Source organism: Mus musculus, chromosome 16, assembly GCF_000001635.26.
Source record: "Mus musculus strain C57BL/6J chromosome 16, GRCm38.p6 C57BL/6J".
In the NCBI taxonomy this organism is placed as follows: Eukaryota; Metazoa; Chordata; class Mammalia; order Rodentia; family Muridae; genus Mus; species Mus musculus.
Window position 1 is genome coordinate 10,398,581 of NC_000082.6, and position 71,145 is coordinate 10,469,725.

At 46.6% G+C, this 71,145-nt stretch overlaps 2 protein-coding genes across 6 annotated transcripts; one reads left to right on the forward strand and one right to left on the reverse strand.

The window, feature by feature from the left end:
• Positions 1-13,303: 13,303 nt before the first annotated feature.
• Nubp1 (nucleotide binding protein 1) lies at positions 13,304-25,873 on the forward strand. 2 transcript variants are annotated; one of them, XR_384565.4, is made up of 12 exons: positions 13,304-13,415; positions 13,490-13,594; positions 15,031-15,164; positions 19,081-19,149; positions 21,073-21,105; positions 21,676-21,766; positions 22,394-22,548; positions 22,647-22,757; positions 22,997-23,099; positions 24,242-24,325; positions 24,661-24,890; positions 25,585-25,873. XR_384565.4 is itself a non-coding variant. In NM_011955.2 (11 exons), exons 1-11 carry the CDS (start codon positions 13,397-13,399, stop codon positions 24,717-24,719), a joined length of 963 nt encoding a protein of 320 aa, NP_036085.1. In that variant the 5' UTR covers positions 13,358-13,396; the 3' UTR covers positions 24,720-25,848. The 2 variants fall into 2 exon arrangements, 1 of the variants encoding a protein (NP_036085.1); NM_011955.2 differs by having other exon boundaries at positions 13,358-13,415; positions 24,661-25,848.
• Positions 20,953-48,810, reverse strand: Tvp23a (trans-golgi network vesicle protein 23A). Of its 4 annotated transcripts, XM_006522315.4 has the most exons (9): positions 48,645-48,810; positions 48,350-48,429; positions 30,079-30,223; positions 29,478-29,531; positions 28,803-28,892; positions 28,421-28,549; positions 27,180-27,308; positions 25,619-25,678; positions 20,953-24,305 (listed from the first exon to the last, which is right to left on the reverse strand). In XM_006522315.4, exons 1-8 carry the CDS (start codon positions 48,651-48,653, stop codon positions 25,619-25,621), a joined length of 696 nt encoding a protein of 231 aa, XP_006522378.1. In that variant the 5' UTR covers positions 48,654-48,810; the 3' UTR covers positions 20,953-24,305. The 4 variants fall into 4 exon arrangements, with proteins under 4 accessions (XP_006522378.1, XP_006522377.1, NP_001345998.1 ...); XM_006522314.4 differs by having other exon boundaries at positions 48,350-48,810; NM_001359069.1 differs by lacking the exon at positions 29,478-29,531 and having other exon boundaries at positions 21,977-24,305; positions 48,645-48,782.
• Between the last annotated feature and the right edge of the window lie 22,335 nt (positions 48,811-71,145).

The following is a 71,145-nucleotide window of genomic DNA, read 5'->3' on the forward strand; positions in this document are numbered from 1 at the left end:
AATGGTGATTTTCTTCTCAGTTCCCTATAAGGAGTGCAGATGAGCAGCCAGAATGTAGAGAAATGGCATTTATTAGCCACATGGGGTGGACTGCTGTGTTACATATTCCAATATGTCCTTTCCATGGGGTGGGGTAAGAAAAGCAGTAGGCTCTGGTCTGCAGACTTACACCACGGTATCTCCTCAGTGTGATGTCACTCATGAGAGGTATCTCGAAACAGATGCCCTGCAAAGACTCTGTACACTTACTTGGGCATTGAGCGACAGCAGGCCTCAGAGGACATTAGGGGCACAGAGACAGCAGAGACACATGGTGGCCCTGGCAGAGCAGCTGGGGCAGATCCCAGAGGTGTGGCTGATGACCCATCCAGAGGGTGGAACTGTCTGTCGCCCTGGGCTGCAACGGTTAGTTAATATTGATGTGGAGGTATTTCCAAGGACCTGGGCAGAGTGGGGAATGACGGAGCAATGGTTGAAGCTCAGTCTTGGTGAACCTTTCCTAGAAGCACCTAGTAGGTAATATGAAGTCAAAGCAGAAAGGGAAGGTTGGCAGCCACCCACAGCTGACAAGGACATAGGCGAGGTTGCCACGGCTGTCTGCTGTGTGCTAGAGGGTGGAAACATTCACACACCGAGAACACAGTTTGTTGTTGTTTTCAAAATCCAAAAGGAAGGAATAGGAAATTCTCTACCCACTAAGCTCCTTTTGATTCCATTGCCTGATTACTTTGATGATAGACCGGGGTGCAGCGCCACCTGCTGGCTGATTCTAGGATTGACCCATATGCATGTGTTTGTGGATGCTGACAGGGTCTGCAGGTGTCACAGTGCACACATGGAGGTCAAAGACCAACCTGCTGGAGTGGGTTCTCTTCTCCCACTCTGGTGCTGTGTTTGAATTCTCGTTCTCTAGCTTGAGAGCAAGGGCCTTTTCCTGCTGGACAGCCTAACCAGCAGCACGCTTTCCTTCCTTCACATTGCTTTTTTTTTTCCTAACAACATTGTTGCACCCTGAATCCTTCTCATCTTTCTCTTCTTTCTTCTTTTTTTTTTTTAAGATCTATATGTTTTTATTTTATGTGTCTGTCTGTCTATCTGTGTATCACATGCATTTCTGGTACCCTTGGAAGCCAGAAGAGGGTGTTGGGGTGTGTGACCCCTTGAAACTGGGGTCACAGATGGTTGTGAGCTGCCACATAGGTGCTGGGAATTGAACCTGGATTCTCTGTAGGAACAATCAGAGCTCTTGGCTATTGAGTCATCTTTCCAGCCCTACGATGAGCAAGCCTTAACCAGACCTGTCCAGCTGAACCAGCAGCTGATTCTTCATCCTTTATGCCTCGGCTTCTAGCCTTGTTTGATCCAGACATTTGCAGTGTGATTGGTGTAGCTTTCTGACATTGGCCTCAGTTTCCCCTCTGTAAATAAAAGAGCAGGGCTTGATCTCCACAGCTTTCACTATAACGCTAAATTTATTTAACTACAAAGGTGAGGGACCCTTGCTCCTTGCAAGCTCTGGGTTCATGTCTTTTTTTAATTTTTAAAATAACAAAAACTATAGCGCAGACAGCTGGCCACCGTCCGGACCAGAGGACAGGTGTCCGCCTGGCTCGGGAGGCGGCCTCAGCCTCAGCAGCAGCGGTCGCCATCTTGGTTCCGGGACTCAGCAGAACTTAGGAAATTAGTCTGAACAGGTGAGAGGGTGCGCCAGAGAACCGGACAGCTTCTGGGACAGGCGGAAGCACAGAGCCGCTGAGGCAGCACCCTTGGCGGGCCGCAGACAGCCCAGCCGGCCACCGCCCGGACCAGAGGACAGGTGTCCGCCTGTCTTGGGAGGCGGCCTCAGCCTCAGGAGCAGCGGTCGCCATCTTGGTTCCGGGACTCCCTGGAACTTAGGAATTTAGTCTGCACAGGTGAGAGTCTGCACCACAGAAGCTGACAGCTTCTGGGAACTGCCAAAGCAACACAGCTTCTGAGAAAGGCCCTGTTTTGGGCCTTCTTCTTCGACCAGGAGGAGGTCCAAAAACAAGATATCTGCGCACCTTCCCTGTAAGAGAGCTTGCCAGCAGAGAGTGCTCTGAGCACTGAAACTCAGAGGAGAGAATCTGTCTCCCAGGTCTGCTGATAGACGGTAACAGAATCACCAGAAGAACAATCTCTAAACAGAGTCAACTATAACTACTAACTCCAGAGATTACCAGATGGCGAAAGGTAAACGTAGGAATCCTACTAACAGGAACCAAGACCACTCACCATCATCAGAACCCAGCACTCCCACTTCGCCCAGTCCAGGGCACCCCAACACACCCGAAAACCTAGACCTAGATTTAAAAGCATATCTCATGATGATGGTAGAGGACATCAAGAAGGACTTTAATAAATCACTTAAAGAAATACAGGAGGACACTGCTAAAGAGTTACAAGTCCTTAAAGAAAAACAGGAAAACACAATCAAACAGGTAGAAGTCCTTACAGAAAAAGAGGAAAAAACATACAAACAGGTGATGGAAATGAACAAAACCATACTAGACCTAAAAAGGGAAGTAGACACAATAAAGAAAACTCAAAGTGAGGCAACACTGGAGATAGAAACCCTAGGAAAGAAATCTGGAACCATAGATTTGAGCATCAGCAACAGAATACAAGAGATGGAAGAGAGAATCTCAGGTGCAGAAGATTCCATAGAGAACATCGGCACAACAATCAAAGAAAATGGAAAATGCAAAAAGATCCTAACTCAAAATATCCAGGAAATCCAGGACACAATGAGAAGACCAAACCTACGGATAATAGGAGTGGATGAGAATGAAGATTTTCAACTCAAAGGACCAGCAAACATCTTCAACAAAATTATTGAAGAAAACTTCCCAAATCTAAAGAAAGAGATGCCTATGAACATACAAGAAGCCTACAGAACTCCAAATAGACTGGACCAGAAAAGAAATTCCTCCCGACACATAATAATCAGAACATCAAATGCACTAAATAAAGATAGAATACTAAAAGCAGTAAGGGAAAAAGGTCAAGTAACATATAAAGGCAAGCCTATCAGAATTACACCAGATTTTTCACCAGAGACTATGAAAGCCAGAAGAGCCTGGACAGATGTTATACAGACACTAAGAGAACACAAATTCCAGCCCAGGCTACTATACCCAGCCAAACTCTCAATTACCATAGATGGAGAAACCAAAGTATTCCACGACAAAACCAAATTCACACATTATCTCTCCACGAATCCAGCCCTTCAAAGGATAATAACAGAAAAAAACCAATACAAGAACGGGAACAACGCCCTAGAAAAAACAAGAAGGTAATCCCTCAACAAACCTAAAAGAAGACAGCCACAAGAACAGAATGCCAACTTTAACAACAAAAATAACAGGAAGCAACAATTACTTTTCCTTAATTTCTCTTAACATCAATGGTCTCAACTCCCCAATAAAAAGACATAGACTAACAAACTGGCTACACAAACAAGACCCAACATTTTGCTGCTTACAGGAGACACATCTCAGAGAATAAGATAGACACTACCTCAGAATAAAAGGCTGGAAAACAATTTTCCAAGCAAATGGTATGAAGAAACAAGCTGGAGTAGCCATCCTAATATCTGATAAGATTGACTTCCAACCCAAAGTCATCAAAAAAGACAAGGAGGGGCACTTCGTTCTCATCAAAGGTAAAATCCTCCAAGAGGAACTCTCAATTCTGAATATCTATGCTCCAAATACAAGGGCAGCCACATTCATTAAAGAAACTTTAGTAAAGCTCAAAGCACACATTGCACCTCACACAATAATAGTGGGAGACTTCAACACACCACTTTCACCAATGGACAGATCATGGAAACAGAAACTAAACAGGGACACACTGAAACTAACAGAAGTGATGAAACAAATGGATCTGAATGATATCTACAGAACATTTTATCCTAAAACAAAAGGATATACCTTCTTCTCAGCACCTCATGGTACCTTCTCCAAAATTGACCACATAATAGGTCACAAAACAGGCCTCAACAGATTCAAAAATATTGAAATTGTCCCATGTATCCTATCAGATCACCATGCACTAAGGCTGATCTTCAATAACAAAAAAGAAAATAACAGAAAGCCAACACTCACGTGGAAACTGAACAACACTCTTCTCAATGATACCTTAGTCAAGGAAGGAATAAAGAAAGAAATTAAAGACTTTTTAGAGTTTAATGAAAATGAAGCCACAACGTACCCAAACCTTTGGGACACAATGAAAGCATTTCTAAGAGGGAAACTCATAGCTCTGAGTGCCTCCAAGAAGAAACGGGAGAGAGCACATACTAGCAGCTTGACAACACATCTAAAAGCTCTAGAAAAAAAGGAAGCAAATTCACCCAAGAGGAGTAGACGGCAGGAAATAATCAAACTCAGGGGTGAAATCAACCAAGTGGAAACAAGAAGAACTATTCAAAGAATTAACCAAACGAGGAGTTGGTTCTTTGAGAAAATCAACAAGATAGATAAACCCTTAGCTAGACTCACTAGAGGGCACAGAGACAAAATCCTAATTAACAAAATCAGAACTGAAAAGGGAGACATAACAACAGATCCTGAAGAAATCCAAAACACCATCAGATCCTTCTACAAAAGGCTATACTCAACAAAACTGGAAAACCTGGACGAAATGGACAAATTTCTGGACAGATACCAGGTACCAAAGTTGAATCAGGATCAAGATGACCTTCTAAACAGTCCCATATCCCCTAAAGAAATAGAAGCAGTTATAAATAGCCTCCCAGCCAAAAAAAGCCCAGGACCAGATGGGTTTAGTGCAGAGTTCTATCAGACCTTCAAAGAAGATCTAATTCCAGTTCTGCACAAACTTTTTCACAAGATAGAAGTAGAAGGTACTCTACCCAACTCATTTTATGAAGCCACTATTACTCTGATACCTAAACCACAGAAAGATCCAACAAAGATAGAGAACTTCAGACCAATTTCTCTTATGAATATTGATGCAAAAATCCTCAATAAAATTCTCGCTAACCGAATCCAAGAACACATTAAAGCAATCATCCATCCTGACCAAGTAGGTTTTATTCCAGGGATGCAGGGATGGTTTAATATACGAAAATCCATCAATGTAATCCATTATATAAACAAACTCAAAGACAAAAACCACATGATCATCTCGTTAGATGCACAAAAAGCATTTGACAAGATCCAACACCCATTCATGATAAAAGTTCTGGAAAGATCAGGAATTCAAGGCCCATACCTAAACATGATAAAAGCAATCTACAGCAAACCAGCAGCCAACATCAAAGTAAATGGAAAGAAGCTGGAAGCAATCCCACTAAAATCAGGGACTAGACAAGGCTGCCCACTTTCTCCCTACCTTTTCAACATAGTACTTGAAGTATTAGCCAGAGCAATTCGACAACAAAAGGAGATCAAGGGGATACAAATTGGAAAAGAGGAAGTCAAAATATCACTTTTTGCAGATGATATGATAGTATATATAAGTGACCCTAAAAATTCCACCAGAGAATTCCTAAACCTGATAAACAGCTTCGGTGAAGTAGCTGGATATAAAATTAACTCAAACAAGTCAATGGCCTTTCTCTACACAAAGAATAAACAGGCTGAGAAAGAAATTAGGGAAACAACACCCTTCTCAATAGTCACAAATAATATAAAATATCTCGGCGTGACTCTAACTAAGGAAGTGAAAGATCTGTATGATAAAAACTTCAAGTCTCTGAAGAAAGAAATTAAAGAAGATCTCAGAAGATGGAAAGATCTCCCATGCTCATGGATTGGCAGGATCAACATTGTAAAAATGGCTATCTTGCCAAAAGCAATCTACAGATTCAATGCAATCCCCATCAAAATTCCAACTCAATTCTTCAACGAATTAGAAGGAGCAATTTGCAAATTCATCTGGAATAACAAAAAACCTAGGATAGCAAAAACTCTTCTCAAGGATAAAAGAACCTCTGGTGGAATCACCATGCCTGACCTAAAGCTTTACTACAGAGCAATTGTGATAAAAACTGCATGGTACTGGTATAGAGACAGACAAGTAGACCAATGGAATAGAATTGAAGACCCAGAAATGAACCCACACACCTATGGTCACTTGATTTTAGACAAGGGAGCTAAAACCATCCAGTGGAAGAAAGACAGCATTTTCAACAATTGGTGCTGGCATAACTGGTTGTTATCATGTAGAAGAATGCGAATCGATCCATACTTATCTCCTTGTACTAAGGTCAAATCTAAGTGGATCAAGGAACTTCACATAAAACCAGAGACACTGAAACTTATAGAGGAGAAAGTGGGGAAAAGCCTTGAAGATATGGGCACAGGGGAAAAATTTCTGAACAGAACAGCAATGGCTTGTGCTGTAAGATCGAGAATTGACAAATGGGACCTAATGAAACTTCAAAGTTTCTGCAAGGCAAAAGACACCGTCAATAAGACAAAAAGACCACCAACAGATTGGGAAAGGATCTTTACCTATCCTAAATCAGATAGGGGACTAATATCCAACATATATAAAGAACTCAAGAAGGTGGACTTCAGAAAATCAAATAACCCCATTAAAAAATGGGGCTCAGAACTGAACAAAGAATTCTCACATGAGGAATACCGAATGGCAGAGAAGCACCTGAAAAAATGTTCAACATCCTTAATCATCAGGGAAATGCAAATCAAAACAACCCTGAGATTCCACCTCACACCAGTCAGAATGGCTAAGATCAAAAATTCAGGTGACAGCAGATGCTGGCGAAGATGTGGAGAAAGAGGAACACTCCTCCATTGTTGGTGGGATTGCAGGCTTGTACAACCACTCTGGAAATCCGTCTGGCGGTTCCTCAGAAAATTGGACATAGTACTACCGGAGGATCCAGCAATACTTCTCCTGGGCATATATCCAGAAGATGCCCCAACTGGTAAGAAGGACACATGCTCCACTATGTTCATAGCAGCCTTACTTATAATAGCCAGAAGCTGGAAAGAACCCAGATGCCCCTCAACAGAGGAATGGATACAGAAAATGTGGTACATCTACACAATGGAGTACTACTCAGCTATTAAAAAGAATGAATTTATGAAATTCCTAGCCAAATGGATGGACCTGGAGGGCATCATCCTGAGTGAGGTAACACATTCACAAAGAACTCACACAATATGTACTCACTGATAAGTGGATATTAGCCCAAAACCTAGGATACCCAAGATATAAGATACAATTTGCTAAACACATGAAACTCAAGAAAAATGAAGACTGAAGTGTGGACACTATGCCCCTCCTTAGAAGTGGGAACAAAACACCCTTGGAAGGAGTTACAGAGACAAAGTTTGGAGCTGAGATGAAAGGATGGACCATGTAGAGACTGCCATATCCAGGGATCCACCCCATAATCAGCATCCAAACGCTGACACCATTGCATACACTAGCAAGATTTTATCGAAAGGACCCAGATGTAGCTGTCTCTTGTGAGACTATGCCAGGGCCTAGCAAACACAGAAGTGGATGCTCACAGTCAGCTAATGGATGGATCACAGGGCTCCCAATGGAGGAGCTAGAGAAAGTACCCAAGGAGCTAAAGGAATCTGCAACCCTATAGGTGGATCAACATTATGAACTAACCAGTACCCCGGAGCTCTTGACTCTAGCTGCATATGTATCAAAAGATGGCCTAGTCGGCCATCACTGGAAAGAGAGGCCCATTGGACACGCAAACTTTATATGCCCCAGTACAGGGGAACGCCAGGGCCAAAAAGGGGGAGTGGGCGGGTAGGGGAGTGGGGGTGGGTGGGTATGGGGGACTTTTGGTATAGCATTGGAAAGGTAAATGAGCTAAATACCTAATAAAAAAAACTATAAATAAAAATGATATTTATTTAATGTCTGGGAGGCACATGTGCCATAGTGAGTGTGTGGCAGTCAGAGACAACTGGTGGCTCTCTTCTTCTACCATGTGTGTCCCAGGTCATCAATCTAGGTGTTGAGCACCTCAATCTATTGAGCTCTCTTGCTAATGCCTATGTTTGACCACTCCTAGCTGACTTCTAAAACAAAAAGCTTTATCCTCCCCACTTTGCAGATGAGAAAACTGAGGCTTAGATACAAGTAGTTTATGTTAATCAGCTCAAAGAGTTGGGGGTCAGCCTCACATACATGTCTGACAGCAGACATGAGCCTGCAGCCCCCAATAATCTTCCCGCATCCTCTTTCCTGTCTTCCCCCAAAAGTCTTTGATGCCACTGCTCCAAGCCCACAGCTGGGGTGGGGCTAATGCAACACAAGATACAAATTGAGTTTAAGAAACAATAAAAAAGCTAAATATATTTTTTAAATCATGAAAATTAATTTAAATATAAACAACAAACTCATATATATATATATATATATATATATATATATATATATATATATTGTTTGTTTGTTTGTTTGTTTCGAGACAAGGTTTCCTCTGTGTAGCCCTGGCTGTCCTGGAACTCACTTTGTAGATCAGACTGGCCTTGAACTCAGAAATCCCCCTGCCTCTGCCTCTGCCTCCTGATTGCTGGGATTAAAGGCGTGTGCCACCACTGCCTGGCCTTAAAATATGTTTATTAAAAATATATTTTCTATATTTTGTTGGAGGGAAGCACGAAGCATGAGACACACTACATCTGGATTCCACATGATCTCTCTTTGCTTATCAGCATACAAATGGCAGGGTTGTTTTTTTGTTTGTTTTTTGTTTTTTTTTTTTTAGTAATTGCAGTTTTGTATGTGCTCTTTAGGAAAGATAAAAATAAAACAGCTCTTAAAAAGAGACTAAAAAATTAATACTAGATTAGAGACAAAAACCAGAGGTTGAAAAAATTTTTAAATCAAAATAAAAAAACTCAAAAATTCCAATTTAAAACTTACAGTAACATCAAAAAACATATTTCTAGACAAAGGTTCCACAAGGGCTTTAAAAAATTAAATGGCAGATCATAGAGATACAGTACATTAAATTAAAAAGCCAAATTATGCTTATTATTGCTAACTTAAAACAATACCACACAATAAATTATATGTTTCATTTTATAAAATTTCAAAAATTGAGATATATACACATGTTAATACATCATACAATTAACACACATTCAAAATTCCAATGGTCTTCCACCTTCAGTTGTGAGGGGGTGATTCTAACATTCTAGCAGTACCCCATTCCACTTCAAAGATGATGATGAGCATCGATTATCTCCACCCGCAGTTGCTTCAGTTGTGGCAAACGAGCTACTGAGCAAGAAATGCCCTAACTTTATCTTCAGACAAAATGCTGTCCAAAAAGGACAAATGGACACAGGATACTCAATTGCAAAGTTCTGTCGATACAGGCTAAGCTAGTCCTTCATAATTCCTGCATCACTCAAAGTCTGTCATTTTAATGATTTTTTTTAATGCTGTGTCCGTGTGCTTCCTACATACTCAAATATTTATTCCTTCTCAAATCTCTGAGGTTAAAGTCTAGATAATTATATATTCTTACAATTAAACGTAAGTTGTCTAGAATTTAAGAAGATGTTTTTAGGACCTGTTTTTTAGACAAGAGCTCAGCCACTGAGCTACATTTTAGTTTCACCATGAACTTTCTTTGTCTCTTCTCTTCTCTTCTCTTCTCTTCTCTTCTCTTCTCTTCTCTTCTCTTCTCTTCTCTTCTCTTCTCTTCTCTTCTCTTCTCCTCTCCTCTCCTCTCCTCTCCTCTCCTCTCCTCTCCTCTCCTCTCCTCTCCTCTCCTCTCCTCTCCTCTCCTCTCCTCTCCTCTCCCTCTCCTCTCCTCTTCTCTTTCCTTCCCTTCCCTTCTTTTCTTTCTTTCTCTCTCTCTCTTTCTTTCTTTCTTTCTTTCTTTCTTTCTTTCTTTCTTTCTTTCTTTCTTTCTTTCTTTCTTTCTCTCTCTCTCTTTTAGACAAGTTCTCCTTATTACCCTTGGCTGGCTTGGAACTCCCTGTGCAGACCAGGCTGGCTTCAAACTCATAAGGATCCACCTGCCTGTGCTTTCAAGTGCTGGGATTAAAGGTGTGTGACCCACACACGTTTAATTACCTTAAACACCAGTTTCCTCATCCAAAAACAGGCAATGGGAGCCAGGAAAATAGGATTGCCAAAAGGCACACATTAGGAAATTCACCTAAAAGCATACATACATCTGCCAGCAAATCTATGGTCAATAAAGTGATGGTGATGGTAGAGATAGGCTATTGATTAAAATGGTTGTTTTGTTTTGTTTTACATCAGTGCAGTGGCAGGCAGAACCTGTGCTTCCATTAAAACCTGTGCCAACTCATGCCTTGGCACTAACCAGCAGCTCTCTAACTGAAGTTAAGACTCACTTAAAAGGTAGACCATGCCTGATACTGGGAACTTAATCAACTGTCCAGTGCTAGTGAAGTCATGGATCTTGGATGAGAATCTACAACTATGTTACTAAATCACAATCCTTGACAACAATGTAAACATTTGTTCTTATACTCACAAATAATGTAGTTCTCATCCTTAATCAAGGAAACTCTTTGCCATAGATGGAGAGCATTACAAAACCGGTCAAAATTCAGAATTGTGGAGCTTGGTCCACTAGATACATCTACAAAACATTCCCCAACCTATGGCTCACGGAACATTGCAGAAGAGGAGGTGGAAGGATTGTAAGGGCAAAGGGTCAGGGAGTTTGCTGTGAGATTCAGTCTGAAAGGGTTGTCTGATGCAAGGGTATCTTAGCAACCAGGAGCCAAGGAGCACCGCAAAGTCTCACCATGCAACAAACCTCACACAGAGATTTATTGAGGAGAAACACAGAATGTGGCCGCCTCCAAATGGGAACCGAGATAGCAGCAGGATGGGCAAAAAGGCTGGGCTTTAAGGGACTTTTGGAGCATGTGCGGTGAGTTAGTGAAGAGTACAGCGCAGATGGAAGTCATGGGTGTGGGGATTCCCAAGGCCCAGGTTTGGGGACTGGCCTGGAGCAGGAATGGCTTGTTAGTCAATCAAGAACCACCCATGTTCCTGAACCATGTGCTCCTCCAACCCTACCCCACCTCAGTCATCATCACTAAGGCCAACGTGACGTCATCGCTGAAAACCAACACAACATTTCCACCACCACCACTGTTGCATATTTTCCATGTCTATGTTCCATACCCCTATAAAGCTGGCATGATCACAATCTGCTCTCTCTCTCTCTCATTCTCTCTCTCTCTCTCTCCTCTCTCCCTTTTCCTCTTCCTCTCTCCAACCCTGCTCAGATATGACCTTTCATGTCTCCCTCCCCATTAATCTTTTGCATGAGGTCTGTTGTATATTTTGATTCTTGCAACATTGCAAGAATTCTTGGCCCCACTCACCAGCACTCACTGCAAAACCCTTTCAGGTCTGTTATCCCACAATGCCTCCTACTAATGTCAGAGTCTACACTCAGTCTCACCAACATGATTGCCTACACAAGAGCTGAATAAGGTCGATGCCAGTACACATGTCAAAGTGGACAGAGGCAGCCTCGACCTCACCCAAAGAACTATAGCATTCTACAGGAATGCTGAGACTGGAAGAATAGTCCTCCCCATGGAAGAGCACACCAACGGAATGGTCACCTTTAAAAATAGATATACAAGTATCTTTTATACAGAGTGAACAGATTGTATGTGTGTATGTGTGTGTGTATGTTTTTAAATGTAATATGTAGCATATGTAATAATGTTGTGGGGTATTCATCAGAGATGACTGTTCAGACATGGGTTTAAGCTAATGGGAAGATTTTGCTATTCAGTATCCCAGTGGAGCACTGAGCCTTTCTTGGAATAAACTTTTAGGCACAAAAACCATGTTCTGGGTTAACCTACTTCAGTAACAAGAACAGATAGCCAGAATCAGCTCTACAGAAGCAAAAAAGAGAGGTTAGTACAGTTAGAGACTTTCCCAGAGTCATGGACTTTGGTGGATTAGGTCTTTGTTTTCATTTTGGCAGGTGCTGCTGTCTATGTGCTGAGTGTTACAGCCTGAATGGCACTTCCATCATGGAGTCAGTTGTGCTAAGGTCTGGGGCCCTGTCACAATAACAATGAAAAAAAAAAAGTCCATGAATTTGATAAACAGCAAGGAGAGGTGGTAAGGTTTGGGGGAAGGAAAATGAAGGGAGAAATGATGTAATTATAATCTCAAAAATAAATGAAAAATATTTAGAATCGTTCAATGAAAACAGTAACAACCACCACCATCTTGTGCCAAAGTTGCATGCAGCCAAGCTCCCATGGCTGTGACCATGGACAGGATGTCTTCATGGAGTCTAAACACTGCTCCACAGACACAGACAGGCCATTTGTCTAAACACTCACAGACACATACAGGAGAAATGGTAGCAGCAAGGACAGTGGGGACCTGCAGAAGTGAGAGAAAGCTAGGGAAAGCTCCCAGTGGGGGCACAGGAGTGGGTTTGAAGAGGTTTCACTGAACAGATCTGAGGGGAAGCAACAAAACACAAAACAAAGTATTTTTCTAAATAGCACAGCAATTTTAAGAGGGCGGGGGTGTCAGCCCAGGAATGCTGGTGGTGCACATTGTAATCCCAGCAACTGAAAGACGGAGGCAGGAGGATCAAATGAGAACTTACACTGCTGGCGATTGAATTTATGGCTTTTCACTTGCTGGACAGGTACTCTACCACTGAGCTACACCCCTTTATAAAGTCTCCCCTCTTAGCCAAACATGGCAAGAAAATCATTAATTCAAGATCAGCTTGAGCAGAAGAGAGGAGAGGAGAACAGAGAAGAAATAGAGAGGGACGGACAAAGTGTTTTGTTGGATCTGTATTGTTTCAGTGCTGGGGACTAAATATAGGACCTCATGCATGATAGATCAAGCACTCTACCAATTGAGCCACAATCCCAGCCTGTAACAGAATCTAGGGTAGGGCAGATTATTTGAAACTGAGTAAATATTGACATTGATTGTACTTTTATTAGTAGTACTGCATCAACACTGAGGCCACGGAGAATAACGTTCGTTGGCGACAAAAACCATACTTAAAAAAACAAAACAACAACAAAAACAAAAACAGAATCAAAAACCTGCATTATGTGTAAGAGTCCATCCTCGCTTTCCCTATGAGTTCTGGGATTTGGATACAGGCTGGCTCAACAGAATCTTTAATCGTTAGAGCCACTTCATTTGCTCAGGTATCATATATTTCTGAGTCTCGCCCTGTTTTAGCGGGAAGAGGCATAGGAATCCCACCCACTGCACACACGGTTTTGCGCGTGCGCAGTCCTGGTCTGGCGAGACAGTTCCCGCGGCCGGGGGGTCAGATTGGACCTGCGAGGCGGAAACACGCCCCTGAGGTTCCGGCGAGCGCAGCCCGGGCAAGAGCGGCAGCATGGAGGAGGCGCCCCACGGTGAGCTATCGCAGGACGTGTGGGTGGTCCCGCTGGGACCGAACCACTCTGACTGTGCCTTCGTCTTCCCGCAGGCTGCCCCGGGGCCGACAGCGCCCAGGCCGGCCGAGGAGCCTCGTGCCAGGGATGCCCCAACCAGAGGCTGTGCGCATCCGGAGCCGGCGCTGCTCCGGATCCCGGTGAGGAAGCGGCGGGCAGATCAGGAAGTGGAAGGGGCGGGACTTGAGGGTGAATGGCAGCGGCTAGTGGGCAGTATTCTAATTGGTTGGGGGGAGGGCGTAGAAGGCGGAGCTTGAGCGAGAGGGAGGTTTTAAAAATCAAATAGCGGAAAAACAGTGATGGAAATGGAGGTTTAGTCTGATCTGCGGTAGACAGGGAACCGAAGGGGGCATTAAAATAAGCTTGGCGGCACAGGCTTGTTCCCCCGGAACTTGAGGGGCAGAAGCAGGAGGATGGCTACAAGTTAAAAGCCAGCCTGGACTACAGGATGAGACCCTGTATGAGTGAATGAATGAATCAGTGAATGAATGAATGAATGAACGAACGAACATTAGGTCGAGTGTGTTGGCACATGTTTGTAATCTCAGCATTTAAGAGGCTAACCCCGGGCTTAGATGAGACCCTGTCTTTATTAAAAAAAAAAAAAAAATCAGTAAATAGGACCTCAAAGAAGGATAGAATAGATAAAAGTGATGTCGGGCAGGTACAGGGCTTAAGTAATAACCGCTACCTCAGTATCCACAAGGCCAAGCACAGAGAGGAGAATGGAAAAATACTGAGATCTTTCAGGCCTGAGTCCTGGCACATGTCCATCACAGGTCACAGAGGCTCTGCTCTCTCTGTGGCAGAGAGAAGGACCCTCCTGTTAAGGAGTCTATCTTTCAGCAGACATGAATGTTCATTATCTCAGTGGAGAGACAGATGGGGGACTGAGAGCAAAGTGGGGAGGAAGCAGGAGCAGGCACGTTAAACTCACCAGGGATCAGCACTGTGAGGGGCCATCTCCAGGGCGAGGAGGACTGAAAGCCTAGCTGGAAGGAAGGCTTTTCAGAGAGAGGCTGGGTTTGGTTGTTGAGTCTCCTGAAAACTGATCTTGAGCAAGAATGCCCTCATGGTGAAGACCAGTCTCCCCACAGTGTAGTCTGTAAAGATTTGAAACAAGACGTGACATTGGAAACCCAGTACGTTGCTGGGATGGTTGCTTCTGAGAGCCTGTGAGTTTCCCATCTGCAGCCCTGGGGACATTGGAGTTGATCATCCCTTGTACTGGGCCTAACCTGTGCTTAAGACACTTAGCATCCATCATCCGAGATGCCAGTAGTAGTCCCTCCTGTGGCATCCAGAGAATTTCTGCAGATGTTAGCAGATGCCTCCTGGGTTCTGTTGAGGAGCTGGGCTTTGAACACCCCACTCTCTCCTCGGAGGGCATGTGCTACTGCATAAATAAGACAATCTTTTCAGGTTGGTAGTGACCGTATTTTCTTCCTAGCATTTATTTTTAGTTTGCTGAAGTGGTATCTCACAAAGAGCCTTAGAAACAGCTTAAAGAGCACTTTGGAAGAGGGACGGGTAGGACTGAGGCGGGGTCATCATCACCTCCTCTACTTCTCTGCAGCCGTGGAGGAAATCAGAGAGAAGATGAAGACGGTGAGACACAAGCTCTTGGTGCTGTCTGGGAAAGGCGGCGTTGGGAAAAGCACGTTCAGTGCACACCTCGCCCACGGCCTAGCGGAGGATGGAGATACACAGGTGGGAGCCTGGGCTAAGCTGGGAGCTGCTCCGTGTGTCAAAGGGGCTGCTGATGGCTTTAGAGGGTGATTCTTAGACCAGGAAAGCAGCCTCTCTGACTGTCTGGACCCTGCCTAGCCCCTGGCTGAGGCGAGGCATCTCCCTGAGCATTCTGACCAAGGTGGCGGTGTACCTCGGCACATTCTGGCGGTCATGTAACACAGGGCCTTTTACATCTGCCCCTCATAAAGCTCTTTCTGTATCTGGAAGTCCTAACCCTGCAGCTGTACCTTGATCCATCTCCTGTGAGCTACGAGTGCTATTTACATATTCACATGGTCACTTCTCTAGTCAGAAAAGCACCTATACATTATTATTGGTTTTGTGCATAAAGCGGAAGACATTTTCTGCTTGCCTCTTACAGAATTGACCCTTGTGCTAGCTCCTTCATCTCTAGAGTACAGACAAGCATGAAATTGGAATTCCCTCACCAGGCCATGTGACACAAGCTTGTAATCTCAGCATTTCAGAGCAGGAAGCTTTTACATTCAAGGCTAGCCATGGCTACAAAGTGAGACCCTGCCTCATAACAGACAGACTTACTCAGATTCCCAGTTCTGTGCTCTGGGTTCCAGCTTTAGGAAAGGTGTGGTAGCCAGGAGCAGTGCAGGTTCTGTCTAGTGCTGTCCACATCACTGCTGATGCCCTGGCTGGTTACCAGGCCCTCTCTCTGCCTCCATTTTCTCATCTATAAAATGGGTCTCAGAGGCCTGGGTGAGAGGCTGCCATTACGGTGCAAGCACAGTGCCTACCACACAGTCCGAGTCCTGGCAATGCCCTGGCAGCCATCTTCATTACCAGTGCACGTTGCTGCCTGGAGTTCAGAGGGTGATTGCTTTTAGAGTTGTGTTGCAGCCTGCCCAGCCCACAGCACAGGGCAGGTTAAGTGTGTTCATCTGTTCATTGTTCTGTTGGGGGACAGTCTCTTGCCACCAGAGGGTTAAATTTGCATTGCCCAGTACAGTGGAACCTTTTTTTATTGCAGTCTGCATTTTTTATAAGGCGCGGGGGCTGGAGCTGTGGGCTGGAGTAGTGGAGCTTTGTCTAACAAGTGCAAGGCCCCTGCTTCATCCCCAGAAGCAGCTCCCCCTCCCCCCACTAACATCAAGAACAACAAACCCTAAAAACAACAAAAACGGATGGTGTTTGGTCCAGAATAAGCGTGTGCTCTAGAACTGTTAGGAATAGTCTTAGCTGTGTAACACCAGCATGAGGAGCTGCTCGCATGCCTTCTTCCAGACAAGAGAGTCTCGCCAATTGCTTGTAAGGGCCTTTCAGTATGCAGTCCAGTGGAGACAGGACCTGCAAAAAAGATGAAGAGCTGGCCGAGCTGGCTTACACCTGCAGTCTTGGCGCTCAAGAGGACTGCCAAGAGTCCCAGGCCAGTCTGGGCGACAGAGTGAGTCTGTCTCAATAACGAAAGCATCCTGTGGGCAAGCCCCCATTCCCCGGGTGTCTGCAGTGCAGTGTAGATGCAGTGAACATTGAATTCGGCTTATTGAGGGTCAGAAGCACAATATCTCCAGCCCTCAGGCTGCCTTCTGTGGTCCACTAGATGCCTGGCACTCAGTCTGCTTCTAGTTGATGCGTGTCATCTTGTGTGGAAAAGGCCTTAGGTAACGACAGCAGAAGTGGAGTTGAGCCCTGACACACATGTGCACACACACACACACACACACACACTCACTCGCTCCTAGGCAGAGGAAGGGAGGTATGTAAATGCAGGAGGAGTTAGGAGGATGAGTGTCGGCTTCCACTGCAGGGGTCTAACTCGTGTCAAGGATGACCTTGGGCTCCGTTGGCCAAAGGCGAGCAGCGTCGGTACTGTTAGTTATGACGACCTTTCCTGGGTTTGTGCCACCCTAGCTGGACCCAGCCTGAACCCTCAAGCTCTCATTTTACAGGCCAGAAGCTCAGATAAGCAAAACTGACGGAGAAGTCACCAGGTAAAGTGGCTTTTTGAAAGGCACAAAGTCAAAACCAAGACCTTTAGAGAAGAAACCTGACAGAGTTGAGAGTCCCACTTCCAGTTTACTGTGAGAAGGACTCCCAGCCACCAGCAGCTGAGGGGGCTTGGGGACACTTAGGGGGCTTGGGGACACTTGGGTACAGGCTTGTTCCCACGATCCTGACCTAGGCAGAAGAGGGAGGCAATTGGTTGTTGGGGGTTGGCAAGTCAGACACAGTCTGCCCATAGAGAGCACCCCAGGAAGATCCTGGGCACAGATGACAGTCAGTCTGCGTGTTGTATCCCGTTGTTACTTGGCTCGGTTCCTTCCTTGGCTTGTGGGAAGAATCATTGCTCAAAAGGAACTGATGAGACGGTGGCTGGAGCCCTGCTGGGCTGTAGAGATGCTTCCACATACAGACCCAGGTCCCCACCTCAGGTGGCAGATGTCCCTCTGCTGCACTTTTGGGCCAGGCCAGCAGAGGACGCAGGAGGCAAACAGGATGTTAGTGAAGAAGTCCTGGTCCCTCAGTCACAGGCACTGCAGTCAGCCAGCGTGTAGGGGAAGTAGGACTGAAGAGGGAAGACAGAGAGCATGAGGCAAATTCCAAAGTTCCCCAGAGGTGCTGCCCTCTGGGTCTCCACTACAGTTCTCCGTGATGAATGGCTGCCCTTCCCAAGGGCAGTGCACTCTGCTGCAGGCCTTGATTGGTGATCTGGTGGAAGTCTTTTGAGACTACCTAAGTCCCCACAAGATCTTCCAGATTCCTTTCATGTATTTAAGGATTATTTTGTTTATGTGTCTGTGTGTTTGTGTGAGTGCCATGTGTGTGCCTGATAGGCCAGAAGGGGTGCCGGATGCCCGGGTGCCCCAGAGCTGGAGTTACAGAGAGTTGTGAGCTGCCCAAGAACAAAGAGTATTTTTTCTTGGGTATTCTGGAAGGGCAGTCAGCAGGTGCTCTTACCTCTGAGCCATCTCTCCAGCTCCTCTCTTCCCTCCTCCTCTTCCTCCTCCTCCTCATTCTTCTAGTTTTTTGTTTGTTTGTTTTTGTTGTTTTAGAAAAAATATACGAGGGCAGGAGAGATGGCTCAGTGGTTAAGAATACTGACTGCCCTTTTAAGAGGACCTAGGTTCATTCTCAACACCCATATGGCAATTCACAACTGTGATGCCCTTTTATAGCCTACATGAACACAGGCATGTATGAGGTGCACAGACGTGCACACAGGCAAGACACCTGTATGCATAAAAGTTAAAAAGAGAAGGGGTGCAGAGCTGTGCTCAAGTGCAGTTCCTGAGGTGGCCAGTAGAGGACACCAGATCCCCTGAAAGGAGTTACAAAGGGTCTTGAGCCACCCGATGTGGGTGCTGTGAATCCATTTCAGGCTCTCTTTAAGAGAAACATATTCTCTTACTATCCAAGCCAGCTGGCCAGCATCTCCTTTCTTATTTAAAGGCTGTTTTGAAAGCTCGTCGTTAGCTTGGTCTCAGGAACATGCAGCTTGCCTAGAGGTCAGCCATACTTTCTGCCCAGGCCTCCTGTGTAGGCCTGACTGTGGTGGAAAGAGAACTGGCACTGAAGATGTTGACTTTAGTCCCATCTCTGTTCCCTGCTTATTGATCAAGTCCCTGGGCCTCTCTGAACCTCAGCCTCATCTTCCATGATACAGAACTCATGGTCCACTCCTAGGCTGAGTGAACTAACTGCCATCAGTGGCCTGATGGATGACCACCCTGTTCCACGTGGGTGCTGTGTGCGCGCCGGTTGCCCTAGGAGTTCCTGAAAGGTCCATGCTGTGTCTTTCCCGTGAGAAAGTGGAAGCTCGGTCATTTGTTGTTGTGTGTTGGCCATGCCCCATCTCACTGTGCATAGCTTGAAAGTCTGGCAGCAGTCAGTGATGGCACCACCTGTCTCTTCTCATCCCCAGGTTGCTCTTCTGGACATCGATATCTGTGGGCCATCGATTCCCAAGATCATGGGCTTAGAAGGAGAGCAGGTAATAGCTGACTGGGAATCTGACCCGTTCTTCTCTGGGCAAGCATGTACAGTAGCCCCTCTGTCTCCTTTCTCAATGGCTGTGGATTTAGGGGTTTGGGATTAGATATAAAGAACATCCACATATGTGAGAAGCAGTGGGTTTGTTTGGTTGGTTGGTTTTTGTTTTTTGGGTTTTTTTTTTTTTTTTTTGCCTTTTATGGGTGGGAGAGGGAAACAGCAAGCGGAATGCAGAAGTGAGAGGCGGAAATTCAACTCTGAGCAGTAAATCGGGGCCAGGGTTAGCTTGAGTCTGCACTGGAAGCAAGGGAATCTTTCACAGCTGTGGTCTCTGCTAAGGAACTGAGACTCTGACTGTAGCACTGCTGAGTGACACAGCAGCAGGACAGTGGGGTTCTCTGCTACCGGCCTCATCCTGGAAGGACCTCTGGTGATGGGCAGAATCAGGGCTGGGCTCAGACACCATGGGCAGTGCTGTCTCGTTCCCTCCGGGTCCTCTTGTAGGCCGATGATCCTCATGGGAGAGAGCCGAAGACAGGAGGCCAAGGCAGGGGAGGAGACAGGAACAGGAACATTTAACCCCAGCAAATAGGAAGCTCACCCAAGCTTTGGCAGTGCCTAGGGTGTTCAGATGAGGATGCTAGTGTGCATAGTGGTACCCAGGTTGAGGTAACAAAGCAGGCTTGTGCCCCAGTCAGTGAGTCTTTGCACAACACACATGCCAACATGGGTATCCTTACAGTGCAGTTGTCTTATGAAGTAGAAACTTAGCCAGGCATGGTGGTGTAAGCTGTAGTCCCAGCCACTTGGGAGGGTGAGTCGAGAGGATTGCTTAGTTTTGGGGGTGGAAAACTGAAAGAGGAGAAGGCCTCGTCTGGTGTGTAGGTAGGAGTTGCTTCAGTTCTAATTTTGTAATAAACAGAACAGTGCCCAGCCCTGGGGTCTGTGCCTAGAAGTACCTCCGTGGGGCTGCCTGGGCGCTCTGGGCCCTTGCCCCTGTAGGTAGCATTCTGGAGTCAGGGCTCGGGCCACTGACTGGGACAGTTTTTGGGTTTCTTTGGTTGATTGGTTGGTTGGTTGGTTGGTTGGTAGACAAGCTCTCACTGGGTGGCCCTGGGTGGCCTGGAATTCACAGAAATTCGCTTGCCACAGCCACCAGAGTGTTGGAATTAAAGGTGTGCAACACCACATCCAGCCCAAGGGCAGCTTTAAATTTTTATTTTATGTGTAAGGTTATTTTCCCTGCATGTGTGTCTGTGAATCATGTACTCACATGTGTCCAGAGAGTCCCAAAGAGGGTGTCAGATCCCCAGGACCTGGAATTACAGACGAATGTGAGCAGCTACCATATAGATGCTGGGAACTGAACCCAGGTCCTTTGAGCCAGTACCTTTAACAGCTGACCCACCTCTGTCACCTGCTCAGCCTTGAATTAGCTGTGGCACTGAAGGCCACTGGGTAGTAGTCCCCCTCTGCTCCTGTGCAGGGCGGCCTGGCTGACCTCACGTGCTTGCATTTTCTCAGCAGCTGGCAGCACTCTCCTTCTTAAATACCTGAGTTGTGCCTGAACTTGAATAAGTTTGGTTCCTTGGCAAGGGCAGGGATAGAGTGTTTGTATCAAATAAGGTCTTCGTTTCTCACCCCTCCCTTAAGAACTGAGTGGCCAGCAGGCAGAAGAAGTGCTGGCTGCCAAGCCTGATTACCTGTGTTCTGGGATCTACATGGGAAAGGGGAGTCCTGAAGGCTGTCCTCTGACCTCTGTGTATGCAGTCATGAAACACACAGGCACACACGCACCACTAAATAAAAGTAATTAAGGGGCTTTTAATTGACTGGTGCAGTACAGGACAGTGAATCGCACTGTGTGAAGCCATCGTCCACGGGCACTTTGTCAGTGACAACAATGACTGTCATGTTCCCACAGGTTCACCAGAGCGGCTCCGGCTGGTCTCCAGTGGTGAGTAAGCCTTCCTGGGGAGGCAGTGTGTGAGGGTTAGTTATATCTGACGGGCTGTTAGAGGCAGAGGCTGAACGTTGACCGAGACTGTTTTCCAGACCAAGGATGAGCAGGTCTTGGCTGTAATGGGGCTCATAGACCTGTGCCGTCTGGTTCCATAGCTCCAAAGTGGTACTGTGCAGCTGAGTGACCACAGTGTACCCCAGTCAAACCTCACCTACAAGACTGGGTTTCGGGGTCTCTGCTGATCCAATTAGAACACTTTAGGAGACTGTTTATCTTAGCATTGTTGACTTGTTGCTGAGGCACAGGCAACACATGGCCTCCTGTAGATCCCACTATGGCCACCTGTTTCTCAAAAATGTTTTGAGGCTGCAAAGAGCAAGTGTGGGTGTGAGGTACATGGTACCTTTATCCTCATGATAGTCTCACCATCATCATCATCATCATCATGTTATTATTTTACCAAATTCCTTGGGAAGTGCCCTCTTGTGGTTTTATGTAGATGTGTCATGTCCTTGTTCCCCGTAAGCAAACATGTTTCTCCCCCTATTCCCATTTCTGCTGCAGTACGTGGATGACAATCTGGGGGTGATGTCAGTGGGCTTCCTGCTTAGCAGCCCAGATGATGCTGTCATCTGGAGGGGACCAAAGAAAAATGGTTTGTCACTGCTCCCCGGCTCCGACTCCTGGTTCTGGCTGTTGGGGAGGCTGTGGGTGCCTGATGGGCTTGGTGGTGTGTTCATGCTCTTATTTTGGTCCTGGGGTGGAGCCTAGGACCTCATGCCTACTAATGCTCTCACCTGGAGCCTGTAGTGTGTTCTGTTTCAGCATCCCCCTCCCTGATAAAGAAAACTATGAGAAATACAAGTTTTCAGTGTAGACATTTTATTACCTACTGTGAGCTTTTCTACTTTTAAGACTGAAGTGATCTGTAGTGTGATCACGTGACTGGTTTGTGTCAAGGAGAGAAGTGTGGAGTGAAAACCCCTTTCTGGGGAAGCCTAAGATGATGCAGATAGCACCGCTGGGCAAGCACCTTCTCCCTATTGACACTTAAGCCACATGACTATTGGAACCACATGTCTATGCCACACATAGACAGGAGCACCCCTGACTTCATCATGGCCACCCAGCATGTCTACAGATCTCACCGCCTGCCCCCTGGGGACAGCACTGTCACTGTGCTGAGGCTGAGAATGTAGGCCAAATGCTTATGCATAATGAAAGATGCTGCTGGAGATGTATGCCAGAAAGAAGGCACGCACTCAGCCTTGCCCACTTCTAGGTATGATCAAGCAGTTCCTCCGTGATGTAGACTGGGGAGACGTGGACTACCTCATCGTAGACACCCCGCCTGGCACGTCTGACGAACACCTCTCAGTGGTCCAGTACCTGGCTGCGGCACACATTGATGGGGCAGTGATCCTCACCACCCCTCAGGTGAGTGAGCGCTCTGACAACTGTACAGCATCTCCTGGACCACACGTGCCTTTCCGTGCCCTCTGAATGAGGGATAACTGCTCTGTGAACTTTGCCAGGAGGTGGCCCTCCAGGATGTCCGGAAAGAGATCAGCTTCTGCCACAAGGTGAAGCTGCCCATCATTGGTGTGGTAGAAAACATGAGCGGTTTCATCTGCCCCAAGTGCAAGGTGAGGGTCCCCAAGGCAGGCCTAAGCACACCACTGTCACAGTGAGGAAACGACAGGGATGGTTTCTGCTTTTCCTGCTGTTTTGGGAAGGGAGGGTCTCCATCAAGCCCTCTACTACTGCCTGGACGAAGACGCTTCAGAGTGTCACAGGCAACAAGGCACTGTTTCAAAATGTCTAAAAACTAGTTGTTCTGAGACGCAGAAGCAAAATCAAGCCTCCTTCTCTTTCTGCCTCACAGAAAGAGTCTCAGATCTTCCCTCCCACGACTGGGGGTGCAGAGGCCATGTGCCAGGATCTGAGGATTCCACTTCTGGGCAAAGTGCCGCTGGATCCACACATAGGTGAGTTCTGAGGGGCCTGTGCTGTGTGCACAGCCATCTTAGCAGCCCGGGGGCTTGGATGCAGGACCAGCAGTGGTGGCTCAGAACTGGACCCACAGAGCTCCTTAGAGGCTGCAGCCACAGGAGAGAAGCAGTGAGGCCTGGGGCAGGCACCTCATATCCTCCATGAAATTCCAGTTATGTGTCCCTAGGACTGCAGGGCCCTTGGTCACTCTGCTCCTGAGCTGGGCTCTGACAATTGTGCGCTGAATGGTCTTCAGAACTGAGGGAGTGGTGTGCAACTAACTCTGTCCCAGGCTCATCCAGGTATTGGTTTGCTGTGAGGAGACAAGGGCTCTTCTGCCCTGTAGATTCCACTTTCCCCACAATAAGAGTTGAGCTTGCTTGAGTCGCAGATGCCTGTGACGGGAGCAGGAAGTGGAGCAGTGCCAGGTGCCTAGGTCTCAGAGGGAAGAGCCTGAGGCAGACTACTTTCAGCTGCAGATGACTACCCAAATGTGGGAGCTTCCCTTCTCCTGTCAGGGAAGAAGGGACTGAGGTGTTTGAATGGGGCCTTGGGTAACAACATGGGGACTGGGCCTTGAGGGAGGTTCACAGGCAAAGCTGGTCTCCCCTGGGTTACATATGGTCCTCAGAATGGTGAATGTGTGTGCCTGTTTATGTGTGTGTGTGAGAGAGACAGAGACAGAGAGACAGTGCAGCTGGGAAGGACCATAATGGACATGATAGGGTTGTAGGCAGAGGACAGGGTGAGTGCCAAGGGTTCTGCTCACTAAGAGGCAGTATATATTCCACATTTACATGTGTGTTTCCTCAGAGCTGCAGAAGCTTGCCCCGTCTGCATTTCCTTTCTTAGTCCTCGATGTTCTGATTCCCTCTCCTGTATTCTCATTTTCCTGGGCTGCGGGTTAGTGGCTCTCATGCAGACTCCTGGGACCACTCAGCAGAGCAGTTCTTTGGGCCTAGAATCTGCCTTTGCCGCAGCAAAGCAACATCATTGCTGAGGAAGGGACACAACTGGGGCATGTGTTGTGTCTCTCCACCTTTGCTGTCCTTGAATGGGGAGCCGCAGGCAGCCATACAGCAGCAGGCACAAAAGAGCAAGGCTTTTACAAGGGTCTCCTTTCCTCTGTCTCTTTAAGGCAAGAGCTGTGACAAAGGCCAGTCTTTTTTTGTCGAAGCTCCAGATTCACCAGCCACAGCAGCCTACAGAAGTATAATTCAGAGTAAGTACTTGAAACATCGCCTGCAGGGAGGCACCTAGAGGAGCGAAGTGTGCAGAACTGTAGGGTTAACCTGCCAGCTTCAGCTGGGGACAGCAGGGGTGCTGAGACCCCATGACCAGCATAGCTCCCCTGTCCAGGAGACTCTGAGACTAGCCTCCCGTGTGTCAGCACTATGAGCTACTTCTTAGTTTGAGAAACGGGGCAGGTGACGTTCATAGCATGGGAAATACTTGCCATTAAGGCCAATAAAACCGACTGGAATCCTAACTGGTAAGCCAAAGCAAGCCATGGGCAAAGGTGTTGGGTGAAAACTCACCTCTCAACTTGCCTTTTAGGGATCCGAGACTTTTGTAATTCTCATCAGTCACATGCTGAGACCCTCATCAGTCCCTGAAGTGGAACAGGACCGAGTGCCACCTGCTAACCCCAGAGTTGGCAGGCCACGTGTCCAGACACCTGGGCAATGGGGGACAGGTGGTACCATAGCCACCAGATGCTGACAGGATTTGAAGTCACTCATTAAGACACTGTAATCACCTATCTGCCTATTTCCTCGAGATCAAAGGTACGGGCGCTCTGCATCCAGGTGCCATTCATCAGAAAATAAAAATGTCTCCTTGAACCTATCCCTTAGGGCCTGCTTCCTGGAATCCAAGGGACTAGGAACTCTCTGAGTCACAGGACTCCCAGGAACTGTTTCTGCCTCATGTGATAAGCCTAGGGAGACACAGAGGGGGGATGACACTGCCTGTGCCCACACTGGGGTCTCCAGCTCTGGGAGGTCTCCAGTCATGCTGGGATCGGTGTGGGTGCTTTGGCTGGGGGCCATCAGAGCCCCTGGCAAAGCCTGTAAGTCACCCATGAGGTGACGGTGCCTTCAAGACATCCGGTATTGCCCAGGGTCCCAGGCAAACCATCACCTGGCACGTCTGAGGCACAGATGTAATTGTCCTCGTGATCCGGGACTAAGACGTAGAACTGAGAGCTGCTGAGGGAATTCATTCCAGATTTCCACTGTACTGTGGTGTGACACTGGAATATGGGCAGCCCCCTCCCCTATCCTCTCCTTCCCCTGTACACGTAAACTCTTGGAGTGTACTGGGGTCCCTGTAGGGCAGATGTGACCTTTCCAAAGCTCGATGGGTCCCGAGCAGGCCCTAAATATCGGGGTTCTAGCTTGGACTTGTTCTGGGTCAACTTGGAGGACTGGGAAAGGCCACCTAGGCCTGGAGCACAGGTCAGGAGCTGCTTTCCCACAGGTGCTCAGGCCTCTGGCCTGCACGTGCTGCTCACCTAGTGCCGGTGGATGTCCAGCCCTTCCAGCCTGGGCTTCTCGAAGTCACCTGGGAAGTCCTGCAAGGCAAGAGAAGCCATGACTGTCCCAACAAAGAGCAGACTCACTGGGGAGACCCACAGCCACAAGTAGCCAAAAAGAATCCTCCATCCCTCATTTCTGACAACTTGACAATTGGCAATTATTAAGACAATTATCCAAGAAATATTTCCTAGCTTCAAAACAAAAACAAGGCTTTGTCATTCTTTCCTCAATTCTGTGGTGTGTGTGTTCGTCCATGTGCATGTATGTGCAGGCATGTGCATCCCATGATGTACCTGTGGGGGACAGAGGACAACTTTGGGGGCCTTATTTCTCTCTTTCCACCTTGTTTTTGAGGCAGGATCTCTCATCTGTCTCTGTACTGTATACTCCAAGCTTGTTGGCCCAAGAACTTCTCTATCTGCCTTCCCATCCAGAATGCTGGGATTAGAGATGCTTGCCCCACACCTGGCTTGTGTGCATTCTTGGGATAGAATTCAGGTTGTCAGGTTTACACATCCAGTGCTTTTACACACTGAGCCCTCTCCCTGGCCAGTTGTAGGTTTTGCTTTAATTACTTGATTTTATGTGTATGTTGCCTGCATGAATGTATATGTGTAGTGTGTGATGACTGTGGAAGTCAGAAGAGGGTGTCGGAATCCTCTGGAACTGGAGTTACAGATAGGTGGCTGAGCTGCTGTATGGGTGCTGGGAAACCGATCTGGGTCCTCTGCGGGAGCAGCAAGGTTTCATAATTTTAGCCCCAGTCTTAAATATCACTTAAAACTAAACAGTAGTCACAAAATGTCAGACACTTTGTTGATAGGAGCTGTCAATTTGTTACAGACAGAATGGTGGGTGCCATGGGGCTAGGGACAAATAGGGAGCTAGTGTCTAAAGGACTGTGCTCGGGCTGGAGAGATGGCTCAGTGGTTAAGAGCACTGACTGCTCTTCCAGAGGTCCTGAGTTCAATTCCTAGGAACCACATGGTGGCTCATAACCATCTATAATGGAATCTGATGACCTCTTCTGGTGTGTCTAAAAACAGCTGTGGTGTACTCATATACTTAAAATAAATAAATACATCTAAAAAGAAAAAAAAAAAAAAGGACTGTGCTCTTGTTGGGAATGAGAAGGTTCTGGGGCATCTGTGAAAGGCTGTCCCTAGAACTAATTGACCTGGTGTGTGTGTGTGTGTGTGTGTGTGTGTGTGTGTGTGTGTGTGTGTTTTAACTTGTTTGTTTAACTAAAACAGGGTCTCACTAAGTAGCCCTCCCTGGGCTGGGCTGGAACTCATTATGTAGACCAGGCTGGCCTTAACATCAGAGATCTACCTGCCCCTGCCTCCAGAGTACTGATATCAAAGGTGTATACCGTCAGGCCCAACAAGAACTATACAACAGAAATAGTCAACATGGTGGATTTTACATACATACACAGTAAAAAGCAATAGGAAGACTGTTAAAAACTGCAACTGCATGCAGGTGCCCTTCTCTGTCACCTAGAAGGAAGGTTCTGGGAAGGAACTCATCACTCACCGTCTGAAACACTGTCTGGGACAGAAAGCTGGCTGCAACTGTGCGCATATCACCGTCGCCTCCCATCTTACAGAGGATGTAGCCGTAGAGGTTCGCAGCTTGGAGGGAAATGCCAGCAATCACAAGAGCCTGCATTGGGCAAAGCAGAGGGAAGCCTGCTGAGGGTGCACACCCACAGAGAAGGGCTGGTATGGCTACTCTGTCAACAGGAACACCTAAGCAACCAAAAGGCTGTGGCCACCATGGTTCAGTAAAGGAGACTAGCAGAGAAACAGAACCTGCCCAAAGTCATGGAGCTGGTGCTGGTGAGAGGCAGAAACCAAAGGAGCCCGTTTGCTGTCACAGTGTTGCTACTACTGTGCCCTGTATTCTGTGTCCTCATTGAATGGACAGCTCTCCCAAAGAAAATGGGCACTGTCAGCCTTCCTTCCAAGAGAGGCTGGCGGCTAACAACAGATAGCGCACATTTTAATCAAAACTCCTTCCTGGAGGCTGAAGATGCAGCTCAGCGGGAGTACTTAGCTAGCCTGCACAAACACAAGGTCCTTGGGGGTCCCTCCCCAGCACTTCAGAAACAATACATCATTTCATATCAGCATTATTCATTCTTAGCCACTAAGGAATGAAACAGAACGTGCTGTATATGCATGCCATGGAATATTATTTAACCCTTCAAAGAAAGTGTAGTTTGGGTGGCCCTGACCATGTGCTAAGTGAAAGAAGCCACCTAGGAAAGAACGAATACTGTGTGATTCCATTTATGTAACATCCTGGAACAGGCAAGTCTACCTAGGAAGGTGAGTTTCAGGAGCCAGGGAAATGGCATAAAGCACAATGCCTACAGGACAGATTTTCTTTGTGGTGGTGAAAATAATTTTTAAATGGACTGGAGAATTCTTCCAGCAGCTAGGAGAACTTGCTGTTCTCACAGAGGACCTGAGTGTGGTGCCCAACACTTCTGTCAGCAGCTGCCAGCTGCAGGGGAGCACAGGCTCTCTCTGCCCTCTGGGGGTACCTGTACTTGCTGCACATATCACACACACACACTCACATAGTTGTAATAAAATCTGGGATTTTTTTAATCCTGACATTGTGATATAACTCCACAAGATTGACAGAAGCCACAGAATATAACCCTTATATGGTGAATGTACCATGGGGCTATTTCCATCAAGCTGCTAGAGTGACCACTTCTAGCCCCTGGTTTGTCAGAGCAGCAGGAGGGTCAGGGAGCATCTTACCAGCCACTTCAGCTTCAAGGAGAACAAGGTACTGAAGAAGAACACAATCCAGATCACTGGGCAGATGATGAGACCAAGCCAGAAGATGCGTGCCTCTGCCTCAGTGGCAGCCATGTGGTTTGCAGAGACCTGTTGGGGACAGCCAGTATAGCTTTTGTTCATTTGTTTCTCTGTATAATATCCCTGGCTGTCCTGAAACTGGCTTTGTAGACCAGGCAGGCCTCGAACTCACAGAGCTCCACCAGTCTGCCTCCCAAGTGCCAAGATTAAAGGTGTGCATTACCACCACCCAACTGGCACACACACACACAACTTGGGAACCTGTGTAAACTTCACACAGCCTTTCCTCAGTTCTTATAGGTTTTATTGTTGCAAAGCGTACCTTTCTGGCTTCAAATATCCAGTGGCTTTTCCCATCCTCGTCTATCTGGTTCCACCATCGAAGACCCACCATGAGTCTTCCAGTTACATTCTGAGGAAAGTGAGCAAAAGGGCTGTGAGCACACAAGGCACAAAATGGCTGACTGTTTCTGTGATGGTCTTCCCATGCAGCCCAGGATAGGCTTGAACTCTCAAGCCTCCCACTTCGGCCTCTTGAGTGGTGAGTATTAGTTTCGTGCAGTGCACACAACTAATGTTGGTTGTAAACTCCCACAGAAAGCATTAAGACAAGGGTGTTAAGCTGTAGGATGGCAGTTGATCCCCACGACCACATGGAGAGAGAATTGACTTCTGCAACTCGTCCTCAGACCACAAGTGCATTCCAGCACAGGCGTGCATGCACACACAAGAAAGAAAGGGGTGAAAGGATGTTGAACTGTAGTTTCTTGAGTGAACTCTCTAAGCTTCTTATCTTCTAAGCTTACTTTTTTTGTTTTGCTTTGTTGTTGGTTTTTTTTTTTTTTTTTTTTTTTTTTGAGACAGAGTCTCACTTGGTTGGCCTGGAAGTTGCTATGTAGACCAGTCTGCTCTCAAACTCAGAGATCCATCTGCCTCTGCCCACCTACTCCCTTCCCCCTACCCTGAGTGCTGGTTTACCATGCCAGGCCCTACTTACTTTGAAATGTGAGATTCTAGCCAGGTATGGTGGTGCATGCCTTGAATCCCAGTCCTCAGGAGGCAAAGGCAGACAGATCTCTGTGAGTCAGAGTTCAACCAGGGTTACCTAGTGAGAAACTATCTCAAAAGCCAAAGACTGCTTCAAAATAAAACACACATTCGCATTATATGTCTATATATGTCCATATAGATCATGAAACTCGTACAAAGTCCAAAGCCATATGGGTTCATCACTCCCATGGTGCACCTGCACCTATGATAATGACCCTGGAAGCCACTTACTGAAGCACCTTTGCCCTCTAATTGTAAGTGACACGGGCCCAGTAATCCGTAACATTTTGTTTGGAGGGGAGTGTTCACGTGCCATAGCACACTTTTGGGAGGGTTGGCGCTCTCCTTACACAGAGTGGATTCCAAGGCTCTTGCTCTGGTCTAAGCTTGACAGCAGCCCCCCTTACCCCCTGAGCCATATTGTCCACCCCCCAGTGTTCTTTAACAGGTAGCAACAATGTAAACCAAAGCACCCCTGAATCCCACATGCACAGAGGACATCACCACCTGGGAGCAAAGGCTAAAAGTCCCTAGAGAGGAAGCCTTACCTTCACAGACCAGAAGTCAAAGGACAGGAGGAGGAGCACGGTGACAAAGCAGCCCACAAAGCTCTTGCTGAACCAGTCACAGCACACATAGGTGACGATGGCACTCACTCGGAAGAACAGGTGGAAGAAGGTAGCCAGGGGGTGCCTAGGGAGAACCTGGAACTCAAACCCAAGAACAGGGGGTACCTAGGGAGAACCTGGAACTCAGACTCAAGAACAGTGGGTGCCTAGGGAGAACCTGGAACTCAGACCCAAGAACAGGGGTACCTAGGGAGAACCTGGAACTCAAACCCAAGAACAGGGGGTACCTAGGGAGAACCTGGAACTCAGACTCAAGAACAGTGGGTGCCTAGGGAGAACCTGGAACTCAAACCCAAGAACAGGGGTACCTAGGGAGAACCTGGAACTCAGACTCAAGAACAGTGGGTGCCTAGGGAGAACCTGGAACTCAGGCCCAAGAACAAGTCATTAAACTCACTTGGGCATTCTTCCCTGGCTCAGGCAACAGTACTGTGCACATATACTAGCACTCCTCAAAGTGACAGTCTCCTGCATCCCAGGCTGGCCTCAAATGTAACGTGTAGCCAGTGATGGCCTTGAAACATGTGCTTCTCCTCCCTCCACATGTTAGATTACAGGTATGTACTACACTTGGTCTACATGGCACTGGGGGATCGAACTCAGAGCTCCCTACACCTGATCTATATCCCAGCCCTGAAACATGTTACGACATTTGTTATTTTCTCCCTCGAAGAACCCAGGACTTTCCCCTAATCTAAACATCAAACATCAAACATCACTTGCCCTCTTTGAAACAAGGCCACTTCTGAAGTGAAGTGAGACCAGGATTTCTTGTCTTCCCCCCAGTGGTGACAATCAGTTCCCTAAAGGTAAAGTTTGGGTCATTCCATAAGCACAGATGCAGCTCACAGGGTAGAGCTCTCAGCCCACAGGACGAGGCATAAGGCTCACTCCCAGAGAGTGGAAATAATGATGCCATGAATGGGGATCCAGCTCATGCTGGCTGCTTGGCCATGAGTGGTAACTAGATGCTGGAGTTCCCTAAGAAGACAGTTACTGAGCATTGTGCCTTCAGATGCCAGCCTACCTAAGAAGAGCCTGAGGCACAGGGAGCCCCCAGCCTGCAGCAGTTCCATCTTAACGAATAAGACTGTTAAAAAGCCCCACCAAGCCATTAGAACAGATAGCAGTGGCCACAGGGGACAAATGGATGGCAGTGGGTGACACTGAGAGGACCTGGCTTCTTGGAGGCCAAGAGCACTTGCTGCTCCTCCAAAGGCCCGGAGTGCTTTTCCCAGCACCCATGTCTGGGAGTTCACACCACCTGTAGCTCCAGCTACCAGGGGTGGGAGGTGGGGTAATCTAATACCTTTTTCTGACCTTCAAGGGCACTGAACTCACATACGTGCATTTGCACAAGTGCACTCTGTCTTTCTCCCACTCACACACCTACCCACCACCCAAATAATGTATCTTTTGAAAATGGTAGGGAGAAGGGGGTGATGAAAAAGGTTACCGCAGATCTGCAGGAAGGGCTGCTCACCCTAGGAATGCAGCCCGTGCAAACAGAAGGTCCCTGTAATATCGAGTCCCGCCTAGCTCACAGTGAGATGTGCAATGAGGCTCAGAGTCAGAGTCACATCACCTGTGCCTCATGTTCTGCAGGAGGAGAGGCCGTTGCTTAGGAACACGTATTTGCCAGAACACTGTCCTCTGCTCTTCAGGTGAGGGCTTATTCTGTTCCCAGGTGTCCCTACCATTTCAAGTTAGACATGATCACATGTCACTTTAAAACGTCCTAGAATGTTCCAGAAGAAAAGTCTCACAGTCTTTTACCTTGAACCTTGTTAGTGATTTTTTTCCAGCTAACTGTATCAACAGAGTTTTGCTCTTTACCCAGGTAATACCAGAGATAAACTCATCCTTGGGCATTCTTCCTGGAAGAAAAGTCACATCCAAGATATTTGAAAGAGAGCTGGAAAGATGTCTCAGTGAAGAACTTCCCATGCAAGCGTAAGTACTGGAATTTAAATTCCCAGACATACACAGAAAGGATGGATGTGGTGGCCTGCTTCTAATCCCAGCTCGCAAAAGGCTGAGGCAGGATCCCCTGGTCAATCTAGCTAACCAGATCAGCCATAATGGCCAGCCCTGAGTTCAGAAAATGGAAGGTGATTGAGGAAGACATCAGCCTTAGTCCTCTACACGTACACATGCACACACACAAACCTCACACACTTCCCCCCACACACAGTCATGCAAAAAATGTTTAAGGTTTATATATTTGCTGTGTTAAATGCTATGATTGCGTCTATTAAGATCATTAGGAGGGGGTTGCAGGGATGGCATAGTGGTTAAATGCACAGGCTGCTTTTCTGATTCCCAGTGCTTCCGCGGCGTCTCACAAACCTCTCCTGTTCCGGGGGATTCAGTGCCCCTCCAGCTCTGTCAGAGCACAGCGCTGTAGGATCAGCTCTTTCCTTCCACCGTGGGCTCTGGGGTTAAAACTTGGGTTGTCAGGCTTATGCTCTGACTCCTGAGTCCTTTTGCCCACCCTACTTCCGTAATTCTTAGTGGGAGTGTCTCGATGATGATGATGGTGATGGTGGTGGTGGTGCTGGTGCTGGTGGTGGTGGTGGTGATGATGATTCTAGCAGAGACTGATACAGGTCAAACTGTGCCTCAAGTCCAGTTTTGTGCAGGCTGCTTTCTCCACTTCTTCAGCCCCTCTCTCAGTTTACATCTGGAGTTGGCCCAGCCTGTCAATGCCAGGTTAACACTAAGGTGGCCTGAGACAAACTTCTGAGCTTTGAGGCTGTGGCTCAAGCCATGCACACATATAAAGTTGCTCGGGACAGCAGGCTTCCGGCTCTGTCCCTTGGGAGGCAGATGGCAGGGTGACTTTGAGCTGCCTGGGGTCAGCCTTTTGGGTCCTAATTCTTGTTGCAGCTCCATTGCCTTTCTGATGCTGGACAACCCAAGGTCTCCGGCTTCACTGAGTAGCAGCATTTGCTGTGTAAGGGGAAGTCCCCTAGTCAGTTTTCCTAGACTCCAAGTAAAGTGGGACACAGCAGGAATGTGCGAGGCCCAGTCACTCTTCTGGAGAAAGGGGAGGCAGACACACAGGAGTCCCAAGGAGCTCTTGGCCCTGCTTAGACTACCCGATAGAGAGGGGAAACAACATAGATTCTCAAAATGTTGTGGACGCTGAGCACTGGCACCCAAGGTTGCTCTGTGACCACACACACTCTCTCTCTAATGGAGGAACATCCACTCACACATGAGCAAGCACACATGGCAGGCCTTATTCTATCCCTGTATGAAACAGGTACCACATTTCTTTCCAGGGTCCTGAAGAAATGGTGTGGTGGAGGTGAGCATGGTATTCTGTAACATACACTGCTCTGTCTTTGGAAACAGCTGTTACCTCAGGCCAATGTCACTCAAACTCGTCCCACAACCAAGGAGCCACAGTGAAATTCCCCTCTCACCACAACTCTCTCTGTGTCATGCTGGGGGGGGGGCATTTTGAGGGAATCTTCCAGGACTCCTAACCCCCTCATCCTGTAGGGGTCCCTCCTCAGGCTCCACAAACAGTATTTCCTACTCAAGTTCTAACTCTCCTCCTCAAAAACCTCAGTGAGGGAAGGGCAAACCCCTGAGAGGGTTTGTTCAAGTTTCCTTTATTCATAAGTCCATGTTTACAGTTACAAGCCTTGTAGTGGACACCCGTTGTCATTGTCATCCTCCAGGAGTAGTGGCACAGGTAGGTTGTCAGGATGCAGCATATGTAGGTCCCCTGGAGGTCTTACCCTGTACCCATTTAGAGGAACGCACAGGCTGAGATATAGTCAGACAGTAGGATGCCAGCCACCCCAAAGAAGTGTACTGTGCAGTCAGTCACCAGGAGACAGGAGGCGTTTGCAGCCCACACTGTTGAGTAGAGCCAGCTGTGTGAGGTGGCTGCATCAGCTGATCACAAAATGGCCATGCTCTGGAAGAGACAAAACTGCAGAGATGGATGGCAAAGAGGTCACTCTGCTGGGGGCTCTGAGAGGCAAGGAGAGGACACAGGACATAGGGGACTTTGGTCATCGAAGCTATTCTTTGCAATACTCTAATGGAGGGTACAAGTCACCACAGATTTATCAAATCTCACAGAATGTGTGACTGAAAGACAGAAAGAGTCCCTATGCAAAGGCTGGATTTGGTTAGTAAGGTTCAGCGGCTGTAACAAGTGTTGACCCCTTGGCTGCATCTCTCCATCTTTCTTTAGTTAAACCCAAAGCATCTGTCTGTCAATACCTTGAAGACAGACTTAGGAGCCCGAGACCCACCTACGTGGTCCTCTTCCCTAAGTGGCCACACTGAACACATCTCCTCTCTTTCTTGTCTCTTAGTTGGCCCCGCTCAGCTGGCTGAGACTGCTGGGTCTCATATCTTCCTTTTATGGTCACCTTCCTGCTAACAGTAGCCTTTGAGAAAGTGGCAGGAATCTGTCTCAATCAGTTCCCAGCTAAGAAGCAAGGGCTGAGGGACAAGACAGTCCAGACACACTGACAAGGACCCAGCAAGTGAGTGGCAGCTTCACTGCTTTCTGTCCTTCTGTGTAAATTTGAATAAAACAGTAGAACAAGAAAGACCACAGGAAGCCGGTCTGGATTGTGCAGAGACGTAAGTGCCTTCCAGGGCAGACCAACTCACAGGGTGGTATCCTGGTGCCTTGTTGACCCATCTGTGGTTAACACACACACACACACACACACACACACACACACACACACCCCTAAAAATCCCCAATAGGGTAGTTGGTCATTGCAGCTGGATACCAGAGGAAAATTCCAGAACTCAAGTCTTTTTTTTTTTTTCTGGGTTTACCAGTTCCTCTTTAAAAGGGGAGGAAATTGGATGGGGTGGTGACATCGCTGTATGACACAAAATGTCAGCCTCCCAAGATACTGAGACAGTAACGGCCAGGGCCCAGATGCTCAAGCCTGTGTGGAGGAGACACTGTGTGGGTGTGTACATGCATGTGTGTATGTGTGCTCCTGCGTGCGTTCATGCATGCGCACGCGTGTTGGGGTGTGTGTGTGTGTGTGTTCACAGACAGTGGACAACCTCAGCTGCCATTTTCTAGAAGCCATGTACGTGAGAAAAGGTCTTTCTCTCTGGGACCTGAGACCCGCCAAGGAAGCTGGCTGGCTGGCCCATGAGCCTCAAGGAGCCATCTCTCTCCTGAGTGCTGGGTTTATACATGTGTGCTGTATACATGAGCACCACCATGCCCAGTTTTTTTTCAATGGCTTCTGGGGACTGAGCTTAATTGCTACTCAGTGTTTCTAGAGTGAGGGTGTTTCCCTGAAGGCTACAAGCCTTGTGAATCATGTTTGGTCCTTTGTTCTGCCCCCTGCCCCCAACTAAAGGCATCAGCTTGGCTTCCCATGTGGGGGAACCTCAGAGATGAAGGCCACCTCTGGGTGGGGCAGCCTTGGAGGTTACACAGTGAGAGAACTGAGTGATACCCTGTTCACTCAGCCAGCATGGAATCCCTGCCATCCCCAGGGGTGGGAGTCCCCACAGGCGAGCTTAAGCTCTACAACCACATGACAGCTTTCAAAGTATCCCTACTTCCTGGAAATGAAGGCTCCAGTCTGACTGCTTTCTTTCTTGAGTTTTGAAATCCTCCTGGACAAGCCACCAGGAAGCAGGCCTGGAGACTCACAGAGACCAAAGCAGAAAAATCAAACGTTCAAGGTTCTTAGGTCAAAGATTGAATCCAAGGCTATCCAGGCAACTTAGTGAGTCTGTGTGTGAAAATAAACAGTAGAAAAAGAGAGTGGGGGTGGATAATATAGCTTAGCAAGCCCCAGACCTGAGAGGAAATGCAAACATGGTAGTCCACTTCCTCCCTTGAAAGAATTGTTGGTCCTTAGAGTGGCAAAGAGAATTAAGAGTCCAAAATCTGGGAGGCTGAGGCAGGGGGATTGTGAGTTCCACACCAGCCTGGATGGCATAGCAAGACTTGTCTTCACTGAGATTGTAGGTAAACTGGAGCAGGGGGACGAGAGGGCCATCTGTAGTTGAGATTTGGTTCAAGAATTGAAGCACACTTCTAGAGACATAACATGGGGCAGTGTGTCTGCCAGGCAACATTGCCAGAACTGACTCCTGAGCAACAAAACCTATAAAGGACCTGTGGATACAGACTGTAGATTAGATAATGCCTGGGGCTCTAGGCCTGAGTTCTGCTTCTAGAAGAATTCCCTGTTCTTAACCTACAGGAAAGAACTTTGGAATGATCGAGCATGGTAAGATGTCTGTTAGCATTTGTGCGGTTCTTTTGTTGATGTATGGACTGATCCAGTTACTTTGAAATACGGTCTCGTGTAGTCCAGACCAACCTTGAACTCCCTATATAGGTGAGGATGACCTTGACCTTGACTTCTGATCCTCTTGCCTCTATTCCAACGTGCAGGGATCACAGGAGTATACCTTTATGCCTGCCCTCATAGTGCTATTCTTAAAGCACACTTTCAAAATCCTTTCATGGGGCTAGAGAGATGGCTCATCTGCAAGAGCACTGGCTGCTCTCCAGGGGTCCTGGGTTCACTTCCCAGCACACACCAGGCAGCTCACGACAGTCTGCAACTCCAGGCCCAGGGAATCCCATCCCCTTTCTGACCTCCATTAGCACTAGGTGCGCACGTGGTGCACATATGTGTACATTCAAAGTGTTTTACAAGTAATTTTTTTAATTTCTAAAAGAAAATCTTTTAAAAAGATATTTTAAATCCTTTTATGCATATTAATCTAAAGATTTATTTCTCAAGTTAACATATCCAGTGGCCATAATTTACAGTTCTTTTGTTTGAAGTTTCACTGAACATTAAAATGTTCCACCATCCTGAAATAGTACATTTTGTATGCAGTGTTTAGGTGTATTTTTGTTTGCAGCTTAGTTTGGCATTCAAAGTAACCAGCAATGAGCAGTAATAGTGCGTTCAGATAAGCCTGATGGCCTCAGGTCAGCCCCTGCCACCTACATGATGGAAGGAGAGACTCCTATAAGTTGTCCTCAAACCTCCAAAAATCTCCAAGACACATGACACCCACCTCAACACACACACACACACACACACACACACACACACACACACACACACACACACTTTTTAAAAATGCTCAAGGACACAGAATTAATTTTATAATAAAATTCCCAATTTTATTACTTTAATACTTTCAAAACAACCACTAAATGAATTGAGCTTTAAACAATAACCCATTGATTGGGCGCCCACTGTTTGCTGGGCTTAGGCTAGGCCAGAGTGCACCAAACACAGCCCAGTGCTGTTCCTCCCACTGTGGGGTTTCTACATAACATGGGCAGGGTCATTTTAGTAAATGTAGGGGCCCAAGATGTGGACACAGCTTCTGACCAATGGGCCATGGTCAGACAGCGGGCGTAAAAAACCCGGATTTCAAGTGGAAGTTTTAAATTTGTCTTTCCTAAGATGGACGGTATCGCCAGCATCCATGGCTGGCATGTGTGACTGAGCATGGCACCAGTATTTCAACACCTACCCCTCCTGATCTAGAACAAAGCCCCATGGACCCTGACCCACGCCCATCTCTTGTCTCTGACACTTGGCAGACATGGGGGTCAAGGTTCAGTGCAGTTACCCTCCAGTGGCCTCGCTGCTGACACAGCTCATACAGGCAAGTTCATGCGAACAAGCATGCACATGTAAGGGGAAGTGGGGCTGTTAGAATGTGAGGAGTTAATTTCAAAATAAGTAATGATGTGCATGATCAAAGAGAACTGAAATCTTACTAGTTCCCTGATTTTGAGGTTTTTTTCTTTGGTGTTCCGGAACCTTCCTTAAAATTAAACAACCCACTCCTGATAGGACTTGCTTATGTCTAACTTGTTTTGTTTGTTTGATTGATTTTTGTTTTCTTTTCTTTTGTTTTGTTTTGTTTGTATTTGGTTTTGTTTTTTTGAGGGGGTTGATAGGGTCTTTAGCTGAGGCTGACTTCAAACTTGCAAACTTGCTCTGTTGCCCAGGTTGGCCTAAATCTCACAGAGATCCCTCTACCTCCGACTCCCAAGTGCTGGGATGTATGGTGTGCTCCACCATGTCAGGTTTAAGATTTTTTATTTGTGTGTCTTCTTTCTATAGTTTTCTATAGTTTTCAAAACTGATTTTAGAGAGCTAGAGACAATTTGTCTTGCTCTCCAAAGGAACATGGGAGTCTTGGTGAGGCTCCTCATTAACTGGGAAAACAGACATTTTGAATTAATAAGATAATCAAAATTATTATTTTCTTGTTATCCTGGAGCAAGGTGTGTGTGTGTGTGTGTGTGTGTGTGTGTGTGTGTGTGTGTGTCTGTGTGTCTGTATGTCTGTGTGTCTGTGTGTCTGTGTATCTATCAAATAGAGGTGTGTTTATATTGCTTTCCACCAAGCCACCCCCAGCAGTGACACCCACTCTCCTGGCCTTCTTGCCCCTACCTCCGGCTTTCTTCCCTCAGATCAAAGTCACACAGAGAAGTAACAAAACGACTCCCGGCTCCCTTAAATAGCAGTTTTCATGTAACTAGATCCAGACTCTAAAGAGAAGCTGGGCAGCACGAAGGAGCTGTTCAAGGGGATCAGGAATACAAAGCCATTTTTGGCTAACAAGAGAACTGAGGTCCGTCCAGAAAACTGGCCTCAAATAAACGGACCAACTAACTAAAGAGCAAGACTCCCACACTCCCAATAGAGAACGTTCTGAATTCTAGTTCTCAGATTGCTGATTTTGTCTACAGGAAACATACAGGGTATCTGAAGATATTTTTGGTTTCCACCAAATAATGGTTTGGATGCTCCTAGTGCCCAGTGGGCAGAGGGCAGGGATGCTGCTAATGCCCCAGTGCACAGGTCTCCTCACCACAGACAGCAATACAGCCCTGGCAATGGCAACGCATACTTGTAATCTCACTGGAAAGGTAGAAATCAGAGGGTCAGGAATTCAACGTCATCCTTGGCTGCCATGGGAGCTCCAGGCCATGCCCCCAATAACAGCAGGGGCAATTCCATAGTATCCCTGTTTATACAGAACATAGACATCTCCCCCAGGGAATAAAGATAGGTGTTCTTAATCCAGCATCCCCCAGCCAAGCTCTTTTCCATGTGCTCTCTACAAAGTATAATGTAACATAAAACACAAGCTCAAGAGCTGCTCAAGTTCAGACCCTTGAACTTAAACACCATTGTGATAATTGAGCAACACACTCAACTGTCTGCCTCAGTTTCCTTAACCTTGATCCTATAACAGAATAGTCCCCATACTACAGGCTGACCATGTAGAGGCAATGAACCTTTATACATAGGACACACAGTGGTGCCTGTGTGTGGCAAGTGCTGGATAACCTGTGCCTGGTTCCTGGGCATTCTGCTTGTCTTCACTCTGAAAGCGGCCAAGATCATCCAAGCCTCACTGTGAGAAGTTTCTGTATGCAACACGGGGAACTCAACCTTCTGTGGATAGTTTCCATTCCATGCAATGCTTGCCTGCATCTTTGCAACCCACTGGCATGTGATTTCCTGCCGTGTCTGAGAGCAGAGGACAGAGTTCTTAATTTCATATTCATGAGATGGGCATGCCTCCCAGTCTACAGAATGCTTCCCCGGCATAAACGGAACCCTGGGATTGATTCCAACACAGCATAAACTGGGTGTGGTGGCACACACCTGTAATGCCATCACACAAGAGGTAGAGGGCAAGAGGATTAGAACTGCAATGCTATTATCGACTACAAAGTAAGTTAAGGCCAGTCTAGGCTACATAAAAAATAATCACATTGGGCTCGAGAGATGGCTCTCGGGTTAAAGCAGAGGACCTGGGTTTGATTCCCAGCACCCACATGGCTGCTCACGATGATCTGTAATTCAAGAGGAGCAGGGCTGGGTCTCCTGATGGTGCTTGCCTTCTGCCCTGTGTCCTCCCAGAAGCTCAGGAGCTCAACTTTACTCAGAAGTCCATACATGACTCTACTGGATCCATGACTTGAATCCTGGAGTGCAGGTGCTTGGCTGGGGGATGTTAAATTGAAGTCTACTCTAGCTCCCTGACCCCATGCATTCCTGAAGGTGGCTAAAAACCCCCTCACTGGCTAAAACATGGTCTGCTACACAGTCCAGCTGAGTTACCGCAGCACTCTGAGATGTCACTTGTAGACCAGTGCCTCTGAGAACTGAAACATATGCCACATCCCCAAACATGGACACAAATGTCACAGTGACATTAGTAATGAGAATTGAAAAGCAAAAATAACTAAAGAACTTATGAATGGGCAAGCAAATCGTGGTATACCCATATACTTGTTTTTGGTCATAAAAAGGAAATAAATGTGGCTAAACACCCAGATAGACACAAACCTGGAATCCATGTTATAAGTTGTAAAGTACTTGCTGCGCAAGCATAAGGACCCAGGTTCAACTGCCAGCAACCATGTAAAAGTCAGGGGTGGTAGTTCCTGCTTGCAATCAGTGCAGACACACGGACAGGCAGATCTCTGGGGCTTACTGGCCAGCTAGCCTAGACTAAGATTCAGGTCCCAGTGGGAGAGTTTGTCTCAAAAAACAAGGTGGATGGATCCCAAGGAATGAGAGCTAAGGTTGACTTCTGACCTCCACACATATGCACATACATGTGTACATATATCTGAGAACACATGCTGTCTCTATCTCTGTCTCTGTCTCTCTCTCCGTCTCTGTCTCTGTCTCTCTCTGTCTCTCTTCTCGCTCTCTCTCTCTCTCTCTCACACACACACACACACATACACACACAAACAGGCACACAAGTCACACACTGTATAATTTCATATGTTAATTTACTGGGATAAGGGGTGCCTAGCTGGACAGCAAAACACTCTTTGTGGTTATGTTTCCAAGTTTCCAGAAAACACTGGAATTTGAATGGGGGAACCAAGAAAAGGAGCTCCTCCCCCGAAGCAGGTAGGGCTCAGACTTCTACCAGGGCCTCCAAGCATAGGAGGAGGAAGAGGGCTTCCCTCTCAGGCCGAACTGGAACACGAATCTCTTCCGCCCTCAGACATAAATGCACCCAGCCCCAGACCTTGGATACAGACCGAGCTGTTGGGGGTTGGTTCTAATGCTTTGAATTAATCCAGCCCCACAAATCAGGTATCTGTGTGTCCAAACGCTGAAGGCCCTTGTCCATAATTGATTTTTTACCAATCAATAAAGAGCCAACAGCTGATTGCTGGGCAGGTAAACTGAGGCAGGTCCTTTAGATTTGCATGGGCTAAGAACTGGGAGAGAGAAAGAGAGACTGATTAGATCTAGAGCCTCAGAAGAAAATTCATCCCAAATGTAGGGGGGAAGGGAAAGCAGTTCTGTGGGAGGGGCCACCCAGAAGGTAACAGGGCAGCAAAGATAAAACATGGATTTAGAAGGTGTTGAGCCAGGAGTATTGGAAAGAAATGTATGCTAGCCCAGTGGAGGATTAGAACTGCCCAGCCTTTGAGCTAGTCAAGGCATATTTAAAATTAACTGGTGTGTGTGTGTGTGTGTGTGTGTGCGCGTGTGCGCACGCACTTCATTTACGAATCCAGATAGCTCTTGGGTGAGTGCGTGGGTGTGACCTGAGGGAGCACTAAGTGGTTTAGCCAAACTACTACTCCACTAAGCTGTGCATAGAGTGGGAGAGTCTTAATTCATACTGAGCCTCAGGTCACTGGCCTCAGCGCTCCAAGACTTGGACTGACTGACTTGATGGAGCTCCAGCTTGCTAATAGATCCTGAGATTTCCCAGGCTCCAAAAATCATGTCAACCAAGGTCTCGTAATAATCTCCGTACTTGGATAAACATCCATATTTGGATATATATCCATATATGTATATTGTACAATTATTGATCTCATATGTATACACCCATACACACAAACACGCATATATACATAATATAGCTACACAAGCACACATACATATATACACATACACTTGCTTGCACACACACACCCATAACATTCCTACATACAGACAAACATACACATGCACACTTACACATGTACATACATACTGGTTCTGTGTTTCTGGGAAATCCTGACACATAGATTTAATTTCTATTAAGTGTTTGAAATAAACACTTCTAAGTAGTTTCGGGCTCTTGGGGACTTGGGGAGGGGAAGAGAAATGGGAAATGATTGTCTAGTAGGTAGAGGGTTTCCATCTGGGTGGTGAAATAATTATGGAGGGAGGTCACGGTGCTGGCTGCACATTCTGTGAGCACACCCAGAGCCACACTGAGCTTCAGACTGTCGCTGAGTTAATGGTACATCAGGTGCATTTTGATTAAGCACACACATGATACTGTCTTCTTGATACATGATTTTGAGGCCCATGTGGTCTATTTTGAGACGCTGCTCAAAAGAAGAAAACATCTCATGCGCTGGGGAGGTAGCTCAGCTTGGAGAGTGCTGTTCTAGCCTGAAATCGTAGGCTCAGTGCCAGCACTCCATAGACTGGGTATGGAAGCATGGTCCCAGAGTCCCAACACTAGGCAGGAAAGCCAGAAATCCAATGTCCTCCTGGGCTACATGGGAACTTGAGGCCAGCCTAGGATACATGAGACCCTACCTCAAAAATTAAAACATCAACAACAAAAACAACCCTCAAACAAACAAACAAACAAGCAAACAAAAAACTAAAGAAAATGCTGAGTTAGCAAGGGTGTGGAACAATGGAAGCTTCCAACGTCTGTCCGTCTGTAAAATGTTTGGCTGCTCTGGGAAACAATTTATGAGTTCCTCAAAACACGAAAAGAGAACTTCATCAGCCCACAGCCCCGCTGATGGGAATGTCTGTAAGAGAACTGGAGGCAGAGTCTCAAAGGTGGGGTGGACAAATCCATTTTCCGGGTAGTATTAGTCACCAGGCAGAAGAGGTGGAAGCCAACCGGCTGTCCATATGTGAGTGTGGCAGACTCACAAAATGAGCTAATATTCAGCCTTAAAAGAGAACATTTGGACAAAGGCAGAGGCAGGCAGATCGTGAGTTTGAGGCCAGCCTGGTCTAAAGAACGAGTTCCAGGACAGCCCGGGTTACACAGAGAAACCCTACCTTGAGATAACATTAATAATTAATTAATTTTAAAAGAAAAAGAAAGAAAAGAAAAAGAACATTATAGTCAGCCAAAGAAGCTGCTGTGACAAGCCAATGCTTTTACCCTGCTTTCCTGAAGTGGAGACGGGAAGTAGAAAGGTGGTTAGACGGTGGTTAGAAGGAATGGAGAACAGTTTAATGGGTATGGAGTTTCACTTTTGCAGAATTATAAAATTCTGATTTACAGTGAAGCAAACTTGGTCAACACTACTGCCCTGCATATTGGGAATGACAGAGGTCAGACATGTTGTCTCTTTTAAAAATTGCAGTAAAATAAAATAAAAAGCAGACTGGGTATGGTAGCCCTGTGATCTTCACACTCAGGGGCTGGGGCCCAAAGATAGGTCAAGGTCAGCCAGGGCTACGTATGAACCCTGCCTCAAGAGAATAACTAAAAAGAAAAAGAAATGCAAAGCTACCTGGGAAACACACACACTCACATACACAAATTCACATGTACACTGACACGTACAACTCACACACACACACACACACACACACACACATACATAGACACTGACACACTTAACTCACATATACCCACCCTCATACAAACACTCTTCACTCACACACACTGACACACACAACTCACATACACACACTCTCACAAACTCTCATAAACACACCCACTCATACACACACCCTTACATACACACACTGACACACACAACTTACATATACTCATATAAACATACTCTCACACACTCTCATGCACACACAAGATGGCAAGTATGTGTTCTTCAACCGTGCTGTGGAATTACACCCTCCACTGGTGTCCAAGGAACCCCAGCCACACACTGTACCTCCCTGACCTGAAAGTAGGGACAATAACGACAGGACACATATCAAGCACCCAGTATCTGAACAGTTACTGAGTGACCTCCTTAGCAGCTACACATCAAGAGGTAGTTCCAAACCTCTGTGTGTTACAGATAGGCCAGTGGAGGCAAGGCATGGTGAGTGACCTGTCCACAATCCCATAGCCACTGAACGACAACAGAAGGAGACTCTGGCTAGAGTCCTTTCTAAGATAGCATCTGACTTGAAAGTCAACATGCAATCAAAATGGGATTAGGAGTTTCCTACAGCAAACTGCAAAGTAAAGAAGAAAGTTTCAGGGAATAGTCTTCATGCTACACTACTGATTCAGAGCTTTAGGGAACCATGGCCTCCTGATAACGGAATTCAATTTTGATTATATGTCACATATTTCATAGTTCCCAGACCAACCCCCCAAAGCCCACCCAGAGACCTCCATTAAAAATTCCCTTGAATGCTTACCTAAGTCCTGAGTTCAAGCCCTATGTGACCAATTTTATGTCAACTTGACACAAGCTAGAGTCATTTGGGAAGCAGGACTCTCAACTGAGAAAATACTTCCATAAGACTAACCTAGGCAAGCTTGCAGAGCATTTTGTTGATTGATGATTGATGTGTGTGTGGGGGGGTGTGTGGAACGCACTGGGGATGGTACCACTCTTCGGCAGGTGCTCTTGGATGTTATAAGAACACAGGCTGAGCAAGCCACGGAGAATAAGCCAGTGAGCAGCTCCCTCCATGGTCTCTACTTTAGCTCCTGCCCTGAGTTCCCTCAGTGATGAAGATGACATGAGAGTTTAAGCCAAATACGCCCTTTCCTCCCAAGTTGCTCATGGTGTTTTATCACAGCAAAAGAAACCCCAACTTAGTAAGACATTCTAGAACCACATAAACCATGTGTGATAACTCACACCTGTAATCTCAGCACTTGGGAAGAAAAGGCAGGAGGATCAGAACTTTAAGGTCAGCCTTGGCTATAGAGTGAGTTTAAGACTAGCCTGGTCTACATAAGACCCTGTCCCCCAGCCTCCCCTCCCCAAAATAAGTAAATAAATAAATAGAATCCTCTTTATGCCAGGTGAGTGGGTGACATCTATAATCATAGTACTTGGGAGGTGGAGACAGGAGGATCCTGCAGTTGGGTTATAGTGAGATCCTGTCTCAACAAACCACACTAAAGGCAAAACAAAATAAAGAGCTCAGTTCTCCACAATGCTGAGTGCATTCATCCACAGGATTGCCTAAGCATCAGATCCCTTGTGAATCCCACTAAGTCCCTGGGCAGGCTGATGAGTCATCACTGGCATATCAGAGGATTCTGGGATTGGCAGCTCTCAAGCAGATTGGTGAGCAGTTGTCCCCAGACCTGTAGTAAATGTAATTCCTCCAGCTCCCAGGTGCTCTTCCCCACTACCCACTGAAACTGGCTACTAAAATGGTCCATGACAGCCCAATAAGGAACATTCCACGTTCAGTATCTTTGCTATACAAGTTTTTCTTTAATTATGGGCCACCAGACCAAGAAGCCTGGGCATCATCCTTGACTACTTGCCCCCTGCTGCACACATGTGTGTGGGGGGGGGAGGAGGACAGGAAAGAAGAGGGTCTTGAGACAAGGTCTCTCACTGAACCTGGACCTCACTTCATTCTGCCCCCGCCCCCCACCTAGGCTAAGCTAGTGGCCAGAAACCTCCAGTAATCTTTCTGTGTCCAGCATCAACGTTTTGGGGTTATAGACACACACAGCCACATTCAGCTTTTTATGTGAGTGCTGGGGACCCTCACGCTTGCCCAGGTCCTCATGCAAGTGCTCTTTCCCACTGATCCATCTCTCCAGTTCCCTCTCCATCCTCCACACCTTAACCACCATCCAGTGAAGGTAGATTATACCTCCGAGGTGTCCTGGGCCACCCTCCCAGCCTCTGTTTTCTTCTGCCCCTAAACCAGTCTATGATGAGTAATCTCAACAGTCAACTAAAGGATATCTAGAATTACCTGGGACACAGAACTCAGCATTGCCCAGTGTGAGTTACTTTGAGTAATCTGATGGAAGTAGGGAGAGCCACCCACTATGGGCAGCACCATTCCCTGGGCTGTGATCCTAGACCCTATAAACAAGGGAAATGGAGCTGAATACAAGCATTCCACTATACTTCCTGACTAGAGACACACTGTGACCAGCTACACCAAGCTCCTGCCATGGTGACTCCCACGATGTGAAGCACTTGGCTGCTGAACTGTGAGCCAGACTAAACCTCTCTTTCTTAAGCTGCTTCCTTTTCTAAGTTATCTTATCATAGCAACAGGAAAGAGACTAAGGCACTAACTTCACCCTTCAGTCTTGACCCTAACACTGCTATGGCCAAATTCTTCCACTGAAAAGTAGCTCTTGTACATGGGTGTTTAACTTTACATAAAAATTAAACAGAACCAAATTCCATAACTCTAGCTATAGTGCAATGCTCAATAGCCACAGGTGACCACATTATATCTGATGAACAACACATCTGGGCTCATTGATTTTAACTGTCAACTTGATACAACCTAGAATCACTTGAGAAGACTCTTAATGTGGAATTATCCAGATCAGGTTAGGGGGATTGCTTTGATTGTTAACAAGGGGAGGAGGAAGACCCAGTCCATTGTGAGTGGTATCATTCTCTAGGCAGGGGCTCCTGAACAGCAAAAGGGAGGAGAAAGCCAGCTGAGTAAAGCAATCAAGAGTTATACAGGGCAGCCCCACAACAAAGCAGGGCCTAACCTTTACATGGCAGCGGTGTCCTTACATACTCGCCTGGGCAACTCCACAGGCAGTGTCCTTACATACTAGCCTGGGCAACTCCACAGGCAGGGGCTGGTCCCGTATCCTACATAGTCCCAGCCACCAGCCTAGGGTCAGGGTTACAGGTGATATTTACCAGGCAGTGAACCTGTAATTGTTTAGATACTCTATAAAACCCTTCACTTAGGATTCCAATGACAACAGTATGAAGGATGAAGAATGAGCCTCAAGTGTCTAGGGTCTGATCTCTGGGAGCTGTGGATGTTGTATTATGTGAAAAAAGGTTATCTTCATTTAGTAACGGATCTGAAAGAGACAGACAATGACAGAGAGACTGACAGAAACAGAGAGGCTCATGTAGAATACGCTGGTCCTAAACTCACTGAGTAGCTGAGAGTGACCGGGGACTTCTGAATCTCCTGCCTCCATCTCCTTCGTGCTGAGGTTACAGCTGCTTGCTACTAGGCCCAGTTTATTTAGAGCTAGGAGTGGATTAGAACCCAGGGCTTCATGCATGCTGGGCAAGTACTCTACCAACTGAGCTACACGCCCAGACCTCACATTGTAAAGGTGCAAATTACCCTAGGTTGCTGAGTAGGGTTGCGGTATTGTCACAAATGCCCTTATTATTGAGAGGTACAGGAGCGCATGTGCACGTGCACACCACCATGCCTCGTTGATGCTGTGGTTAGGATGGAACCCAGAGGTCTGTTCGTGCTAAGCAGATACTCCACCAACTGAACTACATGAAACTAGCATGTTTATGACAATTTGTTACAGTGACCACGTACTAATTTCATTCTTAGAGACTGTTGTATTTGGGTCGGATGATCTAATGGAAGAGGAAGACAAAATAACCGTAGCGGAAAGGTAGCACTTTTGACTAGCATACACAAGGCCCTCTGTTCCATTCCCAGTACCAGAAAACATAAAGAGAAAGCACTAGGTACCAGGCCTCTAAGTATGCTAGGGACGAGTGGGATGGACAAGTGGGCGTGGCTGAGCTGTGATTGTTTCTTGAAGGCTCAGGGGTTTGCACTTTCGCAGCTACCCTGCTGCAGACTGACTCCTCTCCTACACTGCCATATCTGACCTTCCAACAAGGATGCAGAACCTTTGCACTTCCTGTTCCTTTAGCCCAAATTCTCTTCCTCCAGAGCCTCCTGTGGCTGCCGGCTTCTCAGCATCCAGTCTCAGCTTAAAAGTCACTGCCTCAAAGACCCCTTCCCCCGCCCCGCCCCTTTGTGCTAGAGCATGAGAACAACCCTTGGAACCTTCTCTTACCTCACCGTGCTAGTTTCTTTCTAACCCTCTTAACATTTTTGCCTAATAAATCAGCTGCCCCGCCCCCAAGCTCTAGGCTCCAAGGGGGCAGGGTCTGTACAACTCATGCACACAGCAGTTGTTCCGTGTATTTCGAATGAATGAGTTGGCGAATGAATGAATTTGCAGCTTGGGACCAAATAAGTCAACATACCTGATCTTGGCCTTTCTAAAGGCCAGCTCCTCTTCATTACCGAAGTCCAGGGACACATCCTCAGTATCATCCCCTAGGCCCTGGGGAACAGCAGGAGCAGATAGATGGCAGGCCATCCCAGAGCTCACAGGAGGCCTTCGGGCGTGAGCGCCCTCTCTCCCTGGATATGTCTCTGTGCTCCTCCCAGCATTATTCCCTTAGTTCCCTAGGCTTTCCCCACCCTCCTTACTGCTCGGGGGCTTAGCCTTCAAGGCCAGTGCATCTACCTCCCAATGCAGCATCTCTGCAGCCCTACCTGCTTCATCCCCCTGGGTACCACTTGACACTATAGCACAGGTTCCAGCTCTGCCCTTCACCGCCCAAAGTTTAGGATGCCCAGCAGGGAGCCCGCCTGTGGGATGCTCCCAGCCTTAGCTCAGCTCTAGTGATCGATGGGGGGAGGGGCTCTGTGCAGTGCGCAGTCGCGGACTGGGGCGGAGCCAGAGAGGATACCCAAGGATGCTGGGATACACTGAGAGCCGAGTTCAACACGGAGGGTGCAGGACGTGAATGTAAGTTAGTATCCAGAAGCTGAGCGCTCAGGTTGGAAGCAGAGTTTGCTGGCTCTATAAAAAGCAAACTCTTCTGCGCCAGGCATAGTAGTGCAAGCCTGTGACTCTTGGAAATCTGAAGCAGAAGATTGCCCGGCTGCATAGAAACAAACAAATAAATAAACAAACAGCTGTGATCAGGATCTAGTTGCGTGGCTTGGGAACAGCAGTATTGACATAGAAATGGGCACACAGAGAAGAGTAGTTGTAGCCATGTGAAGGCCTTGCTGGCCTTCTCCTGGCCCAGAACAGAGTCGCAGAATCTCTTCTATGGCCTACCCCTGCCATTTCCCAATTCCCACCCCACTATCTACACAATCTCCCTTAGCCCCCATATCCCTCCCTGCCATCCTGGGACAGAGCTGAGTGACAGGAAGCCAAAGCTGCTAGTCTTGCTTCATGGTTCCCCTTTCTCCCTCCCCCACAACCAGGTGTTAGCCTGACTCCTGGTGACCCCCTCAGGGATACCGAGCCACAAGCTCCAGGGCAGTTCCTTCCTGCCCTGGCTAGAGCGCAGTAAGGGGCTGGTTCACCTTTAATCCTATAGCTGTGCCAGAGCTGCCAGCTGCACACACCACTCTTTAGGACACAGAGATGCTGTCTGGGGGGAAGGGAAAGGGGACTCCTTCTATGACAGAAGACCATCTCAGGGGCCAAGCCTTTTGAAGTGTTTTTCAAACTCTGACTGACATGGCAATGTTGGCCTGTAATCACAGTACTTAGGAAGGCTGAAGCAGGAGGATCACAAATTTCAGGCTAGCCTAAAATACAAAACAAGTTCAAGACCAGCCTGGGCAAATTAGCAAGATCCTATCTCAAAAAGTTTATTTTAAAAATGAGGTAGAAGGGGGATGGGGTGGGGTGGGCATATGCACAAGCAAGTGATTTTAGTGAGTGCTAGAGTGTTTGTCTTGCATACAAGAGACTCTTGATTCAATCCCCAGTGACACACACACCCCACACAAACATGTCTGTGTGTTTGTATGTATATGTATATGTATATGTATATGTATATGTATATGTATATGTATATGTATATGTATATGTATATATTTCCAAACCAACATCAGTTCTAGTAGCTTCTAAGCCCTCTGCTGCTCAACTAATAAGATGATCCACTAAAATCAGCACAGCAGATTGCCAAAGCTCCCAGGGTCAGACCCAGGGCCTTCTCTTCGGCTTCCCACCTGGCAGAGTAGAGGAAGGGCCTGGGGTTCTGCTGGAATGGAGGCTGGCTCCATTACCTGGGCAGCAGAAAGCTCAGTTCAAGGCCTCAATTATCCCTGGGGCATCAGGATTTAATACCACCAAGGCAGGCTTTCTGGAGAGTGTTGTGGGCTCTTCCCAACCCATTGCTGGTTCCAGGCCCAGATATGACACCGAGGAACCACAGCCACCAGGCGTGTCCTGGTTCTCAGTGGAGGCCAGGTGGAGGTGAGCGGCCATTGTAGTGCATTTAGGGGCTTTTCCTCTGACTCGAAAGACTAGCAGCTTCTGGTGTCTGTTGAGTTGGGGCAAGGGGCTGGGAAAACCCCCTAGGAAGCCCCATCCGGGCTAACTGACATTCTCAGAATGGGAAACCTCACGACTGACCACTAAATCTACCACGAAGGTCACCGTATGATCGTGAGGTTACCCTGTTCTCCACCTCCCCTGGGCTGTCCACACAGGGCAAAGGACAGGAGGACAAAGGACAAGAACTGTGCAGGGAGTTTTATCGTTGCTCTGAAGCCGGCTCCAGCCACACTGTAGGTGGGGTTTCAGGTCTGAAACCAGGGTAGCATCTGGCAGCAGCAATAAGCTAGGTTCAGCTGCCTGTCCCCATACACCCACAGACAAGATGGTTGAGAGCGAAAAGCAGAAGAGATTTAATCAACACAGTGGGGAGAAGCAGGAGAAGGGGCCCAGTGACCCTGAGTTCATCTTCAGGGTGCGGATACAAGTGTTAGGTTCGGTAGAGGAAGACCTAAGTCAGGAGCCAGAGGTATCCCGAGTGAGCAGTCCTGGCTGAGCTGTGGTCCTGTCCCTCACTGTTCAGCTTGTGCCACTGGGTCTGAGACACTGTTAATCTCTTAACAGGGAGACTAACCCGGTCATTCCAGGTGAAGCCTCAGCATCGTGGACTGACTTCACCTGCAGTTGGTGGGCCTGGGAAGTCTGCCGTTCTGGAGTCCCGGTGACGGCAAACTTAGCATACTGTCTTATTTATCTTCAGTCTTGAGGGGAATGAAAGGAGACAGATGGGCCTTTATAATTTCCATGTCTGGGCAGAATGAGACAGGAGTCTGAGGCAAACACAAGGAGACAAGCAAAATGAAGGAAGAGATGCCAGGGTTTCCTCTGCCCTTAGCGAGGAGCTGCCTGTGACTAAGTCACCTGTTGCTAGGTAGGTTTGAGGAGTCTATTCCAGGCCTTTGGAGACTCAAGGGAGGCATTTGGGAAATTATTTTTCATAAGGGAAATACTAGGCGTATTTGGGATATAGGGAATACTTAGAGCAGAGACTAAACACTAACCTTTTCTTCCATGTTCTCTGCTCCTCCACCTACATGGGGGCAGGGATCAGAACCTCCAGGCTCGGTCTTATCTCTAGTCCTGTAGCTGAGTCTTGGACCCCCAACAGTCCCTGAAGGGTCTCCAGGCTTGTGCAGCCATTGGGCTCTGGAGACTCTTGAAGCTCAATGTCTGGTTGTCAACAGGCCTGGATGGGACACTTGTGCAGGAGACACCATCTGTCTGGCCTCAGTGCCTGCATCTATAAAATGGGTCCACAATTCCCCTATCCAGGAACGCAAGGACTAAACACAGTGCCTATAAAGAGCCCTTCTCAGTGTAGAGGTTTAGCAAACTATTCCCTGGTGACGGTGATTTGATGGCCTTAAGAGAGGCACTGGGATGTGAGGAACCCCTGTGAGCCCACAGCACAGTGACGTGAGTCTATGTCTCACCTTCCATACTGTGTCTGTGTCCACAGCAGAAGCAGTAAGCGATACATTTTAAAGGAGTGAATTTAAGAAATGTAAGTTAGTGCCGGGTGTGGTGGCACACGCCTTTAATCCCAGCACTCAGGAGGCAGAGGCAGGCGGATTTCTGAGTTCGAGACCAGCTTGGTCTACAGAGTGAGTTCCAGGACAGCCAGGGCTACACAGAGAAACCCTGTCTTAGAAAAACCACTAAAAAAAAAAAAAAAAAAAAAAAGAAAGAAAGGAAGGAAGAAAGAAAGAAAGAAAGAAAGAAAGAAAGAAAGAAAGAGAGAGAGAGAAATGTAAGTTAGATTTTGTTTGTTTGTTTTGAGATGCTGTGGATCATGGATTCCAGGCTGACCTCAAACTCATTCTGTAGCTGAGAATAACCTTCTACCTGATCCTCCCAGCTCTGCACCCTGAGCAAGCGCTGGAATCACAGTTGTGAGTCACCATGTCTGATTTTATGTGGGTCTAAAGCCTGGCCCTACAAATAGCAAAGGACCATCAGGCTGTAAACTAATCCTTGCCCAGCATTTGGGGGTGGGGGAGGACTCCTTTGTCTAAAGAGAGAAACCTGTGTGTTTGCTAGAGTCCGCCCTCCTGGGACCTGTGCAAATTCTGCCTCCTGAGCAATGCTCTTTCCTCCTGTCCTTTCTTAATTTAAAAATTTAGCCAGGGTCTCAGTGTCTTATGTAGCCTAGGCTGGCCTCACACTTTTGGTTTTGGTTTAGATAACCGTGAACTGCTGATCCTCCTGGCCTGCCTCATGCATGCAGACCACTGGGATTGTGAGTGTGTGACACACACTTGGTTACTAATTTAGTTGTGGTTTTATTTTTGTTTTTATTTTTGTTTTGAGACAGAGTCTCATGTAGCCCAGGCTAACCTTGAACCCAAACCCAAGAATGACCTTGAATTTCCAACTCTCCTGCCTCCACCTCCTGAGCTCTGATATATGTACTACCAACCCTGCCTTATTCTGTGTTGGGGGCGAAACCCGTGATTTGTATATTTTGGACAGGCACCAACTGAGCTAGATCCCCAACTTCCTGAATTTTCCTTTCTTGCTCTATTTTATCTTGTTGTAGTCTCACTTAAGGTCTCTCTATAGCTTAGGCTGACCATACATTTGTCATTTCCCTGGCTCCATCTCTTAAGTGCTGGGATTACAGTGTGTATCACCCAATGCTTAATTCCAACGTCAGTTTAGTGAAGGTAAAATCCTGTGCAAAACTAATCCTTTGTATGGCCTGGATTCCTTGCTTTTAATTGGTAAGATGCAACCCTACCTGGAGATAAATGGAAGAGTTATTCCAGGTGCTGGCAAGGGCAATGGGGCCAGTGGGATCTTGAGAAATGTTGCCATGGGAACAAGGTGCTCAGAGTAAACAGCTACTATGGCTGCCTTCATCTGGTCGAAGCTCCTCCTCAAGGCCCTTTCCTGTGTGATCTCAGTCCAGTCCACTTCTAACTTGGCCTGACCTCCAGGGCCACATTGCCTTTACCGTCAGGAGAGAGCACCTGTGTGCAGGCTAAGTCCCTCTCTAGTGTTAGGATCTAAATCTTAGCTGGACTCGCTTCTGTTCTAGCAGTTTCTGTGATCACTAGTCCTCTTGTCTGAACTTTCACCTCCTCACACTCCTATCTAGGACTCTAGGACAGTGACTCACAACCTGTGGGTCATGACCCCTTTGGGGTTTAAACCATCATAAGAAAACACAGGTATTCACATTACACTTTATAACAGTAGCAAAACTAGAAATATGAAGTAGCAGGGAGATAATGTTATAGTTGGGTGTCACCACAGCATGAGGAGCTGTTTTAGAGGCTCACAGCATTAGGCTGAGAGCCACTGCTCTGGAAGAATGAATGTAACTTTTGACCAATGATGGAAGCTTTCAGAACGTTCTGAGCACTGGGTGCTGAGTGGTTATTGAGGAAAAGGTACACAACCCAGTGAGGTATGCCCATTAGTGTCTCTGCCCAGCCTAGAGAGTAAGGGGAGACATGAGGCAAGGGGAGGCTAGGCTAGCTGGGCTGGGCAAAGTCCAGTTCTGAGGACTCTTTCAAGATTGCTGTTACTCTTTGGAAGAAGTTCAAAGACCCTGGCCGACAGAGCACAGAGCTATGCTGTGCTTGACATAAAGGGCTGGCTGGACTCAGAGCCAGCAGACAAGAGTCACCACTTACGGGAAATGCACCCACTGACAAGAAAGGGCAGCGGGCTGTTTGCCAGGCCGTGGCACCTATCCAAACTGGAAGAGGAAGCCTCATGAGCCACACCAGCTCTCCACGGGCGGAAGGCAGAGCTCCACGGAATGCACCAAATGCCAGCAACACAGAAGCACTACTGTTGGCCGGTGAAGAAAGCAGCTGCTCAGCTTGTTTAGGTCTGAAGCTAGATTTGCCTTTTAGCAACCGGGATATCTCTGGCAAGTCACTAATCCCTCTGGGCCTCAGGTTCATCACAAGATGAGATTGATGGTGCTGGAGACAGTGGTTTTGGGTCTTTTTGTCACAGAATGTAGAGAAGAGGTCTCTACCCAAAGTGACTTGTGTAGGGGACAGCCCAAGCCACGACTGACCTTCAGGTATGTTTGAACTAAACTAGAGAGTCTAAAGCATCCAATTAATAACCAAACAAGTGGAATTTCTGGCCAAGGTCACTCAGATGTCACCATGGTGAGACCCCCCCATGCATGATTTCTCTCCGGGACTGGAAGTTGAACCTGTCCTGCAGAGGGAGTGTCTCAAACCACAGGCTTTTGTCTCCTGGTTCCAGGGGCTGGACTCCTGAGTTCAGGGTGTCAGTGGAGTCTGTTCCCTTGCAGCCTGTCCAGGGTCCAAACAGGAGCACATCTTAGGGGACTTCGATATACAAACAGGAGTGTATTGGTTACTCTTATGTTACACAATTCCACAGAAACATGTGCAGAGAGGGAAGATTTATTTTGGTTCATGTGTGTTAGTGGGTTCAATCCACGGTCGCTTGATCCCATGCATTTGGCAGCAGGAGCATATGGAGATCTAGTATGGCTATTCACCTTCTGACAGGAGAACAGCCACAGACCTGTTACCGTGACAATCATCCTGATTCACAGCAACTTGAGGAGAAAGGGTTTACCTGGGCTACATTTCTAAATCTAGCCCATCCATCACTGAGAGATTCAGGGAGGAAACTCGAACTGGAACTGAAGCAGAGACCATGGAGGAATGCTGTTTGCAGACTCTCTCGCTGGTGTCCAAACCAGTTTGTTTGGAAGCAAACTGCCAAGACGTAAAAATGGAAATTTGATTCAGACTGGCTTCATCAACCTGAATCAAGACATAGGGGAATCTGATAGCAGATGGTTCATTCCCCACAAATTTAAGCACAGTACGATTTGGAAAAAGGCTTCCCAGTATGACACAATCCCCAGTAAACACGGAAGTTGGATTACACCTAAACTTGACTTAGAATATATGTCATTTCCTCCAGGAAGATGGATTCTAGAGATAGGCTGCCTGTGCTAGCTTAAGGGCCTAGGGAAGACTCTGGTCTGCTCTCAGACATGCAGAAAGTATAGAGGTCATTTGGCCAATCAGCCATCGCCATCCTGGCTTTGGACTCTGGACTGCTCTCAGACATGCAGATAGTATAGAGGTCATTTGGCCAATCAGCCATCGCCATCCTGGCTTTGGAGGCTTTGAGAGCCCCTGACTCATTTAAATTACTAGCCACCTCTGGTCCTGGTCCTGATTGTAGGAGCTTGATATGGCCTGGCCCATAATGCAGACCACCAGGCCAAGTCCCAGATTACCTCCACTCCCCAGCTATTGAATGGAAGAACGGGTTTGTTGTTTTACAACTTTCCCATTGGAAAGCCAATCCTTCACAGTTAACATGCCTGGTTTCCATGGAGATCCATGACCACAGGGACCTTCATGCTATGCTCCTAACAGACAGCGCAGGACCACCTGCCTAAGGTGGTATGGAGCTTGAATCCAGCAGGAAAAGACCAAAGACTCAATCCAAATCATAACTAAATGAACTTATTACAACCACTATCAGCACCACAGCCTTGAAGTCACCTGGAGGACGTAAGAGTTTTTATTGGTGGCTCCACAATTATCCCACTCTCTGGAATCGGCAGCTGCATAAGAAATTGCTTTCTCTCTCCTCAGCTGTTTCTCACTCCCAGTCACACAGCAGTGCCCTGTGTCCCCCATGTTGTCCCCTACCAGGAGTTTACAAGAATTTCAGGGCAAAGGTCAATGGCTATAAAGGGGGCCGCCTGGTACAGAGGAGTCATGTTATACAAACCAGGCAAGTCTGGAGAAAGGAAAGAAGTGCCATTAATGACTGGGAGAGAGTGGGGTCTTCCTGGCACCCCAGTGTCACCAGCTTAGGGCTCATGGAAAGCTGAGCCCTCCTACAGCAGGTATCCATCAAGTTAATGTCTTACAAACCTGCCCACACGCCATTCTGATCTGGAAAATTCCCAACTGAGACTCTCTGTTCCTAGGTTGTGTCAAACTGACAATAAAAATGAACTGGTCCAGATGAAGAGGTGTTTTCGGGGTGATGAGATCAGATCCCTGGGGACAAAGTGAGGACAGGGAAAGAAAAAAAAAAGAAAGACAGACAGACAGACAGACAGACAGACAGGAGAGAAGCTGAGCAGGCTCAAAGGTCAGTAAACAGCATGAAATACCACCAGACTTTGGAGAGAACTTCCAAAAAAAAACAGGGAAATGCCTGGCTGGAGAAAAATCACAGCTTTTTGCTTGATAATGGGACAATGGTAAGACAAGGCTCTGGTACTTATCCCTGATGGGACTGTAGCTTGTAAAGTGATCCAGCGTGCAAACTTCCCCAGGGATCAACCTGAAGCCAGAACATCTCACTCATTCCAAATGTACCCAGTGCAAATGTGCCCCAGTGTGGTGTGCTTGGCTCTTCAAGGTGTCTGGGAGAGGTTTAAGCGGAAGCTGATAACCTGCTGTGAAAGCACAGGTCCCATGAGGAGGAAGCAGCTGTTTTCCTGGGGACTAGGCTCTCCCAGAGTTCTCCTCTTCCACAGACACTGCTGCAATATGGGAAATTTTGGAGCAAGCTGACCAAAAGTGAATATACACATTTGGAAAAAAATTCACCCTGGTGAGAAAAGACTTGCTATAATTTGCTCTAAGTATGAAGGTTATTTCATTTTTACAGTATTGGGGGGCATGTGTAAGCCAGGCTAGCCTCCATCTCCCTATGCAAACAGACAGACAAGAGGACAGAAGACACAGGGAGACTGAAGCAGAGAGTTCTAATCTGGGCTCACTCTTGGTTCATTGACCCCCAAGGGGAAGGCTTTGATTTCTTTTGTTCATGAGACATCCATGCATCATTGTGGACTAGAGTTTATTTATATGCTCAAACCAATGTGGGGGAATTTGAATATTTACTGCTGTCTATTCCTCCTGGGTGTGCCTGCTTCCTTTTGTTCTAGAGCCTTCAGGCGTGCTGTCAAGCTGTTAGTGTAAGCTCTCTCCAGTTTCTTTTTGGAGGCACTTAGAGCTATGAGTTTCCCTCTTAGCACTGATTTCATTGTATCCCATAAGTTTTGGTATGATGTGTCTTCATTTTCATTAAATTCTAAAAAGCCTTTAATTTCTTTATTTCTTCCTTGACCAAGTTATCATTGAGTAGAGCATTGTTCAACCTCCATGTATATGTGTGCTTTTTGTTGCTTTTGTTGGTATTCAAGACCAGCCTCTGTCCACGATGATCTGATAGGGTGCATGAGATTATCTCAGTCTTCTTGTATCTGTTGAGGCCTGCTTTGCAACCAATTATATAGTCAGTTTTGGAGAAGGTACCATGAGGTGCTGAGAAGGTACACTCTCTTCCTTTAGGATGAAATGTTCCACAAATATCTGCTAAATGTCTCTTGATTAATAACTTCTGCTAGTTTCACTGTGTCTCTGTTCAATTTCTGGTTCCATGCTCTGTCCATTGCTGAGAGTGGGCTGTTGAACTCTCCGACTGTTACTGTGTAAGATGCGATGTGTAATTTGAGCTTTAGTAGTTTCTTCTATGAATGTGTTTCTTGCATTTGGAGCATAGATGTTCAGAATTGAGAGTTCATCTTGGTAGATTTTTCCTTTGACCAGTATAAAGTGTCCTTCCTTATCTTTTTTTGATAACTTTTGATTGAAAGTTGATTTTTTTTTCTATATTAAAATGGCTACTCCAGCTTGTTTCTTGGGATCATTTGCTTGGAAAATTGTTTTCCAACCTTTTATTCTGAGGTAGTGTCTGCCTTTGTCACTGAGGTGCATTTCCTGTATGCAGCAAAATTCTGGATTCTGTTTACGTATCCAGTCTGTTAGTCTATGTCTTTTGGGGGGAATTTAGTCCATTGATGTTAAGAGATATTAAGGAAAGATAATTGTTGCTTCCTGTTATTTCGTTATTAGAGGTGGAATCATGTTTGTGTGGCTATCTTCTTTTGGGTTTATTGAAAGATTACCTTCTTGCTTTTTCTAGGGTATAGTTTCCCTCCTTGTGGTGTTTCCCATCTATTATCCTTTGTAGGGCTGGATTTATGGAAAGATATTGTGTAAATTTGGTTTTATTATGGAATATCTTGGTTTCTCAATCTATGGTAATTGAAATTTTTGTTGGGTATAGTAGCCTGGGCTGGCATTTGTGTTCTCTTAGGGTTTGTATGACATCTGCCCAGGATCTTCTAGCCTTCATAGTCTCTGGTGAGAAGTCTGGTGTAATTCTGATAGGTCTGCTTTTATATGTTACTTGACCTTTTTCCCTTACTGCTTTTTAATATTTTCTTTGTTTAGTGCATTTGGTGTTTTGATTATTCTGTGACAAGAGGAATTTCTTTTCTGGTCCAACCTATTTGGAGTTCTGTAGGCTTTTTTTATGTTCATGGACATCTCTTTCTTTAGATTAAGGAAGTTTTCTTCTATAATTTCACTGATGATATTTACTGGCCCTTTAAGTTGGGAATCTTCACTCTCTTCTATACCTATTATCCTTAGGTTTCATCTTCTCATTGTGTCCTGGCTTTCCTGAATGTTTTGGGTTAGGAGCTTTTTGCTTTTTGCATTTTCTTTGACTGTTATGTCAATGTTTCTATGGTATCTTCTGCCCCTAAGATTCTCTCTTGTATTCTGTTAGTGATGCTATGACTCCTGATCTCTTTCTTAGGTTTTCTAACTCCAGAGTTGTCTCCTTTTGTGATTTCTTTATTGTTTCTACTTCTATTTTTAGATTTTGGATGGTTTTGTTCATTTTCTTCACCTTTATGATTGTGTTTTCCTGTAATTCTTTAAGGGATTTTTGTGTTTCCTCTTTAAGGGCTTCTAGCTGTTTACCTGTGTTCTCCTGTATTTCTTTAAGGGAGTTATTTACGACCTTCTTAAAGTCCTCTATCACCATCATGAGAAGTGATTTTAGATCCGAATCTTGCTTTTCTGGTGTGACGGTGTATCCAGGACTTGCTTTGGTGGGAGAATTGGGTTCTGATGATGCCAAGTAACCTTGTTTTTTGTTGCTTATGTTCTTATGCTTGCCTCCTGCCATCTGATTATCTCTAATGCTACCTGCCCTCTCTATATCTGACTGGGGCCTGTCCCTCCTATGATCTTGATTATGTCAGAACTTCTTAGAGATCAGTTGTCTCTGGGATCCTGTGATTCTGGGATCCTGTGATCCTGAGATCCTGAGTGTGTCAGAGCTACTGGGAGTTAAGCTGCCTCTGGGACCCCTCGAGAGGGGATTTTTAATTTGGCTTGTTTGTTTGTTTGTTTGTTTGTTTGTTTGTTTGTTTTTGAGACAGGGTAGCCTGGAACTTGTGATATAGACCAGGCTGGCCTTGAACTCACACAGACCTACCTGCTCCTGCCTCTGAAGTCCTGGAATTAAAGATGTGCCTCACAATGCTCAGCTGCTGGGATTATAGGCATGCATCACTATTCCCAGTTTTATTCAGTGCTAGGGACCAAATCTGGGGTTTTCATATGCTAAGCAAGCTACCAATTGAGGTACAGCCCCAACCCAGACCTCATTCATTGTTTTATAGCTGAGTAATGTTCCATTAAGTGTATGTGTGGTGTATGTAAATGTGTGTTTGTTTGTATATATCACATTTTCTTCATTCATTCATTCATTCATTCATTCATTGATGGACACCTTGGTTTATTTATCTTGGCTGAAAAGTCCCAGTTTCTTGTTTTAAAATGTTGCACATGTGTGCATATTCCTATGTATGTGGTACATGTGTTCATGCAAATGTGAATGCACATGTGTGAACATGCATCCAGAGCCCAGAGTTAGTTTCAGGTGTAATCTTCCATTACCCTCCACCTTATGTTTTGAGGCAAGACCTCTCTGGCTCCCAGAGCTCACTGATTTGGCTATTCTATCCAGCTAGTTTACTCCAGGGATCCCTATCTCTGCCTCCTGCATGTTGGGATTCAAGACAGGCTACTGTACCCATTCAGTATTAATAAAGATTCGGGGGACTTGATCTCATCCTTACAGCACAAATGCTTTTCTACCAAGCAGCTCCCCAGCCCCGAGTCCTATTTTTTCAGAGAAGATGGAGACCATGGGTCTCAGTGCCTTCTTGTAAGCATTGTACACAAGGTGTCACATCTCAGAGGCTGGACTCTGCAACTCTCAGATGGGAATGCTGCCAGTCCATCCTTACTGAAAGCACTTAGCACCAAGCATGGCAGACAGCAGGTCCTTGATAAGCTAATCCATTTATCGTTGGATCTCTGTAATTGCCCCTAAGGCTTGGGGTGAATTTAGGGAGGAGACTCATGAACAAGGCTGGGCAGGGCACATTGAGATTGGGGTCCAAACTTTAATCTCACCGTGGGAAACCAAGGCATCTGGAGTTACATAATTTCCTCAGAATGCAGATCAACCTTACTTCAATGTAAAAGTTGAGTGAGTACCGTGATGCCAGCTACAGAGACTCAGTAACTTTATCACCTGCTTCCAAGGCCCTCATCCAGATGGTCACCCAAGCCCCAGGGCTAGGTACACACTGCCAGGTACCTCAAGGCTGAGTTTTCATTTCTCAGCGTCATCACCAAACCCTAGTAAACCAGGATTCTTCATTTTAATTCATTTGGGAAAAGACTTGGTGAGAGGCTCCACACGGAACCTGATGGGTTCAGGCATGGCCACTTCTGAATGTCACATTCAGGAGGCCCTCCTAGCTATATTCTGGGAGCCCATCAGGCACCAAGTGTCCTTTAGAAGTTTGTGAGGCAGGGCACACCAGCCCATGCCGGAAGTTGCAGTGCACAGAAGGGAAAGAGAGGCTTGAAGAAAACTCATGCTTCCTCCCCAGCTGCCCATTCTCCAGTTCACACCTGAGGTAAGGTGGCCCAAAGGCTGTGTACTGCCAACATCCTTGAATACCTACTCTCTAGACTCAGCCCTGAACCCTCTGCCATCTAGCTCCAGCCTAGCTGTGTGACTCTGAATCGTCCCCCACAGGCTCAAGAGTTGTTCCCAGCTGCTGATGCTATCTTAGGAAGTGATGGAATCTTTAGGAAGTGGGGATCCCCTAGTAGGAAGAGGTAACTGTGAGGCCCTGAAGGTTATACCTGCCCTACTTCCTGTCTCACTCTCTGCTTCATGATCTACCATGAAGCGAACAGCCTCTTTCATATGTTCCCATTGCTGGGAGCTGAGCTTCTCTGCATGTTCCCACCATAATGGACTGGAACCCTCTAAAACTGAGTCAGAATGAAATCTTTCTCCCTTTAAGTTGTTGCCATCAGATATGTTATCATAGCAACACAAAAGTAACCAATACAGTCCCCACTACTTGATCAACTCCAGTCACAATCTATTCTTATCAGTTGTCCTTGGGACTTTCCAAGCCTTGTCCCTGCCCATAGACTTTGCCTGATATGCCTGTCACATGACCCGAAGGCTCACTCATACTCTTCAGAGGGTAGCTATGATGCCATTTCTAGGGTTAGTGCTGATCCAGGACTTCTTAGCACTCAAGACTCTCATGTCCACAGGGTCTTATACTCGGATAGAGAATTTTCTTTACCATCCAGATGCTACCAGACCCAGCAGCAGTGTCCAGAGGGACCAGTGTACTATGGCCCCAGGAGCTTTACACCAATTGACAACTCCTAGGAGCTAGTATTCACATGTTGCATACCCTCAACTCACAGCAGGTGGGGAACACTGAGGTTCGTGTTCCAGAGGTTCTTGGAGACTGTGTTCCCACCACTGACCAGCTCAATGGTATGTTCCAGTGCCTCCTTCCCTGTCCCACATCCCTTTTCCCTTCCAGAGCTTCCTATTATCTTCCACATCCTGGCCAAATACTTGGCTTTTCCAGTGAGTTGCTGCTGCTGCTGCTGCTGCTTCTTCTTCTTCTTCTTCTTCTTCTTCTTCTTCTTCTTCTTCTTCTTCTTCTTCTTCTTCTTCTTCTCTTCTTCTTCTTCTTCTTCTTATCCTTCTCCTCCTCCTCCTCGTCTTCTTCCTCCTCCTCCTTTCCCACATCATTAATAGTTATTGAGTATTTACAGTATATGAGGCACAAGAGAACACACAGAAAACATTGTCCATGTTCTTGTTACATTCCAAAAGAAAAAAAAACACACATCTATAAAAATGACATTTGTGTTTGGTGTTTTCTGTAAAGTACTGAAGAAATACTTGGTAGGATGTGAGCTTTGGGTATGACGTAGCTCCATCATTACTTGGGGAAAGGGACAGAAAGGATTTTAAAGGGAACCAGGGATGGACCCTTCAGGGCAGGATGGATATCTCCAGGGAGATAAGCAGAAGCTCAACTGAGGAGAGCTGGGCTGTAGGAAAGAGGTTGAGGGGAAGCTGTGGGATGCAAGCAGAGGAAGTGGGTATCTTAGGCACTGAGTGGAGCCAGAAAGATCATGTGGCCTGTTTCCAGATACAAAGCCAACAGTCGGAAAGGGTGATGATAAGATGGTAAAGAAGAAGTTATCCTGTGCAGCTGACATGGGAATGAAGGGCTGGAATCCCTGGCAGGCTGTGAGAGCATCAAGAGAATCCTTAAGAACCACAGCCATTTGCAAGCACAGAACTTAACAGTCAGTGCTGCCCAGTGTCACCATGGATCCAGGAGACTGTGGTTTCCTAAGTTAGTGAACTCAGCAGACCACAATTTTAAATGGAACACATTGCCTTTTGCCAACCAAGATTCCCCCCTCACCTAGAAAAATAAAAGTCCATTTCAAGTTTTGAGAGGGAGCAAGAAAGGGAAGAATGGCTCACAGTCAGCTATTGGATGGAACACAGGGCCCGTAATGGAGGAGCTAGAGAAAGTACCCAAGGAGCTGAAGGGGTCTGCAACCCTATAGGTGGAACAACAATATGAACTAACCAGTACCCCCAGAGCTCTTGACTCTAGCTGCATATGTAGCAGAAGATGGCCTAGTCGGCCATCACTGGGAAGAGAGGCCCCTTGGTCTTGCAAACTTTATATGCCCCAGTACAGGGGAACACCAGGGCCAAGAAGTGGGAGTGGGCGGGTAGGGGAGCGGGGCGGGGGGGGGGAGGGTATAGGGGACTTTCGGGATAACATTTGAAATGTATATAAAGAAAATAATAAATAAAAAAAAATTTAAAAAGGGAAGAATGTGGGACATAGTTGGTAACGGTGTTACATTAGCCTTGTTTTTTTGTTGTTGTTATGATAAACTTTGCAATCAAAAATTGATAAAAGCCCATTAGCTGCCAAGGGAATAAAGAGACAATTTTCTTTAGAGAAGTCTAAAAACCAAATGACTAATGTACATGGAAATCTGTAGAGAAATGTAGTTGAAGACTCCAATTATAAAACTTTTATTCCACTTACTTGTAGAATTACACTTAGTAGACATGTTCTTAACAATCAAGCCTGGATTCTTCATGAAGATTTCATGAGACAATAAAACAAAGCTATCTGCCATCTCAAGTTATTTTCCTGTTAGCTATTTCTACAGCACAAACATATTAGGCAAGTGTCAAAAGGGGGGGGGGGAATCACAAAAGCAAATAACAACAACAACAACAAAAAGGCTAAATACATTGGATTTTGTTTATCCATGTACTTGACATGCATGGAGCCAGGTACACCAAGCAACTCATTTTTACTGAATCTTTATTTTTACATTTGTTCTTACATTGCTAAAATATTTAAATACAAATAAAATTGTAGCAAAAATAATGAAAGCAAACAGCAGGCCTGGCGGTGGCGCACATCTTTAATCCCAGCTCAGGACACAGGGGCAGGTGGATCTTTGTGAGTTTGAGGCCAGTCTGGTTTACAAAATGAACTCCAGGACAGCCAGGGCTACAAAGACCCTTGTCTTTAAATAAATAAATAAATAAATAAATAAATAAATAAGCAAGCAAGCAAGCAAGCAGACATACCTGCATACATACATATATGTAAAAATAATAAAATAAAATGAAAGAAAGCAGTAGGGACTTTATAAGTAATGGAATGTGAACTGTTTCTGCCCTTGTAGAGTAAATTGGGCCACAGCTTTGTCTGGAACACACACATACATACACACACACACACACACACACACACACACACACACACTATGCCCATGTGTGTCCACAGGTTGTTTGTTTGTATGACAGTCTCACATTGAGCTCCAAACTTTAACTCATTATAATAACTACACTCGTGACAGAAACCAGTTATCCCGTTTATTCCCCACCAACACACCAATATGTAAGCAGTTCTCTTTGCTTAGACATGCAAGCAGTTTTAACACTGGCTCTTCTGAAGCCACATTGTACCAAAAGTAGTATGCCAGACGTGTAAGTCATGTAAAAATTCCGCATCCCACACACTGGCCACCTCTAGGTGAAAATGAGTATCTCCCTACACTTAAGCTGACCCTCTAAGATGATTTACCGGTTCCTACAGCATTTTTATAAGCAACAGAGAAAAGATTCCTCTCCTCGTTAGAAAACTCTAGCTCCTTGCTCAGTTACAGATTTCATGCAGGCTACCATGTCATCACAATGTCTCTCTGACCATTTAGCTTTCTGTACCAGCTCATTTTTATCCATAACGATAAACACCACATGGGCTCACCTCAGCAGTCTTGGGGCATGGGCAGTGAATGAGGCTGAGACTGTTCCTGATCTTCAACAGGGCACATCTTTAGGGGTCTGCCCTGCCCACCCAATCTGTACCAGGATGAACTGTGGTCCTTAAGCATTATATGTCCACATGCCAAACACAGCATAATGTGGCTTTACCTTGAAAAGGAACTTTGCAGGTATCTGTGCTTACAGATGTGCGCACCTTGCAGCCTGAAGCTGCATGTGTGCTAAGGTACTATGAAATTCATTCAGTGCATTTCTAGATCTCTGTTGCAATGTCAAAAGCCCTCCTGGCTGCACATGGTGGTGCATACTTGTGATCCCAGCACTTAGGAGGCAGAGGCAAGAGGACCAGAAGTTCAAGGTCATAACTTTTTAATTACCATTTTACCCAGGGCAGGACACTGGGTGGTTTTTACTGTGGGGCTATTATGAATACTACTGCTTGGAGCGTTCCCATCCAAGGATCTTCATTCTCTGTTCAGAAGAGTGTTAAGACAGGGTCTCAGATAGCCCAGGATTGCCTTCAACTCATTATGTAGCTCAGGCTGTCCTTAAACACCAAGATCCCACATTAGCATGTGTGTGTGTGTGTGTGTGTGTGTGTGTGTGTGTGTGTGTGTGTGTGTCACACTCACTGGAGAGGCCTGAGAACAGTCATGGAGTCACTCCACGTTGAGTTCCAGAAGCTGAACTCAGGTTGTCGGGCTCGAAGCACAGTCACAATTACCCCATGAGGGGTCTTGTCAACCCTCTTTGAGCTTTTCTTTCTCAGTGCAGGGGTTGAACCCAGGGTCTCACACATGCTATGCAAATGCTGTCACTGAGCAATAGCCTTGCCTTTTTGTATATTTTAAGGAACTACCAGAATTTTCTTCTCCAGGCTGGACTCATGCTCCCTATGTAGCTGAGGATGATCTTGAACTCCTGATCTTCCTGCCTCTGCCTCCCAAGTGCTGAGATTAAAGCATGCATCTCGCCATGCCTAGGACTGAATTCAGAGCTTCGTTTATCCTTGGTAACCACTTACCAATTGAATTACATCTCAGACTTTACTAAATTAAGTGTGTGTGTGTGTGTGTGTGTGTGTGTTTCTCTGGCTACTTACATACTCAAGTATATGAACATATAATACATGATGTGTAATTACTTAACATTGATTAACATAATGAAGTAATTACTTAATTGCAAAATCATAGACCCAGTACCCAGAAAACAAACCAGGACACAGCCAGCCCCCAAAGCACCTGTGGGTGTCTGCTCCCCATCCCCACAGCCATCTCTGTTCTAGGAAGACCATAGTCCTAGGCTCATGTTTCTGCTAGAAGTTGAGACTCTTCCACCCCCACCCCCACCAACCACAGCTGACTCTGCAGCCCTTCCAGTACTGTGTTCCATCAACAGTGGGGGCTCAGAGAAGGCCTGCCACAGCTTCAGGTGTGAATCCTACTTCCTACTGCTTCTTAGGTTCTCTCCAAGGTGCACAGCAGGACTGGATTAACCAAAAGGAAGATAAACTCCTCCTGGTCTCCCAGAATATTTTCCTGTCTCTCTGCCCTCTATGGAGAGGCAGGAAGGTCAAGGGCACACACTGCCATAGAGAAGTCACACTGTGTGGACTGGAGCAAGGAACTTCTGCAGAGCCCAGGGGCTTCCAGCCAGCAGTTCCTTGAGCCTTCCCACCTGCTGGGGATTTCCAGAGGTGGTCCAGCAGGAAAGAAGTATTTTTCAGCATCTCTGGTTTCAGCACTGGCTTTGAGTTCCTAGTCTCAGCTTGAAATCGAAAGCTGGACCTTTGATCTGGGCAGTAACTTTCCTCACAGGTATTCAGGGCAGGAGCCACAGAGAGACGACGTCACACAGTCACGTGGCTCTGAAGACTGCCAGGCCTGCCCAGTGGAGGAATCCTAATGATGTACTTATATAGCCTAAGGCATGACAGAGTGCCTCTCTCAGGACTGTTGTAGGACACAGGGGAGCATGAGTCAGCTTCCTTGCCCTACAGAGGGGATCTTTCCTTTTCTCCAAAATCTTCCCCACACACTGTCAGCAATGGAGTGGGTCTAGTGGGCATGCCCATCATCCAGAGGGGACGAGTGGGTTTAGGAGCGTGGACAACAATGGGTACATAGATACTTCCTCCTAGCATCCCCATCAAAGAGAATGGATGACTGATAGTAGAAACTGATACCTACTTATTAATTACTGTTATCTGGAAAGAGGTTAGTATGTCTCACTTCAGCTCCTTTGAAAGCAACGGCTGAGCCAGAACTGGTAGCCCCTGCCTATAATCCAGCCTATTCATGAGACTAAGGAAGGAGTGTAATAGTCAGGGCTCTCTAGAGGAACAGGATCTATGGAATGGATCTCTCTGTCTCTCATATATATATATGGCTGGATATATACATATCCCTGGTATGATCTCTCTCTCTCTCTCTCTCTCTCTCTCTCTCTCTCTCTCTCTCTCTCTCTGTGTGTGTGTGTGTGTGTGTCTGTATGTTTCTGTGTGTCTGTGTGTATCCCTGGGACTGGAGTTACATGTGAGCTTCCATGTGGATTCTGGGAACTGAATACACGTCCTCTGTATTCTTGAGTCACAGATCTCAACTCCTGAGCCATCTCTCCAACTCCTGCAGTTTTTATAACAACTCAGTTCAGTTGCACACCTAAAGGATGACAGCATGTCAGTGTCAAATGTCAAGTGGTCCATCTGGATTTGTTAATCACCACATACCGAGAGAGAGAGAGAGGGAGAGAGAGAGAGAGAGAGAGAGAGAGAGAGAGAGAGAGAGAGAGATCCATGTGTTTAGGACAGGAGGCAGCAGTTTGAACTTAAGATGACCACCTGCTGCCATGTGGCTTTGTAGTGACAGTTATGGGGTTTTGGTTTTATTATAAGAATATGCTTTCTTTCAATCCCAGGCGTGGGCTGTGGTGCTGCTTCATGTTGTCCAGAGCAGCTGACTGAGATTTGCCTTGTGCTCTAGCATGGGTGTGATTTTGCCAGCACCAGGTAGTTTCTGCAATTGTGTAATGTTTGGCATTTTGGGGACTTTTCAGAGGGTATATAAATAACAGGATGGGTTGTTGGTTGGCTGTTGGTTGTGGGTTTTTTTTTTTTTTTGAGTAGTCTTGAGCAAAAAAGAAACAACAACAGGAAAATAGATATCCTGATGACAAAGATCAGAGGTACCCAAGGAACTGGACACCTTTAATCAGCAGGAAGTAGTCTAGCAATAAGGTGGCCCCCTTTTCCTCTCTATTCTTTTTCTTTCCTATTTAGTGTTGGAGGTTGAAAGGGTGGGGAAGGAGTGAAGAAGGGTGGAAGATAGAAGAACCCACTCACTGAGCCATCTCACCAACCCTTAGGGAGGGTTTGCAGGCGACAGTAAATACAGCAGTATTGCGATTTCTCAGGGTGGAGGAACATGAGGACAGCCAGAAGTTCATAGGACAGTGGTTCTCAACCCTTCTAATGCTGCAGTCTTTTAACAAAGTTCCTCATGTGCTGACCCCCAACCGTAGTGTTCATTGCTACCTCATAACCATAATGGGAAATTTCTTTTTTTAATTGAAAATAAAGTTACTTTCATGTGATATATTCTGGCCATGGTTTTCCCTTCCCTTGTCTCCTCCCAGATCCTTTCCACCTCTCCACCCTTTCAACCCCACACCTTCTTTCTCTCTTAAAAAAAAATAGGCATATAAAAAAGACAAGCATTCAAGGTTAAAACAAAACGAAGACACATAAACAAAAAAGAAACTAAAAAAGAGCACAAGACATACAGACACATGCATAGACACAGACAGAGACACTCACATAGACACACACACATACACACAGCAGGAAATGTAAAAAGAAACTATCCATGCTATTGCCAGCAAGGCACTGGCGGGCCTTGTTCTTCTCAGCAGACTCTCTGTCCTGGAGCTCTCCACCCTGCTTGTTAAGCTGCCATGCCAGCTCCACACTTCCAAATTCCTGTGGCTGGCTGGGATTCCACATCACTGTACCTTTTCTCTCCGGAACCCAGTTGAGCCGCCAAGTGAAAGAAAACACCACACAAACTTAGTTCAGAATCAACGGTAACTCAATCACTGGGCACAACAATTAACATCCTAATTTATCAGCCATTCTAAGTTAAATCCTCTGGTAGCTGACCCAAACAGATCTGCCACCTGAAACAGGGGGTGGGGGAGCGGGGATTCACTACCTACATTTTCGTCTTTATGCTCCTGTCCTCCAGCCCACTCTCCTCTCCTCTTTTGCCCCACCCCACCCCCGCCATGCCCGTCTGACCTGGAAGACCCGCCTACCCGTCCAGGGAATGGTTTCCTTGAAATCTTTATTCATTAGAATGGTCACATGAAGTCACCTGAGTAGGTGATTCACTCCTCCTCCTAGGCAGCCCCTCTTAGGGAATCGGAATTAGCATCAAAATACAAACAACACCAGGGCTATCCATGACTTCTCTCTCTCTCTCTCTCTCTCTCTCTCTCTCTCTCTCACACACACACACACACACACACACACACACACACACACAGAGTTTACTTGTGGTGTTCACCATGTTTTCCTGAGCATGGGACCTGCCCTTAATTGTATTTGTATATCCAGTAAGATACTCTTGGAGAAATTAATTTTTTCCTTCATAGGCAGTTGTTAGTTATAGCTTTGGGTTAGGGATGAGAGCTTATGTCTCCTTCCCCCACCTCAGTACTGAGAACCATCTGGTTTGGACCTGCATAGGCCCTGTGCGCTGCCACAGTCTGTCAGCTCATATGTGCATCAGTTCTGTTGGGCCTGGAAGGCACTGTTCCCTTGGAGCCCTCCATCCCCTCTGGCTCCACCTCCTCATCTGCATAGTTCCTGTTACCATTTAGGGCTGAGTGTTCCAATGTCTTTCACTATCTGCACAATGTCCAGTTGTTGAGTCTCTGTATTTATTCCCATCTACTAAAGAGGGAAGCTTCTCTGATGATGGCTGAGCAAGGTGCTGATCTGTGAGTACAGCAGAGTGACATTGGGAATTGTTGTATTGCTATAGCCCTTGAGCAGAACAATAGTTTCCCCCTAGGTCATGGTTTATGTAGTCTCAGGTTCCTGGCCACCAAGTCAGCGTGAGGCATGGGCTCTATCCCATGCAGTTCTTTAAATCCAGAGAGTGTGGGTTACTTCTACAACCTTAGTGCCGCCATTGCCCCAGCATCTCATGCAGGAAGGTCACCATTGCAGATAAAAAGATTTGTATCTGGGTTGGTGTTCACCTTTCTCCTCTGATAGCATGCAGAGTACCTCCCAGAACCACGGACACTAGTCTGCAGGGCCAAAGGCACCAGCATGACCTCTCCGTGTTCAGTGAGTTATGTAGGTGTTGTCTTCAGCAAGGGAGACTGCCTATCAGTCTATGGACAGCTATCAGTAACCAGAGTTGTCTGGGGGGTTCGCTTGGAAGATTTCTAAGGATAAGAATGTGTTTCAGGTGACTGCCCAGTACTCTGGTTAGTAACTTAATTGCTTTGGGATGCGACTGCTAGATCCTACCGAGTAACAGCACAGATGTCCTTCACTGGTGTGGGACACACCTGCACTAGATAACTCTTCATTCACTTTTCTGAAAGTCAAAATCAGACAGAACTGGCCATCTTATCCCTGATCTGACCACCCCAGTCCCAGGTGCCTGGAGTATGAGGTCACAGCAGGGGGCACTCAGGCTAACTTCAATGCAGGACTGGATTGAGGCCCTCTGAAATGAAGAGCCAAAGAACAGCTTTCTTCCCACACAATTTCCCTCAAGGTTCCCCTTACAGTGACACACAAGTAATTAGCACCAACTGGCAGCAGGCAGCAAAGCTTCACAGATCCCCTGCACGTGGAGACTTCAGTCTACTTTAAGCCTTTGTACTTTCCCACATTTGGGCCAGATGCTAGCTCATTGTAAGCAACATCTTTGCACATCAAGATGCTTATCAGCGTCCCTTGCCTCACCTGCTGGAGCCTGATCATTCTCAGTGGTGTTAACTGGAAATGTCCCCAGACAGCTTCAGTGTACCCCAGATGCAGTCACTGCGATTGATCCACTACTCTCCAGATGCAGTCACTGCGATTGATCCACTACT

Excerpts from the sequence above, each read along its gene's own strand:
- Nubp1 (NM_011955.2), top strand. Across the intron at positions 15,165-19,080 it reads CGGAGGATGGAGATACACAG|GTTGCTCTTCTGGACATCGA; the intron begins GTGGGAGCCTGG and ends TCTCATCCCCAG. Across the intron at positions 24,326-24,660 it reads CTACAGAAGTATAATTCAGA|GGATCCGAGACTTTTGTAAT; the intron begins GTAAGTACTTGA and ends CTTGCCTTTTAG.
- Tvp23a (XM_006522314.4), bottom strand. The coding sequence starts at position 48,465 with ATGGCCTGCCATCTATCTGCTCCTGCTGTTCCCCAGGGCCTAGGGGAT. Across the intron at positions 30,224-48,349 it reads TTTAGAAAGGCCAAGATCAG|GCACCCCCTGGCTACCTTCT; the intron begins GTATGTTGACTT and ends GGTTCTCCCTAG. Across the intron at positions 27,309-28,420 it reads CCTTGAAGCTGAAGTGGCTG|GCTCTTGTGATTGCTGGCAT; the intron begins GTAAGATGCTCC and ends TGCCCAATGCAG.